Consider the following 72089-nt stretch of genomic DNA (forward strand, 5'->3'; position numbering starts at 1 on the left):
CTAAATGAGCTGATTTCATGGAATATACACTGAGTCTGCTTAAGTTCGCACCATATGGGAAAGATTTTTATTGTCAATTAAAAAAAAAGTTATTCTTTATGAAAAGTTCTTCATGGTCACGAGATTTGTCAGAAAATATTAACTCTGTTCAACATCTTGAGCGATCATCAATATGGTTTTCGGTATCAAACTTCAACAGGCGACCTCTTATCGTATGTCACCCACCCTGTGAAATCGAGAAACATGGAGAGTCAAGAGCTGTTGCACATGATATTTCTAAGGCCTTTGACCGTGTGTGGCATGAATGTTTGCTCTACAAACTTCGATGCTATGGCTTGGCGAATTATTTTTGTGTAATACTCCTGAACTTTTTGAAAGAACGTTCCCTGCAAGTGGCCGTCGATGGATGTATCTCGAATACTTTCTCCATTAACGCTGGTGTTCCCCAGGAATCCATATTGTCTACAACCCTATTTTTGTATATCAACGACTTATTGAAAAAAAAACAAGAATCCAGTATATTGCTCTGCTGACGACAGCACACTTTCTCGTCATTATATTTGTATTCCAGGACATCGGCTGTGGATGCAAATCTCCACTTACAATTCAATACCACAAAAACATAGGCATTGGTTTTCTCCAAAAAAATGAATGTTTCCGAACTCGACATAATAACGACAGGTCAGACAATTCCAATAAGTCAAACACGTCATGGTACAATCATGTCGCTGGAATTGCAAAATCTGCTTCTGAAAAGCTTGAAACACTGTTCCGAATCAGATAACTGTACACACCTCAGCAATTTTTTATGCTTTCTAAAGCTCAGATCAGACCTTCTTCAGAGTATTGTTCTCATGTATGGAGCTCCGCCCCCAAACATATCCTGAAGCTGCTGGATTCCATCCAGAAGAGAGCCATCCGCCTGATTGGAGACGCAAACATCACTTGCAAACTTTGATAGTCTGGATAGTCTGGTTGGAGATTTGTCTCTCTTCTATAGATACTTTCACAGGAAGTGAAAGTGACCTGGCACATTTGATTCCACCAAGAGCGGTACATATCAGAAATACGCGACGGACTGTGGCTGCTTATCGTTTCGAACTTCACTGTTTGAGAATTCTTTCATTTGGAGAACGGAGTTCATATGGAATAAACTTCCTGAGAACGTTTTTTCAAATGGTTTTGATCTCCAGCGATTCAAATCCAAAATGAATAACTACTTTCGAACAGGCACCGCTCTGAAGCAGGACCTTGTTTGACATTGATATTTAAGTATGGAAATTTCGGCACTGGGATGACTGATTTGCAGAAAGTCAATTGTGTTTATAAGTGAAAAGAATACTGCCCTATATTGTGTATCGATAGGTGATCGATAAACGCAGCGTATGAATTCAGTAATCTTCTGTGATGATATTTTGAACCACATAACATCAAACTTTTAGGGTTCCAACATTTCCTCTCGTTGACAGGAGAGATATTCCAAAGTTACGTCTGAATCGGGAGTGGAAGTAATAGCTGGGATATAGAAAATTGACGGGGTTTGTTGCAGCACTGACTTTGGTTTCTGTGAGTAAAAGAATATGAGGAATATTTATTTACAGAAGTTAATATTTGAGTTTATTTCTCTGATGTTGCAGAAATCGATTTTGAAGTTGCTATTGGACCTTTCAGCAACTGCAGGTACCATACACTCATGGTGCAATTGTCTGGTGGCTGAGGGCTTTACAGAAAACGGCTCAAGCGAAGCTCTCTGGCTTACAGAGACAGACTTGTCTGGCTATCAGTGGTGCCATCAGTACCACACCGTCAGCGGCCATGGAGATCCTTCTAGATCTACCTCCTCTCCACATCTTTCTGGATAGAGAGTCTAGATGGATTGCATACAGACTTGAACACATTGCCAATTGCAGAAATCAATTCAATGCAGAGTGCAACAGGCTGTTGGTTGACATTGGAAGTCACAGCATTCTGGAAATGACCTGTGACTTTATGCCTCCAACTGTCAACTACGAACTGTCTCATGAAGTACTATTCCCTAGTAGAGAGGACTGGATCCTCGATATAATAATAAAAGCTGAAAATTAAAAATTATTATTAACAAAAAATGAAAAATAAAAATCAAAAGATTCCAAACCAAGTTATGTCTCGACGTTTCGATTGTTAGTATCCACAATCATCTTCGGGTAATAACTGGACTTATTCCTCCGAGATTCGACTATTTATAGGCCATTCGAGTGCTTTCACCTCTCTCTCTCCGCTTCATTGGTGTTAGCGGGAGATGACGGTTTGGCGGGAGTTGGTCGTTTTTCGATTGATTAGAGGTTTCCATATGTTGAGTATCTCTACGCTAGTTTGACTAAATGCGTTGTTGGACAACATATACGCAGCTTCTTTGAATTTTCTCCTAAACCAGTGTTCCTCTTTCTGGATGATTTCAGCTTGAGCCCACTTGATATTATGTTGATGAGTCCAAACATGCTTTACTATTTCGGATTTGCTGATTTCTCCTCGGTGTGTGTGTTTCTTGTGCTCAGCAATGCGAACTTTCAATGGCCTTTTAGTTTCACCGATGTATGATTCTCCACACTCGCAAATTGCCAAAAACGACTCTCCTCGATAGGAAGAATTAACAGATTGTCTCTGGTCTGAATTCCCGGCTATACTGGCATAGAAGGTAATGAAGCTGCTGACTTCCTGCAAGCAGCTGCATCGGACTAGAACCTGTCATTGGCATCGCTCTAGGCTTTACCAAACAAACCTTGAATACCTGGATGGCAAGAAGATTTATAAACTTCTGGCAGAATCTTCCTGAAATGGCTCACTCCAAGGTGTTTGTTCACCCTTCGAAGCTCGAAACCAAACAGTTGTTTGACTACAGTAGTACTCTTACCATCCAACCTGAAAGACCATTCATCATACAAACTAATCGGCTTCGGTAAGAAGCTGGGTTAATTTGGCCGGATGTGGAGGATGGAATAGACCCACTCACTGAAGACCTAACCTAACCTAACCATACAGTTTTCCTGTGGACTGATGTTAAAAGGGCCCTGTTGACGTCAGAAATAGTGGTTTTCGAATAACTTCTGCAGTATGTTGCTCGTGAATCAGCCCCCAACCGGAGATCCGATTGGGTAGCTATTTTACCTCCGTAATATTTTGACCCTAGGAGCGCCATCTTGCAATTTTCCTTATATTCCCATCCTTGTAACCGGAAACAGCAGCACAGCAACACGAAAGCAACTTCACGCTACCTATGTCGTTGCGATGGTCTCTCACCGGGCGATGCCGGATGGGACCAGCAATGAATTTATTTCATAGTGAAATTAAAGATTTAAAATCCTGTGATCCTTCAAGTCGTGTTAATTTCTGTCAATTCAGGGGTCGCATAGGTGAATATCTAACGTTTCAAATTCATAAGGAAAACAGTTTACACAACCCCTATTGAGTAATGACTGTTATGAAACACAAACAATCAAAACAAATATTGATCGACCGCACAAGGAAATAATCTGCAACTAAGTTCGCATCAAGTAAGTTTTATTGGGATCGATAGCAACAAAATATTTCTGGTTCATTACGTTTCCTTCAAAAAAACACTGAACAGGGTACCCTGTGATATTTCAAAAAACTTCTATGCAAACACTGTATAGTATTATGTATACCTAAGAGAATGTTTTATCTCGTCGAGAGAAACGATGTTCTTGTCAAGACGAAACAAGAGAAGGTATACCTATCCTTGTGTTGTCTCAACAAGAGGCAACACTATTGAAAAATAACCTGTTGCCAAAAATTCTTTTTGAAATAATGAAGTTCATGAAAACCTAATCATTGAATATATTCAATGTAATGTAATGCAGTGATGGGAAGTATTGTGTTTCATTTGTTGGAAATCATTTTTTGAAGCTTCAGAATAAACAAACTCCTCAAATGACATTGTGAGCTTCCAAAGTAGAAATTTCGGTATGTGTGCTGCCATCTAACCTCCAGTAGTGGAATAATTACTTCGCGTGACTTGAACCAGCAAGAATTATACAGTTGATGAAGAAGTCGCATCAAGATCGATTTTATATATGAAATATTATATATCGCTGTGGACTATGGAATAGTGTTTGTGATGAAAAACGTTTCGAAAATATATGAAAATTTCTATAAAGAACTATATTCAGATGTAGAATGTTTCTCAGAGAATGAATAAAACATGTATTTTCGTAAAAAGTTCTTTGAATTCACACAATAACTATCATGGTGAACTAAAAAGTTTGCTCTTTGTAACCCGTTCACAATCATAATTTTAACTCGTTTTTCATATTTTTGAAGGTGAAAAGACCCAAAGAAGGTGATGAAAATTCCGATTTGTTATTTTCGTTTTTCCATTCTGGAGTATTTTCACTGCTCTGTAGTAGTTCGGTTCGATATCAATTTCTCATCATTACAACCATCGAATTGAGTTATGTGAGAGTTATTCAATGAAATTCGTGATACTAATACGTATAAGTGTGAAAGTTTGTGAGGATGGTTCTTTCACGCCTATACGACTGAACGGATTCAGATGAAACTTTCATAAGTACATCTTATACATCATAATAACATATAGGTACGCTACAATTCACAAAAGTTATGTATAACTTTGATCATAATATAACGATAAGTATTAAGTCAGCCGGAATTATTGCTTCCTGAAAGCAATCTTGGCATATGTTGCCTATACTGTTGGATTTACATAAACATAATGTACTGTAAGATTGTTCATCTTAAATAGTTCAAAATGAAAGTCCGCGATAGCGTATATCGACCCCTTATGATGTATCCATTATATGTAAAGAACTGAGCCATAAATAAAATTGGATACTTTTGTTCAATGCACATTTTGGAGTATCTGTCAAATTCTTATAAAAATTGATATAATTGTCGCGGTCTGAGTAATGAAACGCCATCGCTGAGAACGCAATCAAAACACGGGCAGATGCGTGAGGGCAGACGTCGTTGACGGTTGTGTTAGTTCTGCGAATTTCTTTATAGGCAACATAGTTCGATTTTCGAAGCTATACAGTACTTAGTGCAGTTGGCATATTTATTCACGTACTTTATTGTAGAAGTGAATATATAAGTTATTAGCTGTTGCCCGCTTTTATATTAAAGTGCAGCCGAAACTACTTAACCTAGATCCTTGAAATATGCAAGTAGGTTCTTTGTATAGCGTAAATAAGGGAATCAGGAATTTCCACACCCAAGGGGGGAAAATAGGGGTTCAAAGATTGTATTGAATTTCGTCAGTTTTGAAGTTGAATACCTGAAGTTTTGAGTTAATGAAATAATATTGTAACAATTTCTTTGAAATGGTCTGTCACGAAACTCAATGTGACAAACCAAATTCTATGCGGGCGAAGCCGCGGGCAATAACTAGTGCATACATATTTGTAGCAAAAAAGAAATGACATGATTTCAAATACTTTTTTGATGCCATATTTTTATCAGCATCTTCAACTCCTGAGGAATTCGTAGAAAACCTTCTGAAAGAAGGCCCAAAACATTCACATGATGAAAGGGACACGAAAACGACTTGCCTGATTTCTACAACGGAACAATGTCCAAACAGTATTCCCTTCCCAGTATCCCCTATCCCTTCATGCAAGCAAGAATTGATGAGATGTGCGGACGTAAGAATTCCCCTCTTTTACCTCCGTGAGAACGTTACCACATTTTTCAACACATAGAAAGGAGGATCTTGCGGCCCCTTTTTTTCCGGCCTTTCAATTCTCTCTCTTTCTCTCTTCAACGCTGGTTATTTTTGCTAATCGGCTAATTAACAATTTTATATCGTTTTTGAGAGCTTGCAATTAATCAGTAAATATCAAAATTCCAGTTGAAATTATATTCAAAATCCTCTCGAGTTCTTCCCAATCAAAGTTCGATATTTTCAGTATACACTTACAAATGAAATGTCTGATTGATGAGCTATGAAATGTGAACGATAAAAGTAAATGTAAACCATTCGTCAGGAGATTTTCATTTTAATGTCGTTCTCTGGTCATGAATTTTACAAACAACATACAAAATGAACAATAGTATTCAATTTTATATGAAACATTTCACCTCATACTGGATTTATGATAAAAAAAATGTAAATATCTGATAGTGGGACCAAAAACAAAACATTCGTGATCCAACATCTAACTATGTAGGCTTATCTTTCGACACCAGTTGATTCCAACATTGCATTCGTGTTTCTAGCATCACTGATGAGAACTATGATGAGTTAAAATAACGCTGTCTCGTTATAGACAAATCTCCTTTGGCAGTGAATGTCAACGTGTTCATGTATTGAGCCTTATGTCAATTCCATAGGTTGTGTTATCATGAGGAGAAATGTCATTGCCATTCACTACTCGGCCTTCAGCACAATTTTTGATATTTTGTTTAAAAAATTTTTGTATAGTTTTGAGGAAATTAAAAGAAATCAATTCCTTCGACCCGTGACAGTGGCGTTTCCCTTTCACGTCACGAAAAAAATATTTTTATCAACAAATCGATTGAAGATGCCACAGTGTGGGCTAATTACTGAGAAGAGGGTGGCATATATACAGGCCGTTTTTTGTAGCTGATACCACTATTGCTATCTCGGAAACGGTAGGTCGTACAAGGACGGTTAAATGGAACAAAAGTTACCTTTTCAGGAATGCAACACATCCATTAAATCATCAACGATTTCAGAAATATTTGCAAAAAACTGAAAATGACAGATTTTATTTTTTTGCTCTACCGCCTCCATTTTCAATAATATCAAAAAATGACAGAGAAACTTCTTGCTTTATTTCATGTGCTTTATAATCTGGGTCTACTAATTTTTCAATGCAACGTTTCCTTCATTGAATTCCATCATCAATATATGTTTTTTAAATACGGACCTGTATATTGTTGTATATTGTATATTGTTGATATATCACAGCATCTATATTTCCCGACGTTTCTTCTCAAAACCACATCATCATTATCATTTTTTATTAAGAGCTCGAATTTCCGAATGTTACTGAAATTCAGAGTTCTCCTGTCGATAATGTCGCTCATTGAGATTATTAATATTCACCGAAATCCAACTAAATTTCGGTCAGGGTCGTCTTGAAAAAGAGAGACCAATAATCTTTGTATCAATACCAAGATGATTTTCAGGAGAAACATGATAAGCGATAATTTTTTTTTTTTGCAGTGAGCGATCAAATACTTGAATGTGAATGTCAAGTTAATTGTCACACACAAAATAAAAGTTATTCAAATCGTTGAGCGATTTTAAGGGAGAAACATGAATTTTTCCAAACTGTTTCTAGGCTCTACTCATACTGCACTTTGAGTAGAGCCTGGATGTTGACAGCACGACCAGCTGTCGAAAGCGCTCGCGATCGAAAACGATCACCCCCAGCGTTGTTGAGGAGGTGTACCTTTTTTTTACTTGGAAAAGGTGTGGGAATTAGGTTTTTTCATGAAAAGTACCAAAAGTTTACTGCCAAAAAAATTAGGGCAATTTGAAATGAATAATGACAGCGTACGCAGCGCCCTCTAGATGTTACACACAGTAAAAAGTATTTCTTTAAAAGAAGATCATAGGTTGCTTTGAAATTTTTATCTCTATTGGAAAAACTATCACTTCATGCCAACATCGCCATGTTCCACCAGAAAATCACACTTTTTTCAACAAAGAAATCAAATTTCTTGGCCCTTCAACGACATCATTCGTTTGATTATATCATTGCAAAGATGAACTATTTTGAATCAATAAAATATAATATCATCTTAAAATCCACCACATATTAGAAAGGAAAATAAACTGTTTCGAATGGAGAACAAAATCAACTTGATCTGAACACATAGTGTTTGTTTGAATTTAATACTGTACCCCTTTAAAAAATGACTCAATTCGTTTATAACGAGATTTTGTGAATCTACATACAAAACTTCATTATGATTTACTGAAAATAACAGGAATTTTGTATAGAATAAACAGGGTCTCTTTCAAAAAAGTATTGAATTCATTCTGTTTGAAAACACCTGTGATGCTCTGGTTTTTCTATGACCCTCTTTAGTGAGAGGGGAGCGGGGAATTCCGTTGTAAGTATCGCATACGCGCCAATATGTGTTGGAAAGTGATGTTGTTGTATTGCGATTTTGAGGATGAAGTGTGTAATGTACTCCACTATTTTTTAACAATAAGACACGGTTTTCATACATTCCATTCAATTTCCAAAACTCAACTGAAATGCTATCTCCTAAGGTCATGGCCCAGCGCATACAAAAATATACAGTTTTTATCTCAAACAATTCGGATACACTACAAAGTGTTTTATGTGTCTGTAGGCAGTGCAATTTCTTTTCGATTATTTTGTATCTACCATAATGGAACAGATTTTACAAGACAGTGGTCTTGCATAGTTGAAAGATATTTTCATAAGTAAGTATTATAATTGGATAAAACTCTGCTATATCAGTAAGTACTCCATTGTATTCGTAGTACCGAAGAGAAAGTGGTAAACTTTGACGGCAACTCTTAATTTTGCCTTCATTTTGCGAAAATTTCACCAATGCTCCGTAATTTGGTAAATTTTCATTTTGTGGACACCCGGCGATTTTGAAAAAATGTTTGACTGTACTCACGTATTTCGATGCGTAGATTACGAATCCGAAAGAAAAAAGTGGCGCTCTCTCTTATTTAAAAAGTTACGGCCCTTCAAAGTTCAGAAAAGGGTAACTTTTCAGCCTTCTTTTTCACCAAATAAACTATTTTAAAACACAAGCATTTATTCACTAGGTCATCTTTACACCTTATTCCTCCTTCTTTAACACTTTTCACCTCAGTAATCAACATTTTTCTTATACACATCTCTCTCATCAATCGAGAGCTCTCACTTCTGGTTGGGATAGAATTTGGATGTTCAGCAACCAGAATTAGTTTTACGAATAATCTTCTTCAGCTATAAGATACGGGGGTGTTTCCATGAGGAGTGAGACACACTATATATATATATATATATATATATATATATATATATATATATATATATATTTCTATTGTCAAATAGAAATCGAATAAGGTTAATGAAATTGTCTTCTAAGAGAGTACAATGCAATTTAATATTGTTCCATTGCTTGTGGAACAATTGGAACAATTGGAAAGCCAATTTCTTGATAAAAAACTAAGAGAATCAAATCAAATTGATGAAATGATGAGAAGAAAGCTGACTAGCTACAGCGGTATTTCCCCAAAGTTATATGCTCTACCCAAGGTACATAAACCGACACTTTCAGTAAGACCAATTGTAGTCTCGATAGGATCTCCTACCGAAAAAATTGCTGCATTGTTCACTAATATCTTGACGAAGGCATATGACTTTGACAATGAATACTACATAAAAGATTCTTTCGAAGTAACAAATAAATTTAACAACACCACATTACCACCTAATTACATTCTAGCCAGTTTGGACGTGGTATCCCTATTCAGCAATGTATATGAGGATGCGTGCATAAGAGCAATCCACAAGCAATGGAACAATATTAAATTGCATTATACTCTCTCAGAAGACAATTTCATTAACCTTATTTAATTTCTATTTGACAATACTTATTTTTCATTCGATAACAAAATCTATAAACAAACGTTTGGAACACCAATGGGTGCTTCAATTTCACCAATCCTAGCTGCATACGTTATGGATGACCTATTAGACACAGTATCACCTGTCTTACCTTCAAAACCTCACTTTTTAAAAAAATACGTTGATGATATCATCGTTGCATTACCAATGGATTGTACTGAAGAGATTCTCGACACACTTAACAGCTATGATCCTTACATTCAATTTACTATGGAAGCAGAAGACACTGACCACTCCGTGCCATTTCTTGACACAAGGTTCATAAGAACTACCAATAATAATATTGTGATAGATTGGTACAGAAAACCTTGTAGTTCAGGAAGATATATCAACTACTGTTCATATCACAAATACTCGATGAAAGTGAATCTAGTGAAACAAATGAAAAATAGAGTGTTGAAAATCTCTGACATCCAATTTCACAAAAAAAATCTTGATATTTTGCTTGAACTTTTTCTGGATAATTCATATACTTTGAGTATGTAAAGAAATATTTTGTTTAATTCATCATCCATATCAGACATTAATATAACCTTACCATCAAACCCAAATATATATGAAAACAATGGAATTAATATTGCTCCAACCCCAGTGTTTTATAGTACTTCACCCTTCATTAAGGAGATCACCCCGAAACTCTCTAGAATTTTCAATGAATTGCCCAATATGAAAATAACCACCAAAGCAGTTCTCATGATTAGAACTTTACACACCAGAGTTAAAGATAAACCCCTCATTACTTCTCGAATAAATGTATTATTTAGTATTCCATGTCAATCTTGCAACCCTGATGATGAAAACAATTTATTAAATTTCCGAAAGCTTGGACAAACTTTAAAGAGTACTCTTTCATTTGCTGCTTAGCCCCAATATCATATATATTATATATATATATATATATATATATATATATATATATATATATATATATATATATATATATATATATATATATATATATATATTATATATATTATATATTATATATATTATATATATATATATATATATATATATATTTTATATATATATATATATATATATATATATATATATATATATATATATATATATATATATATATATAAATAACATAAGTATATTGAAATAAGGTAAGGTGGTAAGGAAAGAAACTAAATAATACATTACATATTATGATTGGTTTATATGAAGCAATTGCAAATCATAAATACTATCCTGAAATAGCATGTGATAAAAAACAAAACGTAATAGAGAACTGTATTTTCTTTGCTAATCTTTGCTTGAATATTAATAAAAGCTGCATTCAGCTTTTGTTTATCCACAATTGTCGGAGCATCACTTGGATTCTGAAACGAAAGAAGAAATCAGCACATCATCCTTAGTCACAATATATAGAAAGGTAAAAATATGAAAACAGCTGCTACTTAATCAAAAAAAAATATTTTTTTTTTCAATAAAACACTATTTAGCCTCAAGCCTCAAAATTTTAAACTTGTCTGAGGTCTTATTATTTAACATACGATTCCTAGCAAGTTAAAAGGTGCTTGAACATTATTTGATCAGAAATAAATAATCAATTCAAAAGACGTACCTCAAATCCCTTTGAAATGGACAGAAGTCTATACAGAAAACTTGCCTTTCAAAATAATAATTTTGGAACCGTTATAGGAATTCAAAGTGTCGTGTGAGTATTATTAGAAATTATGAAATGTTTCATTAAAAATATGTAACCCATGATCATACAAACATATTTGAAGGAATATGATTCGCTATTTAAATAACAGCATTCACTGATTTCACATTTTTGGAAATTCATATTTCATCTCTAGTAAGTTTGGTAATAGTTCCATCTATTTCTAACATTCCTAAGGGAAATCTATCAAATAATTTCAAGCTGAGTAAAATATATTCAATTTGTTCCCAACGAATGTCATAAAAACATTTCTGAAGTGATTACAGAAAGCAAAGACGTTTCGGATTTCAACAAATATTTACATGTTGAAATCAGAAAATGGCTGTCACATATAGAAGCTTTTTATACCTACTGGTGCCTATTTTGGTATTCTTCGTATTATAATTTATTGTCGAAACTATAAATACCTCTATTTATCAATAAAAAATGAATTGGGTCTAAGAGAAAATCAAATTTCATTTAGAGAAATTGCTCTTATTTGAAACAAGATAAAATGTATGTTCAAAACAAGAGATTGACAAATTTGATTCAATGTGGAGGATTTTTCAGTTCAAATTAATATACACTCGCAGAGCTCGGCAAATGTAATAATGCATGTGTGAAAAATTACGGAGCATTGGTATAATTTTCGCAAAATGATGGCAAAATTAAGAGTTACCGTTAAAGATTACCACTTTCTCTTCGGTACCACGTATACAACGGGGTACTTACTGATATAGCAAAGTTTTATACAATTATGATACTTACCCATGAAAATATCTATCAACTGTGCAAGATCCCAGTCTTGTAAAATCTGTTTCTTTATGGTAGATACAAAATAATCGGAAAGAAATTGCACTGCCTACAGACACATATACTTTGTAGTGTAACCGAATTGTTTGAGATACAAACTGTATATTTTTTGTATGCGCTGGGACGTGACCTTAGGAGATAGCAATTCACTTGAGTTTTGGAAATTAAATGGAATGTATGAAAACCGTGTCTTATTGTTAAAAAAATAGTGAAGTACATTACACACTTCATCCTCAAAATCGCAACACACCAACATCACTTTCCAACACATACTGGCGCGTATGCGATGCTTACAACGGAATTCCCCGCTCCCCTCTCATTAATGAGGGTCATAGAGAGACCAGAGCATCACAGGTGTTTTCAAACAAAATGAATTTAATACTTCTTTGAAAGAAACCCTGTTCATTCTATACAAAATTCCTGTTATTTTCAGTCGATCATGATAAAGTTTTGTATGTAGATTCACAAAACTCTTGTTATAAACGAATTGAGTTATTTGAATGAAATACAGTATTAAATTCAAACAAACACTATGTATTTAGATAAAGTTGATATTGCTCTCCATTTGAAACAGTTTATTTTTCCCTTCAAATATGTGGTGGATTTTAAGATGATATTATATATTCTTGAATCAAAATAGTTCATTTTTGCAATGATATGATCAAACGAATGATGTCGTTGAAAGGCCAAGAAATTTGATTTCTTCGTTGAAAAAATTATGATTTTCTGGTGGAACATGGCGATGTTGGCATGAAGTAATAATTTTTCCAATAGAGATGAATATTTCGAAGCAACCTATAATCTTCTTTTAAAGAAATACTTTTTACTGTGTGTAACATCTAGAGGGCGCTGCGTATGCTGTCATTTATTTCAAATTGCCTTAACTTTTTTGTCAGTAAACTTTTGGTACTTTTCATGAAAAAACCTTATTTTCACACCTTTTCGATCGCGAGCGCTTTCGACAGCTGGTTGTGCTTTCATTATCTAGGCTCTTTTCAAACTGCAGTATGAGTATAGCCTAGAAACAGTTTGGAAAAATTCATGTTTCTCCCTTAAAATCGCTCTCAACGATTTGAATAACTTTTATTTCGTGTGTGACAATTAACTTGACATTCACATTCATGTATTTCATGGCTTACTTCAAAAAAAGAAATTATCGTTTATATTGTTTCTCCAGAAAATCATCTTGGTATTGATACAAAGATTATTGGTCTCTCTTTTTCAAGACGACCCTGAGGGAAATTTAGTTGGATTTCGGTGAATACCAATATTTATAATCTCAATGAGCGATATTATCGACAGGAGAACTCTGGATTTCAATAACATTGATAAATTCGAGCTCTTAATAAAAAATGATAGTGATGATGTGGTTTCGGAAAGAAACGTCGGGAAATATAGATATATCAACGGATTTGTGATTATAATGACTACGAAAATGTATAAAACAATATACAGGTCCGTATTTAAAAAACATATATTGATAATGGAATCTAATGCACGAAAAGTTGCATTGAAAAATTAGTGCACACAGATTATAAAGCAAAGAGTTTTTCTGTGATTTATTGATATTATTGAAAATGGAGGCGGTAGCAGAAAAAAATAAAATCTGTCATTTTCAGTTTTTTGCAAATATTCCTGAAATCGTTGATGATTTAATGTATGTGTTGCATTCCTGAAAAGGTAACTTTTGTTCCATTTAACCGTCCTTGTACGACCTACCGTTTCCGAGATAGCAATAGTGGTATCAGCTACAAAAAACGGCCTGTATATATGTCACCCTCTTTTTAGTGATTAGCCCACACTGTGACAACTTCAATCGATTTGTTGATAAATTTTTTTTTTTTTTATGTCGTGAAAGGGTAACGCCACTGTGACGGGTTGTCGTTTATCTCGCCACTATGCAATTAATGATCTAATCAAAAGGGCTTTAACTTCAGCAAAAATTCCTGCGATTTTAGAACCCATAGGCACAAGTCGAGACGACGGAAAACGGCCGGACGGTATGACACTTGTTCCATGGAAAAATGGTAAATCTATTGTTTGGGACTTCACTTGTGTAGATACATTAGCAACTTGCCATCTTCCTGCTACTTCTGCGAAAGCCGGTGCTGCTGCTTCTTTAGGAGAAAGTTCCAAACTACGGAAATATCAGAATTTGGGAAATAATTATATCTTTCGCCCAATAGCTATTGAAACGTTTGGTGTTTTTGGCCCTGAAGCCTTATCTTTCATCAATGAAATTGGAGAAAAGGTAACCGATAAAACCCACGAATCAAGAGCCACATCTTTTCTCATTCAGAAAATTAGTATTGCCATCCAAAGAGGAAATGCAGCTTCGTTTTTCGGTACTCTCCCTGATTCCAAAAAACTTGATGAAATTTACTTGATTCCTGAAAACCAATTTTATATAGAAAAGAGAGGTAATAAGAAACCACTTAATGAAATTGAAATAAAAGCAAATGAAAAAAATACTTTATCTCAGCAAAATCCTCAAATGGGTTTCAAAGATATTTCGGATTGTTCAGTGATTAATTCTTCAGTCACAACCTTTGGGTTAAATGGTTTAAAAAATATTGGTAACACCTGTTTCATGAACAGCGTAATTCAATATTTATCAAATACGAGATGGTTATTGGAATATTTGAAAAAGGATGAATTCATGAAAGATATCAATACTAGTATTTCTAGTATGAAGGGTGCTTTAATAAAATCGTTTGCAGAAGTCATCAAGGAGTTGTGGTCAGAAGATTCTTTTGATAAAGTAGTAAATACAGCCTCCTTAAAAAATCAGATTCAAAGTTTTGCTCCTCGATTCATGGGTAATTCCCATCAAGACGACCAGGAGTTTCTCCGTTATCTTTTAGAAGGATTACATGAAGAGGTTAATATAATTAATGAGAAACCTAAACCAATCTTAACGGAGATTGACGAAAAATTGAGCGACAGCGGAAATGCACAAGAGTCATGGCTCACATATTTGAGGATGCATAACTCTAAGATTGTAGATAATTTCGTTGGCCAATTGAAATCCACAATGAAATGCACACACTGTGGATACTCTTCAGTAACATTTGATCCTTTCTGGGATTTGTCTCTCTCCATACCACAAAGAACCGACCAATTGAGTTTGTGGCAATGCTTAGATTATTTTACAAGAGAAGAAACTTTGGATGGAATTGAAAAACCGACGTGTTCGAAATGCAAGGAAAGGAGAAAATGCATAAAGTCCCTATCAATCCACAAGTTTTCCTATATTTTAGTAATACATTTAAAAAGATTCTCTACAACTGAAAATAGAGGCAAATTGAATGATGTCATCGAATTTCCTCTAGAAGGATTGGATATGGACAATTTTGCAGGAGAAAATGTGGCTACTTGTTATAATCTATATGCACTTTTAAATCACAGTGGGACTACTAACAGAGGACATTATACAGCATACTGCAGACACCCGTATACTAGCGCGTGGCACAAATACAACGATTCACACGTGTCACCAATTTCACCAAAGTCGCTTGTGAGTGGAGAAGCATACGTCCTCTTTTATGTAAAGGATGGAACAAAATCGCGCCTTCAAGATAACCGAGGGAAAGTGTAACTTTTAGTTTTTTCAATTTTGTAATTTTTTTCAACATCTCATCTTTGTAAATAAAATTAACAGTTAATTTATTGAAAAAAAAAAAAAAACAATTTTGAAATATCTACCAACCGAAAGTTAGACCTGTCAAAGATAAGAACCGAACATATGAACGAAGAAGAAAAATCAAAAATTCTTGAAATTTGTGAAGAGTTTTTTTGATATATTTTATAAAGAAGGAACTCCCTTGAGTTTCACAAGCAAGATCAGATACCACATACGAACAACAGACGAAATACCTATATATTCGGAATCTTATCGATACCCGTTTATTCATAAACAGGAAGTCGAGAATCAAATAAAAAAAATTGCTTGATTCAAAAATCATTAGACCAAGTAATTCTCCATGGTCGTCACCCATATGTGGAGGGTAGTTGTCGATTATCGGAAGCTCAACGAGAAAACGATTGACGATAAATATCCCCTTCCAAACATTCATGATCTCTTGGATAAGCTTGGGAAGTGTCAATATTTCATGACATTAGACCTGGCTAGCGGTTTCCATCAGATCGAGATGGAAGAAAAAGAAATCGAAAAAACGGCATTTAACACGAAAAATGGACATTACGAATTCCTCAGGATGCCATTTGGTTTAAAGAATGCTCCAGCAACTTTCGAGAGGGCAATAGATAATATTTTACGAGGAATCCAAAACGAAAAATGTCTCGCCTACCTAGACGATATAATTGTATTTTCCACCTCTCTTCAAGAACACTTGGAACGACTTAGATGCGTATTCCAAAGGCTCAGATATGCTAATTTCAAGATACAACTTGACAAATCTAAGTTCCTACGAAAGGAAGTTGCCTACTTAGGTCATATAATAACTCCTGATGGTGTTAAACCTAACCCAGACAAAATTAGAGCTATAAAACATTTTCCCCTTCCCAAAACTACCAAACAGATCAGAGGTTTCCTTGGTTTGTTAGGATATTACCGTCGCTTCATTAAAAATTTCGCGAAAATCACGAAAACTTTCACGAGATGCTTAAAAAATGGTTCTAAAATCTAACACAACAATGAATTTATGCAAAAACATGCAAAAACCTCTTGATGAACGAACCCATTTTGCAATACCCTGATTTCACGAAACCCTTTAACTTGACAACCGACGCCTTTAATGTAGCCCTAGGTGCCGTCTTGTCACAAGGAACTATAGGTAGAGATTTACCTGTGGCATACGCCTCAAGAACCTTAAATGATTCCGAGCAGAATTACTCCGCCATTGAAAAAGAGTTATTAGTCATTGTTTGGGCCACAAAATATTTCAGGCCGTACCTATATGGACGTAAATTTAATGTCATAACGGACCACAAACCACTACAATGGTTATTTTCACTAAAGGATCCCAACTCTAAACTACTGAGATGGAGATTCAAACTAGAAGAGTTTAACTTCTCTATAATATATAAAAAAGGCAAACTCAATACCAACGCAGACGCCTTGTCACGTGTTGAAGTACATACCAAAGGAACAAGAACTTTTTGGGAAGAGCTAGATGACATACTCCAAGAGTCAGAGCGTCTAGCAGGCCCATCTGTTTCTTTTAACACTCAAAATTCAATTAATACTAACCTAGACACCCCAGACTACCAACCGTCTTTAGATATCTTAGAAATTGGTCAACCTTTACAAGACAATGACAACATCTCTATGGTAGTAAACGTAGAGGCACCCAACACTGAAAACCAATTCGAAGAACTATCTATTCCCCTATTAAATAATAGCAACGAAATCGAACAAACTCACGAAAACAGTACAAGGATAGACAATGAAACCACCCTAGAAAATACTCAAGAAACCGAACAAACCGATAATCATACTGTTCATTCCAACGCGGACGAAAACCCAATCGTTAATATCCCAATAGTAAATTACGCTGTTAATTATGGTCAAAACCAAATCGCTATCTCATCAGTTTTGCACTCCCCAGCTAAGCCAAAGATCACAATATTATTTGAGAAAAATAAAAGAATTAATGTTCAACTTTCTAAAAATAATTTGGAACAAGAAACTATCAAATTTATTAAAGAATATATTGTACCAGATAATCAATACCACCTATTTTTCCAAGATCCTAATTTATATGAATCTTTCTCATTGATCTTACAAAAATATTTCAGAAGTACTTCACTTAAATTCAAAAAATGTAATAAGTTACTTCTAGATGTCACGAAAAAACGGGATATTGAAAACACAATCAGAAATTATCATGAAGGAAAATCAAACCACAGAGGCATCGATGAAACACTTCAAAGATTAAAAGGAAAATATCACTGGCCATATATGAAAAACTCGATTCAAACATTTATTAACGAATGCGAGTTGTGCCAACGATGTAAATATGATGGAAACCGCGTGAAAACACAGATGAATGTCACACCTACTGCGGTAGGTTCTTTTGAAATTGTTCACATAGATGTTTTCACCTTTGAAAAATCCAAATTTCTTACAATAATTGACAGTTTCTCAAAATATGCACAAGCATACTTTCTCGACGCTGTCGCAGGTACTGAAGTTGCGAATAATTTAATTAACTTATTTTCACACCATGGCATTCCTAAACAAATAATTTTAGATAACGGAACTGAATTCAAAAATGCAGTAGTTACGGAACTACTTGCTTTACATAAGATTAAAGTTCACTTTTGTTCTCCAAATCATCCTCAATCAAATGGAGTCATTGAAAGATTTCATTCCACCATTTCCGAGCATCTTCGCCTTCTCAATACAAAAGGATTTTCAAAAACACCAATAAAAATGAAAATGATTTATGCAATTCTAGCTTACAATCACTCCATTCATTCTGAAACTAAATGAAACCTATTGATGTTATCAATGGTCACACAACCAGTAACGAACCTTTTGACATGAAACTAAACCAAATTAATCAAATTTCAAAAATAGTTCAAAATCATGCTTGCAGAGAAAATTCAAATTTTATCAAAGATATAATGAATCAATTGATCAATATATTCGAAATGATTATATCAATTCTTCAAGACATCGAAAACTCGATATCCTTTGCAAGAATTGGAATCATGCACTCAAGTGTAATGAAAACTAACGAACTAAAAAGAGAACTAGAGTCTCTTGAAATTAAGTTCAAGAAAAATCAATTACCGATAGAAATTAGTTTAGAAAATATACCTTTGATTGAAAAATTTATTAAAATTGATTGTTACATACTCAACAACAAGATAACCTATATTTTCCATGTGCCAATAATCTATTCCTCTGAACTGAACCTTTACCATCTTTATTCAACTCCTATTTATACAGGGGGTCAGTTTAAGGCAATAGTACCGCAAAATAAATATTTACTAAAAAATGAATTGTACTACGCATTCATGAGCGACGCTTGCATGAAAATTCGTCCACAGTTATACATCTGTGAACAAGCTGACCTCTTCGAAGCAAAAAACACCAACCCTTGTGAAATCCAGCTTATAGACATCAAGGATCCATCCAGCTGCCAGCAAATAGATATCCACCTAACCCAATCAATGTTCAAACGTCTCGAAGAATCCAACCAATGGATTGGCCTCCTACCAAATGAAGAAACCATTAAAATGAAATGCTATCAACAAGAAGAAATGACCAAACTGATTGGCTCATTCTTAATCGAGATCCCAAATGGTTGCCAATTGACGACATCCCAAGAAGTCATTTCCAATGAAATTCGTTTAGCCACGCAGAGTAAGCCGATTTCATTTCCTGAAGTAAACATACCCAAGCAAATTTCAGCAACAAAACTGAACCTGAGTCTTCATCTGGACCAAATTAAATTAGACGAGCTACACGACATCAAATCGAGAATAATTGAAAACCGTCTTCTATCAAGAACAGACTTTATCCCATTTACCCCCAGTGCATGGACTGTCATCATATACTGTATTCTGGTAGTCTCCATGGCTTACTTCATCTACCAAAGAGTACAACGAACCAGATCGAAGTCCAAGGAACCTTTGGAAGCGCCAATAGAACTTCGAACCGTTCAACTTCCTCAGTAACCCTCCGAAGCTGAATCTGCGAAGGGAGGAATTATATCATGCCGCCACCAGAGAAGAAGCGAACTCAGCATTATCTCCTGACTCTGCAGAATTTACTTGTTTGCTCATTTGTTTAATTCAAGTCAGTCAGTAACTAGCATTCACACTGTCAACATCGTTCTTTTGAGCTAAAAGTTGTATTCCGTAAATGAATAAATCTTTTTAAAAAGGAATTTCCATCACTCGTTGATGTTTTTTGCATAAAATTTTACAATCATTCAATTACATTCTACGTATATTACACACCCTACATCCATGACATTATAACAATCACATTTCTAATCACATGAACAACTAGGTACTAGACTAAGTTTCAAGGTGAAAGAAATATTTTTTCGAATTTAGAAAAATTACATGTTCAATAGTGTATAGCGGTTATTTTGGACCTTCGGAATGGAATGTTGTTGATTTTCGTACAAAATTAATGAAAAACAATTGTTTGACAAAAATTAGCATGAAGGAAATAATAAAAAAGTAAAAAAAAACATTTATAAAAAAGTAAGGCGGGCCTAAAGACCCACCAGAGAAGTATGATATGCAAATGCCAATTTTTTTTTGTTGAAATACCGATAAATTGAAGAAATTTCAATTTTGTTATATATGGACCCCCTGAAAGCGGCATACTGTAAGAAATTACTCACCAAAATCTTCCACCGTCTCCCGGTCTAAGAAGCCCGAGTAGTGAATGGCAATGACATTTCTCCTCATGAAAACACAATCTACGGAATTGACATAAGGCTCAATACATGAACACGTTGACATTCACTGCCGAAGGAGACTCGTCTATAACGAGACAGCGTTGTTTTGACTCATCATAGTTCTCATCAGTGATGCTAGGTAGAAACACGAATGCAATGTTGGAATCAATTGGTGTCACGAATGTTTTGTTTTTGGCCCCACTATCACAATATTTACATTTTTTTTTAAATCCAGAATGAGGTGAGAATAACTATGAATATTGGGATTTTCACGATACACACATTTTTGGTAATGTTTCATATAAAATTGAAACCTATTGTTCATTTTGCATGTTGTTTGTGAAATTCATGACCAGAGAAAGACAGTAAAATGAAAATCTCCTAACGAATGGTTCACATTTACTTTTATTATTCACATTTCATAGCTCATGTAATTGTATACTGAAAATATCGAACATTGATTATATATATATATATATATATATATATATATATATATATATATATATATATATATATATATATATTATTACATTACATGCCCTTTGGACTTTAACTCAGTATAAATTTTGACCAAAGAGAGGAATGTTTCTAAAAGATTATTCCTTGAAATGACTTACATTTCGCAATCACAAAATTGTCTGAATAAAAAAACAGACTTACAACATTTAAGTGAAATATATTCCTATTTACTTTTTATAGACAAAAATTGGAATTCCTTCAAAGACAACTCATTTGACATTACTTAAATTCATTTATCAACTCATTAACAAAAATTATACCACAAAACTCTTTCTTCTGGAGGCAACTGTAACTCTTTGATTAATTGCACCAGCGGCAAATGCCAAGTCTACTTCTTCTTCAAAATTTAATAAATTGACAAGTGATGTGTTTCTAACCTAAGATCAGCACATTCATTCTCAAATTTAAAAAAACATTTTATGAATATTCCTCATTTAACGTATATATTTTGTAGCTTTCACTTACTTCATATGTCTTGTAATTTTACAGTTGTTATGTGTTTTTATCATGATCACAACGTTCATATTTTAATTTAAACCCAACTCAATTGCGACCAATCTTACTAACATTGTAAGTATCCGTCTGTTAACTTAAGTTCTGTATTTATTCAAAATCTATCATCTTAGCTCCCTGATGATGACAATAACCATTGTCGAAATATTGGAAATATAATGTTATAAGAGTACACTTGCGTTAAGAGTACACTTGCGTTATAAGAGTACACATATATATATATATATATATATATATATATATATATATATATATATATATCATTTTTCAATGGGTATGATGATGTCATAATCTTTGACTCTAAAGGAAGAGTTATTGATTGATACAATTTTCATTATTATTATGTTTTTGATGTAGTTTCAGTAAGTTACTGTATATACTGCTGATATTATCAATGTCAGTTTTCTCATTCATACAAACCGAAGACGTATTAGTTTCAACTATTTCGAGAAAAAGGCGTTTAGAAATGTTTTTCCTGCATGTAAAACTTTGATATTAGAGTATTTTGGTTTATGTCCTTCTTCTATAGAATGTTTTGCTAATGTGCATGATTTCTTATCAAGCTTTATATCACTTTCACGTGAAGTTAATCTATCATTCTATCAAGAGTTCTAGATGTTGTTCCAATATAATCAAAGTTACAATTGTTACAAGGAATGTTATAAATCTTTTTAACTTTTTGGTAGTTTGACAAATGAATTGTTCAAGCGTGTCTTCACTAACTAAATTCTACATAAAACACTTTATTGTAACATTTCAACTGAATAATTTCACTGGAATATTTGGAAAAGGATGAGTACATGAAAGATATCGATACTAATATTTCTAGTACCGAGGATGTTTTGATCAAAGCTTTCGCAGAAGTTATCAAGGAATTGTGCTCAGAAGATTCATCTGATAGAGCAGTGAACACAGTCTCTTTAAAAAATCAGATTGAGAATTTTGTCCCTCGAGTCAAGAGTCATGCGCATCAAGACGCCCAGGAATTCCTTCGTTATCTTTTAGAAGGTTCACATGATGACGTTAATAGAATTATTGAGAAATCTAAACCGACCTCGACGGAGATTAACGAAAACTTGAGCGATAGCGGGAAAGCACAAGAATCATGGCTGATTATATGAAAACATATAACTCTAAGATTGTAGATTATTTCGTTGGTCAATTGAAATCCACGATGAAGTGCACACATTGTGGACACTCATCTGTAACCTTTGATCCTTTCTGGGATTTATCAGTCCCTATACCACAAACTGGCCAATTGAGCCAATTGAGTTTATCACAGTGCTTGGATTCCTTCACAAGAGAAGAAACTTTGTATGGACATGAAAAACCGACATGTTCAAGTAGCAAGGAAAGGGGAAAATGCACAAAGTCTCTATCGATCCATAAGTTTTCCCGTATTTTATAGGCATTCATTTTGAAAGATTTTCTCTAACAGAAATATTCAGAAGCAAGTTGAATGTTGCCATCGAATTTCCTCTAGATGGATTAGATATGAACAATTATGCAGCACTATATGCACTTTCGAATCACGGTGGGTCTACCGACAGCGGACATTATACAGCATTCTGCAGACATCCTCATACTGGTACGTGGCACGAATACAATGATTCACACGTGTCACCAATTCCACCAAAATCGCTTGTGAGTGGAGATGCATACATCGTCTTTTATGAAAAGGAGGAAACGAGTTTTGAAAAGTTATTTTCGAACTGTTGATTTTAATGTCATAATGAATATGTTTTTATAGTTTTTCAATGAAAAAAAAATTAATACTTGTTACTGACTAAATTCTACATATTCAATTATTTATATTTCACAATTTGAAACACCTAATTTTGGAGTAACTGAGTTTTACCTAGCTTATTGATGTTTTATATGTAACTCAGTTTGTAATGAATGAAATGACCTCAGTGTATGTCCCAAATTGTCCCAAAATTTCACCAAATTATATCTATGGTACTTTCTGGAGGGACACGTGCTCCTGTGCCACCTTTCAGATCTGCCACTGGACGATTACAAGTTATATATTCGAAAGTCAAGATTACTCAAACGGGGTAAACGGCATAATAAAATGTCTGATTGCAATTTCTGAAAAGTGTCATTATACTCGACTAGAGCTTTAACTATTTTTGCAGCTTTTCAGCGGAATAAGCCGGTTGGAAACGAATGTATATCAAATAACGGATTGGAAATGAAGAAATTTCGAAATTTTACATCAGTCTGAAAGAATTGTGAATACATAAGCAAATTCCAAATATAAATATGTCAAGTAACGACAACAAAAAATTAAAATGGGATTACTAACTGAAAACACCAGTGATCGCGATAGGAATGATGCAATATCAACACCGTCATATCTCAACAGTATACACTCACCGGACAATCGGTGTCGAAATGCTTCAAATGTATTTCTTCATTTGCGTTCGTTCTATTTGAACTGATTTGAAATTCAAAAAGTGGTAACGTATTAAGGAATTCATGAAAATATGACCAGTTTTCTTTATTTTATTTTTCATTTTCATTTTTCTTTTCGTGTATTTGTCTATTGATGATTTTCACCTAATATGCAAACTTTGTATTCAACGCGAAATTCGGCTGTGTTTCCTATTCTGATTGAATATATGGAGCGCTCCTCGTATATTTGGTCGGTCGCTGAAACAGCAGCAAAACCACAGGGATTCGATATATAGACTCGCTACAGAAAAAATATCAGATGATTCGACAACCTATTGAGAAAGTTGCTGGCCAGCTAGTGTTGTGTGATCCAACGGGTTCTTACTATCATCCTTCTGGAACCAGAAGTCTCTCTACAAGTCGCTACTAGAGCCGGTGAGAACCACAGTCACGTAATCTCTCTCGCTCTTTTTTTGTGTCCTGAACGAAATTCTATTGGGAACTTTCTCAGATCATACAATCCTGTGTTATACTACAGTCCACTCAACTAATGAAGCTGCAACTATCACTACTAATACAGCGAGTGTTACACTTGAGTGAAGAGTTCAAACCTTAACGATTAAAAATAACGTCGTCAAAGCAACTTTCTAGGTTTGTTGGCCGTATTCCGCGGAAGCCATTGTCAAAGGCGATGCGGAAACAGACAAAATAATCTATTCGTTTTTCTGGCTATCTGCACTTAATTGCTCTCAATTGATCCAATGCATATGAATGAAGAAACCGCACATCCGAACTGATGTTGTTGTTCAACAAACGATATCAATGCAAATAACTGAGTGAACGTTGTTAACCTTGTCATATTTTGATGAATTCCTTAATACGTTACCACTTTTTGAAGTTCAAATAGAACGGCCGCAAATGAAGAAATACGTTTGAATCATTTCGACACGGATTGTCCGGTGAGTTTATACTGTTGAGATATGACGGTGTTGAAATTGCATCATACCTATCGTGATCACTGGTGTTTTCAGTGAGTATTCCCATTTCAATTTTTTATAATAATAATAATATGTCTTTATTCACACTTAATTATAATACGATAATACAATACTATATCCCATAATAGTGTGTAAGGGCGGAATTCAGTCGCCCCTATCCAAGGATACTGGTGACTGCTCTTCCATTCAACCCTTAAAACAAAACTAAAGAGAACGAGAAAAGAGAGAAAAAAATAAGAGAAGAGAAAACAAATCTAAATCTAGAGGTTCACAGGCTTTACAAGTGTAACTCGAAGTCACGAAAAAAAATATATTATTTACAAATCAAAAATAATAGTAATATAAATGTTTTCAACTGCGTGAATGAGAATCAGATTAAAGCTAGGGTGCTAACAGTAATTAGATCATGAAGGTTCCAAAGGAATTGATAAAAAAACAAGAAAACAAAGGGAGAGGCTTGAAGGCAGAAAGCACATCAATTATTATTGATCAGACTTTTAACTCTTGCTTTCGTGGCACAACACTTATATTTGAAGTCTATCCTCAAATAACATGTTTCTCAGTGAGTACTTGAAAACAGATTTATTCATGGTTTTTAACGAGTCAGGAATGGCATTATAGATCTTTGTTACATTATAAAGAAACGATCTTTGGTATAGTGAAGTATGGTGTATTGGAGGGGTAAGGCGGTATCGATATCTGGTATGAAATGCGTGAACGTCGTGTCTGAATGAAAGTTTGTTGTATAAGTAAATAGGTACTTTCGTTTGAATTACATTATGTATAAAACAACTTGTCTGTAGTAACCCTCTTTGTTTCATAGTTAACCAATTCGATTCTTTAATTTTATGAGAAATTGAATTACGTTTCCTTATTCCATAAATGAACCGGGCACATGCATTTTGAACAATCTGAATACGATTTTGATCGTGATTGGTCAAACTAGAGTGATACACCATATTTGCAAAGTTAAAGTAGCTCAACACTAAGGTTTCACACAATTTCTTTTTTGTTTTAACATCTTAAATTTTTGAAAAATTTGATACTAGTTTGAGGTTACAATATGCATTTTTGATGCATTTCGTTACATGTGCACTGAACCTCAACTCTGTGTCCAGAACTACACCTAAGTTTCTTGTTGAGCTCACGGCTTCAATGTCTTCTGTACCAATTTTAATGTTAATTTGATCAAGTTTATTCTTGTTGTTCCTGTTACCAAAAATTAATAACTTGGACTTGACAGGATTGATTAGCAGACAGTGATCCTTTGATATGTTATTCAACCTATCAAGGTCTTCATTGAGAATAGAGCATGCCTCATTTACGTTTTCTGGATGAAATGTGTAATAAATTTGCGTGTCATCTGCATAGTAATGAGTTTGACAATGAGATAGACATGCTGACAGATTTGCAGTATACATCATGAATAATAAAGGTCCCAAAATGGAACCTTGAGGGACACCGGTCGAGAGACTTAGAGGTATAGAACATTTATCCCCAGATTTAACTAGCTGAATACGATCTGTTAAGTAACTTCTGATCAACATTGTTGCACTATTGGTGAAGCCATTCAAGTGTAAGATTGCTAATAGTAGTTGATGGTTGATGCGATCAAACGCCTTCGAATAATCCAGTAAGACAAGAGTAGCCGAGTTGTTATTGTCAAGAGCAGTAAATAAGTCATCTGTAACTTTAAGAAGTGCTGAAGTGCAACTGTGATTGGGTCGAAATCCGGATTAATTATCTGGTAGAAGATTATGGTATTCTAGATACTCTCTCATTTGTACGTTTGAACTTTTTTCCAATATTTTTGAAAGTGTAGGCAATATACTGATAGGTCTCAAGTCCTTCAAATGTTTTGGCTTATTCATTTTTGGAAGGGGAAGTACGTGTGCGATTTTCCAACAATCTGGAAATATAGAACTTTCTATACAGTAGTTCACAAGATGGGTGATGTATAAGATTAAGCGGGGACAACAAAGTAGAATCATTTTCAAATTTATATAATCTGCTCCTGTAGCATTAGATTTAATTTCGAAAAGATATTTTTTTACTGTATCAATATCGACTGTGCTGAAATAAAATGTATCGGAAGCTGCCTTGATATTATTGTTGTAAAATTTCAAAGCATCTTCATTTGGTTTATCATTTTAGTGGGCAGATTGTACGAAATGTCTGTTGATAATATCGACATCATTTAATTCTCTGGGCAATTTAAAATAACTTTTTGGGGCCTAATATTTAGATTTTTTAAAGTTTTCCAGACAGATTTGCTACTGTGATCATTCCTAACAATATTAGAAAAAAAATGATTTCTTTTGCTGTTGTACCGATAAATTACAAAAATTTCTCATTTCTTTATAATACTGCCAATCATATTTATATTTTAAATTTGCTTATGTATTCACAATTCCTTTAGACTGACGTAAAATTTCGAAATTTATTCATGAGGAAGCCAAGTGCTGTTCATTTTCAATGAGTTACTTGATATACATTCGTTTCCAGCCGGCTTATTCCGCTATAAAGCTGTGAAAGTAGTTATACCTCTAGTCAAATATAATTATACTTTTCAGAAATTGCAATCAGGCATTTTATTACGCAGTTTACCACGATTGAGTAGCCTTGACTTTCTAATATATAACTTGTAATCGTCCAGTGGCGGATCTGAAAGGGGGCACAGGAGCACGTGCCCCCACAAAAAATACAATAGATATATTTTGGTGACATTTTGGGACAATTTGGAACAGAAACTGAGGTTATTTTATTCATTACGAACTGAGGTATACATAAAAAATCAATTAGCTAGGTAAAATTCAGTTACTTTTAAATTAGGTAATTCAAATTGTGAAATATAAATAATGGAATATGTAGGATTTAGTAAGTAAAAAGTCATTTGTGGAATTATTCAGTTGAAATGTTACAATAAAGTGTTTTTTGAATAAGTGTTTCATCATAGTTGTACCGTTCTTTATTGTGAAAAAGTGAAAAGTGTCTCCAATCAAACCTTCTGGTTTGTGCTGATATGAAATAGGTGGCAGTGAAAGAAGGAAAAGGCGTATAATAATTCTTTTACAAGAAACCAAAGGTAAGCTCAACAATATAATGAACTGACGGCAAGGTTCCCCAATAAGGAGGAAATGTATAGGCAAGCTGCAACACCTGTTAACTCACGATATAAATGATGCCTATATTGGTGACATTCTTCAAGGGGCAATGAAATACAAAAAAGATTTGCCATGCTTTTTGGCCTTGAAAGGTGAATTGCAAATTTCAAAACAAATGTGGAAATCAAATCCCAAAAATAGGACTATTTCCAATACAATGAATGCTGAAGTAGTCTTGAGCATGTATATAAGAAAGCACAAAAGAAAATTACCTCTGAAGGAGCTCTAAAAAATGTAAGTAACAAAAATATTATGTTTATATCATTTTGAAAAGAGAAATGAAAATTTCTATGTTTTTCACCACGTAATAACAACGGCCACATCCATCAATTTATTTATATCATTTATCATGTTCGACCAATGATAAATTTGATTAGCAAAAAGTTCATCATGCTTGTACCTCAACAGCGTTTCACTTAGTGGTAATGATGGTAAGAGTTATTTTTAATATACATATTTTTCCCATTGTTATTTCTTATACAATATTTGAAACTAAGCAATGGTTTTGATTTATTTTTGAATGTTTTCCTGAATGCATACTACTGAACATCAATAGAAAACCTACGAGGACTTGTGACTTGTTAAAAGCATTTGTTTGTGTTAACCACAGAATACTGCTGCGGAAGCTACATCATTATGAAATTGCTGGAAACTGCCCGAAATGGTTTGAATCCTACCTTACAGGACGTAGACAGTTTATTGAAACCAATAGTTGCTCATGTACAGAGAATGTGAAAGCAGGAGTGCCTCAAGGATCGATTTTAGGACCCAAACTGTTTTTACAATATGTAAATGACCTGGCTGCTGTACGTATTTCTGGTAGTTTCACCATTTTTGCAGATGATTCCACACTTTTGTGGCATAATATGAATCAGCAGAAATTATATGAAAGCATCTGTGATGACCTCAGTGAAATTAACAATGGTGCGATGCAAATCTGCTGTCATTCAACGCTAAAAACTAGTTCAATCACCGTTGAGTGCAATCTACTAGAAATACATATGGAAAGTACACTAGTAGCAAATAAGAAATCTACCAAATTTTTGGGAATTGATATAGATGAGTGTCTGAAATTTGAGGAGCATATAGGTATCAAAAACAAGAAACTTTCCTTCGGGTGTTTTGCACTTGGAATATTATTAAAGGAACTAGGATTTCACGCAGCAAAAAATGTTTATTATGCCCTCATAGACTTTCACCTAAGATATGGCATAGCATTTTGGGGTGTATGCAGTGAATATATATATGTATATTTTTTTAAATTTTTTTCTTTCCTTCTCTTTGTAGTGTTTTTTATTTATACATTATATTGACACAAAAATTACTCAAATTACACAAAAAAGCGCTTAAGGACTTTTCCGCAACTGAGCCAGCGTACGGCAGTATGATATGGTAAATCATTTTCCCCAATCTGTTGAATGAACTCGCGGAATTGTCGGTGATTCAGCCCAGTGGATCTGATGAAGTTAACAACTGATATGACTGGTTTTAGAACTTCAGACATATCCAAACATTTTCCACACAAGGACTGTTGATGAATGATACAATGTAAGACTAATGGTTTCGAATCACCATCATTTTCTACAGCCTTTAACACAAGTGCAACCACTCCTTTATATTTACCATACATATTTTTGCCTCCATCAGTTGTTATAGATTTCAAATTTCTCCATCGGAGGTTCCTTTTTTGAATGGCATTTTCAACTACCGTGAAAATATCTGCCCCAGTTGTCGTGCCGTGGATACTATGGATATTAAGAAGTTCTCCATACACTTCATAGCTTTTATCTACTCCGCGAATAAAAATCAACACCTGAGCAGTATCTGACACATTCGTTGACTCATCCAATGCTAGAGAAAACCACTCATGATGTCCATTTTTGTCAGACTCATGATGTCCATTTTTAAAATAAATTTACCTTTTCGGGGCATATTTCTTTGGCTACTGCAATCAAGCATTCTTTTATCATTTCTCCATCGGCTGAATGGTTTGCGACGTTTTCCGATTTCAAGAGGCACACGAGAGCTATCCCGAGTTGCAGACTCTTGTTCAGTATTCGCTTTGGTACACAAAGATTACTGCGATTTGAGACCGCGTTTCAAAGCTTCAAATTTTCATTTCCGCAAACTTCCTGTAAACTTGGAGTAACTCTGAAGATGTTTCGATTCATAGTGTCGTTTAATGTTATAGTCTTTGAGAACAGCTATGATTTCAGCACAAATTAAACATAGCGCCTTATTACTGGACTCCATCACAAAATACTGAAAGTTCCATTTTTCATGGAACGTTCTGCATTCACTATCGATTTTTCGCTTCTTTTCCAAACTAAAAAAACACACATAAAAACAATAAGTCAAATCAAATTACTTTTATTGACGGGTGTTACTTTATTTCACAATAGACACTTTCGCTTCCTACGCAGACTAACTCGCAGTTGCGCCACTAGCCTTTTTATATGTAATTATTACTGCCATCTCGAGGTGATCGGAATACACTAGCTGGAACCAGAACTTTCTCGAACCAATGCGGTAATTCCAAATATTTAATTACGCCTGATGCCACCTAGCGGGTAGCTGAAAAAGATAGTAATTAGTACAACTACTCGCCATTAGATGTCGTTAAGTGTCACAATACAAAATGATAATTGAAATGCAAAAAAAAAGTTTGCTTAGGTCACGCACTTTGCGACTATCCTAGTCTAGAAATATAGTTAAGGGCAGAAATTAGCCCTTGGAACAAACTGAGAAAATCATTAGGGCCCGAAGGCTTCAAAGTTTGGGGAACCCTGATCTAGAGGGAAATTAACTCCTTATTCAGATCATGACTGTCAATAATCGCTTTTGAGATCTCTGCAAAATTTTAAATTATCGAATTTTGGTTGTTCGCTATACCGCCCCCTTTGAAAAGTGGTGTAGAAGAAGCTTCTGTATTATCGTTTGCTTTTTACGATCTGGTATCACCCAACTTTTAATGCGACGTTTCGTTCATTATATTTTATTATCAACTCCTTTTTCAAATACGGAAATCTAAATTTCACATCAATTTCAATCGCCACCATCATAACAAATTCAATTATGTATCACAACATATGTATTTGTCGACGTTACTATTCTAAAAAACAGCATCAAAGTTGGGTCGTAGAGTTCCCGTCAGTGATGTTTCAAAAATGCAGAAAGCAGAGAAAAATTATCTGAATATAGACATACCCACCCTTCAACTTCAATTATATGTCGAAAATTTGAAGGTGGTAATGTTCAAAAACTAATTGTCACCATAAATTTGGCAATGTATTAAAACACTTGTATTTTTTCGAGTTTCAATTTCAAATATTTGATTGCAATTCAATAACTGAAAAATTTATTTCAATAAGAGTCCAAATTTGCATTCAGGTCAATCTTCATCGTCTAATTCAAGTCCTCTTGCCACCATATGAAAGAAAAAGTTACATAGTCATATTTTGAAATACTTTCTATCATGACCAATACCAGTAATATTGTTATCCACTGCAACTTTCACTGACTTCTAATTAATTGTCACAAAATATCCATAAGAATTCATTTTTCCCAAAATTATTGGAGAGCTGTTCGTCCACAGAAGAGACAATTATAATTACCACGAAAGCTCCAGCTCAAGTGTAATCTGTCATCATTTGTGAATTACAAGTTTCTCTCCAGATGGAATTCATTACTTTATTGAAATTATTCTCCAAAAATCCACGACTTAATAAGCAATTTTCTGTGATAATTATTGATTGTTCCATTTATAAATAGAAACTTTTTTCTCATTTGAACTCATTAGTTTGGTGATCGATAAGATGTGAATATATTCACTTTTATATTCAAATATACATTTACGTTCACATAATAATAATATAATGAAGAGGGTTTTTTCACAGTAAACGATGTATAAAGACTAAAAAAATCGTTTAAAAATGCATTAGAATAAACGCGGAAAAAACACAGAAGTAGCTGCAAAAGCTACTTGAATATGCGTATATGAAGGTAGTAACAAAATAAGTACAAAATGAGAGTAAAAGTAGCCAATATAAAGTCGAAATAATAATTACGGTGTAATCTGGAGTTTGACATAATCAATGAAAAATGTAATATCTAACACCTAAGTATCTTTGTATCAAAATAACCACGATACTATTAATCACATTCTAATCAGTTATATTCAGGTCACAAACCGGGTAATTTTACATTTTCGGGGTAACGTCGTTTAATACTGGATAACACGACCTATCGACAGAGCTCTTTGTGAATTTATCCTAATCAACTGTTATAGGTGTTATTCATTTTTTTATTTATTTTTTTCATGGTTTTTGCACTTGATCTATTACTAACAATCGACTTTTTTATTTTATTCATAAATAACTTATAAACAGATATATTCTTTAGCTCATTTGATAAAAAATTATATATTCTTGTAGCAAGGTAATTTGCACTCCCTTGACCTATAAATTTTTCACTTTTAGGAAAGAAAATTGCATCAGCTCTTCTGGTATTATTAGAATGTTTATGATAGGTGAGTTGCATTTCATCAGCTTTAACATAAAGTAAAATTTTATTACCAAATATTTGTCTCACATCTCTACATTGAGATTCATTATGAAGTGCGTCAGAAGAAAGTGTCAGCTTTTTCCATACATAACTTTCATAACTCTGCAAAACCTGTACTTGGTTCGAGAGGCAATCATTGATCCCATTCACATTCTTATTCATATTCCATTTCATACTAACGGACAAATTCATCAATAAATTTCAAACTAATTTTTCAGCTTTATGTTCAGTAAATTCTTGATGAATATTATGTATTATTCTCCAATAAAAATTCGTTAAAATATGTTTTTTTTTCAGATTCTGATGTGTGCTATGAAATATTGCTGATGATTATTGAGAACAACAATTGAGTTAACTTCATCGAAAGCTCAGATATATATATATAGATGGATAGTTTTTTTGGTGAAAACCCATGAGTGACATAATCTCATCGAACATGAATGTTGTGAAAGATGCAGAAGATAACCAAGGTAGGTACCTAATTCTCGGATCATTTTTTCTCTTCACTGCTCACTCTTAGGTACTGTATTCATTTCAAAAGTTTTCATGGACGAGTATTTTAGAAATCAAAAAGATGTAGATTACTGCTGGATACTTGTTGATTTCATTCATATTAATATCCGTTCAACATTGTGTTTTGAGAATATGATGATTTTTTCTCAAGACGTCTCTGATTCTATGTAGGTATTACCTTATTGAATGGAGCACTATTTCTGATAACAATCCTTTCAACAATGGGGTTAGTTGATACTGGTCTAAAATCAAATATATAAACACTCTTACTCAAATTGTGTACAATTTCTGAGGAGAAAATCGCCAACGAACAAAGTGATATATCCCTTATAGTCATTATAGTTTCTATTGAAACTTCTGCAGCCTCCGCATTGTATCAAATACTATTCTCGTCCCTACCTAAACGCCTCTAATCAACAAAAACATTCATTTCGTTTTTTCGGGGAGAAAGGATTTGGCTTTCTACTTCTCCACTTTGATACAAAAAACTAACTGCTTCTAAAAATGTTTCCCTTCCAATTTAAACAAGATACCTTTGGCTGAGTTGTAATCAAATGAGTATTTGTTTCAAAAATATCTTCTTTTCGGGAAGGCTTTTCTTCTTTCCTTCCGTCGGAAGACTCCACATGTTGTTGTATCAAGGTGGAGAAGTAGAAAGCCAAAATTTTTTTTACAATAAAGAAACTTTTAAAAATATGCCTTTTTCAATGTATTTACTTTCTTGTTCCAATTATCCCTTCAATTTGCAGAACTTTTCAATATGGATGAGCTTTGTGTTTGTTGATTGCTCGGATACAATTGGAAATGAGACGCTTTCATGTTGCTCGTTCTCATTATTATGATTATTACTATAATGAAACAAATAACTCATTTGAAATCCATCTGAACTCGTTTTTTACGATTTTTTCAAACTGCCACATGAAATTATGATATATGGTAAACATATTCCGGAGAGATACGAATAATTGCTCAATTTCGGATGGAAACACCTCACCCCTCTCCTTATGTGAACCTACGATTGAGTAGGAGAGATACCCGACGAGAAAACAACAACTAAACCAGGTTCAGCCCGTTTGAAATGATACCCCTGGTACTGACGAGGAGCTATTATTCCGAAACCGGTCTATCGGTGGTCATCCCGATCAAATGAAATTGGATTCACTTGCCACGAATTTCACAAATGAAAGACGTAGCACAGGTGTCTGATAGTTTTATTTCAGCTTTCTGCACAGCATCAGCTGAAATAATTGTTGTTTTTCCGTCGTGTATCTGCCACCTACAAAATCATAGGTTCACAAGAGAGGCAGATATATATAAAAAACTTGAAGTCCGGGTTACGTCTAGAAGTTCTGGAGAAAAAAATATTTCCGATAACTTAGTGAATTGAAAAAAATCACTCAGAAATTATTAACGGATTCAAATGATATGAAATACCATCCTCATAGAGAACTTATATACTATATAATCAAATAAATGGCTTAAGACGGTTTTGACTTGATAACTGAACTCTGCGTGGATGTAATGAACCACAATATTGAAAATAACGATTTTTTTATTGGCGTTTCATTTTTAGACGAAGCACAAATTTATTTGTCCAGATATTTCGATTCATATGTAATAACCATTCAAGGTCAATGGGTAAACTGGTATTTTGAAACTGCCATATCTGGTTTCAATGTCATGGTGTATCGTCGAATTTCGCTGTAACAGTATGTAATATGAGACTGGATATTGAATTATTATGTCAGAGAACAGTGAATCGAAATCAACAATGATTTTATTGTTTGTAACAATTGATTACGAACGCGTTCTCAATAATGTTGTGAATCTGTTGTATATACATCCACATATTCTGGGGTCAAAAAAAATTCAATTGGATGAAACAACACAAATGTTCTCTTTTGGTCGAAAAAAACTACATCAGGCAAACGCTTATATGAGACTGACGGGAGAAACGAATAGTTCAATTAATTCGGAACTTCTCGTTCCCCAAACTGAAGTCTTCAATGTTGTCAAAGAATACCCCATGCATTGGCTCACGCTTGTATTGCTGCAAGAGTGAAGATTTCAAACAGATTTCAAACAGATCTCTCCGGCTTTTATAAGGGCTTTTTGCTGGACGCGTTCCAACTCGGTGACAGGGTTGTTATCACTTTATTGGATGTGGATGTACCTTTATTGTACCTTGGTACTCGCATGATAGCACCAAGGAAAAACAATTACAACTTATGTGTGACGGTAAAATCATTTAATGGAAATCATTATTTTGCAATAACTTTGGAATCTAGGTTACGGAAATATAAAGACTACCGCTTTGTAGTTGACTATGTCCGTAATGAAAAATTGCAAAATCGTTAGTACTACTTTTGAGTACTCTCGACAAATGCAAGAAGTTTCCAATAGTTTGAAAGTGTCATCTGGAAATGATAAAGCAGATGATGAAGAGGTGGAGATTGAGGGTAAGTGTTTCAATAATCGATATACATTACCGTTAAAAATCATTTTGAATTTCTCTACCACGAATTGAAAACAGTGAACTATCTGAGAAAGTTTCAAACTCGCTTGTGAACTATCGATTACATTACAACAATTATAGATCATAAAAACAGAAGTGTGGAAATATTTGAGAAAATTACGACCTCGTATACATTGAGGCAATTGAACATATGTCAAAGGTGGTATGTTCAAAAACTGGTGAATGGATTTTGATGAGATTTGACACATTCAGTATCTTATTCCAGTAATAATGCTGTTCAATGACTGTTGTTGGTTCATGTTCACTCAGAATTGGTTCAAGATTGGGAAGAGAAATGTGTGAGTTAAATCAAATTAAATTGAATTGAAGAGATGAAAATATTCAAGTCTCATATCGCTTGTGCCATAAGAGACAAATAGTGGTAATTTTGTTCATGTGAACATGTATATTATAGAAAGTTTTCACAAAATTCATATTGTTCCATCCCAGTAGCCAAATTGAGTAAAAATAAAAACAACACTCTACAGTGCGATCAGTACAGTCTGCATCATATGGGATGCTTTATATTTATTTGAAATTCGATTTTGGTATCAATTTCCACTCCGATCGCAATGGTAAATGACCGAATTTTTCCATCCTGAATTAGCTGATGTCATGGAATATATATTTTTGGAAAGGTACGTCATGTCTAGAATTATAACAATATAACTGAGGCAAACGAACACACACAGGTCACACAGAAATCTTCATCACAATATTTCTGAAAATTTGTGTACTGTACCTCATGTAGATATTTAACCAAAGTTCGATAGCACTATTGACATTTTATAAATAACCATTCATTTAGTTGAACGCTACTTTCACACCAATAGTCCAAAATATCTTGGGCAGCTGAAATTTGAAATAATCATTTTTTTTTTAATTTAAGTTGTTTATTGACCCTTCAACCATTCAGGTTGAAGAGAATAAATTCTGGGTTAGTGGGTCGCGGTTGAATAGAACCTGGAGTACCAAACTACTACTGCGACAGACACCATCAGTGGAATGTGTGTCGACTGAGAGAACCGAGGTAATAACTAGAATCCTTTCTCTGATCGTGACTCCGGCCGTGAAAGCCCATGTTCCTACATTCGGAGTATCCGAGTCCTTCATAACTTCTTTCAATAATTTGTAATTACTATTTCACAAAACTGCAACACGTATTTCACTGAACAATAGTCTTCTCATATTAAGTATGAAATTTTCAGAAAGAAACTATTATATAGTGAAATACGTATATCGAATATGATGAGTTATTTCCTGGTGATATAAACTTGGAAAGCAGAACGCGTGTCGAGAGACAGCAATTTGGTTCTAGTGAGGATAATATAATATATGAATATTTGTAAAAAAAGTTCTTGAAATATTTGTTCGAATAAATTGATTGATGTAGCCATTATACTACGTGGTAGGAGTTCATCATGAGTTTTCTTGTATTAATTCGAAAATGTCCATAAAGGACGAACCTGCAGTAACGATAGTTACAAATAAAAGTGGTGAAAACATAGAAAGTTCCATTTCTCATTTTTCATTATACTTTTTTAATTTAATATTTTTGTTGACAGTTCCAACTCCTGAGCAATTCTTAAAACACCTTTTGCAAGAAGGTCCAAAATATCCACATGATGAAAGGCCCAAATACAAGGGAGACAAAAACGACTTGCCAGATTTCTACAACGAAATAATGTTCAAAAAGTAAGTAATTAAATTATTTCATGCAAGCAGGAATTGACGAAATGTTTGGACGTAAAGGTATCGAAGACGAAAGAACGCAATCAATTTTTGTAACAAATAGAGAGGAGGGTCTTTTCATACTTTGTATTATAGGCCTGTCAATTCTTTCTCCCTCTCTCTTTCTCTCTCCAATGCTGGTTATTTTTGGAAATCGGAACCGAAGTCTGATTAATTAGCAGTTTTATATTATATTATTATTTTATGGCATATCGCACTCGAAAGTGGAAAATGAACGAAACAGAGTAAGCAAAAATCACAAAGTGAAGTTCAAAAAACCACACGAGGCTAGATGTTCAACAGCCTCAAACTCAGACAGGTTCTCACTGAAGACGACATCTCTGTGTTAGTAACAGCAAACATCTTGAACAAGACACGACCTCCGAAACGCAACATCTCAACTGCGAACTCGAAAAATAGTGACACTGAAAAAATGTTTTCATTCGAGGCCTAGTCAGTTGGTTGTGACTGATGAATAGTTTGTTAATTTTAATTTGCTCAGTTGTTGATTTCAATCCATTGGGAGTCCGAAAAATGAAAAATGTGTCACTAGGAGTAGTGGAAGCAACGCCCTCAAGTTGGTGAAACATCGTCGTTGGAAATAGCTTTCTTGGATGATAGAACTAGATCGTGTTTTGACTACTAGCGTGTAGTCTGTAGTAATCATCTCTTTCACCACGCTCCAGAAAAAGGAATCTTCGGGTTCATGTTTGTTTGTTTAAACGCCAACCCTCAGAAGTCGAAACTTGTGCGAGCTGAGGACTAACGAGGTCTCTCCTATTACCGTGTGATTCCTATCACGAGTTGGACGAGAGCAAGTGAAAATCGAGCGTTCAGCCTGAAGCTTCAACCATCGACTTATACATCGGTCGATTGACTGAGTGAACAAAGCACCCACGTCGAACCGCCCGGCTATATACAATTATGATTGATTCAAATTTTGAAATTTCTTGATATTGTATCAAAACAGAAAAGGTTCGAATTTCTCAATAGTGTAAAAGAATTATCTGATTGGGAGTTCCTTAGGTGTACACACCCCGTGTTCCTACGTTTTTTATTTCATGCGGCAGGCTATTAAAAAAAAGGCAACCTGCCATAATGGAAGATTTGTTTCAATGTGAGGCTTGGGTTTGTTCAGTTTGATATTATTTGTTGTTGAGAATGTATGTCAGAAGTTTCAACAGAAAAATTAATGCTCTCATATCTTTTGACTCAATGCATATGAACGAGAAATCTGAAACAATTGTGTAGAATTTGCTTTGAGGATAACCAGAACACCTCATCTATTGCCTAATCGCGTTTGATAATGTCTGCCGTAGTTGTAGACAAAAACCTGCGCATGAAACCTACACTAACAAACTCGAAATATAGCTTGAGTTCTCTCTTCCGTCTTTACTATTCCAAAACGTGATTATTAACGCAACAAACTTCCACGAATACCTCACTTATGTTCGCTACAAAATCCATGAGCATTATTGACTTCAACACTATCATCATTTTCATTCAGTGGGTTTCTATGAATGAAAATATACGCGAATCATCTAGAAAAATGATAATTCTTGCAAATAATGAATAATTATAAATTCTTATGCTCTTTGGCGTTATGAAGTTTTTATCCTGGAACTCTGGAACTGTTGAAAAATGATATTCAACTGTATTGTATATTGTACTTGCGATGCACTGTTTGGAACCTTTAGTGTAGTAAAGAATATTACTGGAGTTTCATCACACCAAACCGATATCTTTTTTATTTCTTGGTATAGCCAGAGTTTTCAGAAAATTCGAATAAAATCCAACATTTAGATTTTCTTTCGAGACGGATGATCTTATTACATAGTTACTCATGCTTTTCGCTCTATATTCAATTTTGTTGATGGCTGTATATTCAGTTTGATATATCAGTATTTCAATCTCAGATTTACTCATATGATACATTTATCGAAGATACATATAATATGCTGTTCAATAGATACGTTTAAAATATATCAAAATGTTGACGTATTGTTTCTGGTGATCTTCGATAAAATTCGTGATTTTTTTTTATTTTATATAACTTGATTTTATCTCGATGGAAAACTCTCAATTATTTCCTGATTGAAAGATTTTTGACAAAGACTGTATATTTTTCATCAACTTAACACCACCGCCTTGAATGAAGGCAAGGAACCGGCTGCCCCTGCAGAAAAGCTCCCTTACTTGTGCACCTCCACGGAGGGAACCCCAAAAGGTTGAAGAATCCTTGCAACGTTAGTAATATCGCTGCACCTTCCAAAACTTTCGCGAAGGCCTCCGGGAGATATCTCAAGGGTGTGTGTTAGGCGAGTCTTGGCCTACACCTGCCGATATGAAGGAGATGTCTCCCAGTGACCTGTCCAACTTCCTGGAAAAAACAGGATGGACGATGATCTAGGAGTACAACTCCTCGTGAGGATGTGCAATGAGTCACATGTAGCCGAAGTGCTGTGAGTCTACACTCACCCTTCCTACTCTACAGATACCAGAGATACCGCCTGGTCATTTCGGAAACGATAACGAGTTTTCTCGAGATGACTGTGGATACTAACAATCGGAACGTTTTGAAATATCATCATTTCGTCTTATTGTTATTGTTTGTTGGTTATTGACATTCCACTGGTCAACCAATTTTTGACTCATTTCTATTTTTGGTAACAATAATTGCTTCTCTCTATAAATGATATTGCTTATAAAATTCACATTTCATATTCATTGTTTGTTTCTTCATATTTTTTGTTATTTTTTCCAAATAAGTCATTTCAATCCATGTATTTTTACTATTCCATTCCTCCTCAACTTCCTCTTAGATATACATTCTGACAAAATCTTGTAAATGTCTACTATTCAATAACGATGAGATTGGAACCTTTGGTGTGAAAGTTGAATAACCTTTTTCGAGATCAATTGCCCTAACACCAAACTGATATTTTTGCACTCGACGCGCGTTTCGCCAACAAAGTTACCATCCTCAGGAGAAGAAAATTGATACCTAGTCTAGTCTGGTCACAAGATTAAAAAGCGGGCTAAACGGGATGGGTCCCTTATCGCCATTCATGCTGTTCTTACATTTTTCTATTTCTAGACTCTCGAGTAGCATCGAGTAGCCTGGTGTCATGCACATGATTAATCAGTTTCAAATTGTTTTCACCAATTCTGTGGTCCTTTTTTAGAGCATGTTGGGTGACACTGGATTTTTCTATCCTTCCGTATTTCATATGTGCACAATGCTTCTTGAAGCGGGTTTTAATCGCTCGTCGGCTGTATTTGCTGTTGCAATCTTGACAACTGATTCCGTAAATCCCTGACCTTTCCGTGTTTTCTAGTCTATCTTTTGGATTACCAAGAGGATATTGCAATTTATAAGGAGTTTCATATGCAACTTTCATATTTACTTTATCGAATATCTGTTGAAGCCCTCTCGTGTATTGGGGTTCATATGGGATTACTATAAACTTGTTATTACTCTCCTCTTTTTGAAAAGTCGAAGATTCACGAAGTGCTTTCCTAAACTTGGATGATTGAAGGAAATAAGCAGATACATTCATTGAATGATGAATTGAAAAAACTGAGTTCAAAAAAGCATAAGCGTATGGCTTCGAAAATCATCAACATTGTAGAAAACCACTCTTCTCAAACTTTTGATAAAGAGGAATCAGCCTTATTGAATAAAGGTTTGAAATGCGGCATCAGATCTCCCCAAAAGGATTTGTTCACGAAGCATGAGCAAAGAGCCACACATTACATCGAGAAAAGAACAGAAAATTATCAAAAGATTGAAAGAAAAGGACTGTTTTCATTTAAAAGCGGACAAAGGTAACAAAGTGGTGAATTTGGATGAAGAAGATTATTTTGAGAAGGTCGACAGCTTAAATAAAAATTGTCCATATCAGAAATTACGGCGAAATCCATTATCCAAAATGACCGCTAACGTAAAAGCCACATTGAAAAAATGCAAGACACTGATCACACCGATTTTAAACAGGAGGCTACAACTTTCAAATCCCACAGTACCAAAGATATATTGTTTACCAAAAATACACAAAGCTGGAAAATCGATGCGACCAATAGTCTCAGCAATTAATTCGCCTTCGTATAATATCGCTAAATGGTTGACGAATTTGAAAATCTCCCGATCGGCCCAACCGATGCGAGTGTTAAAAACTCACAAGAATTCATCGAGAAAATGAAAGATATTAAATTAGAGGAAGGCGAATTATTGGTATCGTTCGATGTGAGTTCCTTATTTCCAAGCGTCCCAATATCACAAGCTCTAGAGTGTTTGAGGGATCTTCTGAAATCGAACAACTCAGCAAATGAAGCTGTTGGAGAAAATATTCAACTCACCAATATTGCATGGATCAAAATTGTTTTCAATATAATGGCTCATATTATTAACAGCGTGAAGGAACGGCTATGGGTATCCCATTGTCTCCATTTATAGGGAACATATTCATGGGTTGGTTTGAGAAGCTGGAAAAGAAGTCAGTTACTTCCCTACGGTCTGGATCAGGTATGTTGATGACATATTCGCTGTAGTGGATACAAGGATAACCAGAATTGAGAATGTCCTTTCAGCACTGAACAACAGGTGTAAGAGTATAAAATTCACATATGAAGTAGAAAAAGAACGAAAGTTGCCGTTTTTAGATGTTTTGGTCATAAGGAACGAACAGAACGAAATAGAATTTGACATTTACAGGAAAGACACGGGCACTTCCAGATTCATTCCCAATGACTCGAATCATTGTCCACAGCACAAAATGGCGGCACTGCAATTTCTGGTACACAGGTTAATAACTTTTCCTCTGAAACAAGATAAGTCCGACAATAAAAAGAGAGTGATTCGGTATGTAGCTGAAGCAAACGGTTTCAACCCAGATATAGTTGACAAGATAATTAGAAAATGCAAGTTTAGGGAAGCACTTCGTGAATATTCGACTTTTCAAAAAGAGGAGAATAATAACAAGTCTATAGTAATCCAATATGAACCCCAATACACGAGAGGGCTTCAACAACTATTCGATAAAGTGAATATAGAAGTTGCATATAAAACTTCTTATAAATTGCAACAGCTCCTTGGTAATCCAAAAGATAGATTCGGAAACACAGAAAGGTCGGGGATTTACGAAATCAGTTGTCAAGATTGCAACAGCAAATACATCGGCCAGAGCCGACGAGCGATTAAAAACCGCTTCAAGGAGCATTGTGCACACATGAAATACGGAAGGATAGAAAAATCTAGTGTCGCCCAACATGCTCTAGACAAGGACCACAGAATTAGTGAAAACAATCTGAAACTGATTAAGCATGTGCATGACATCAGGCGAATCGATGCAAGTGAGAGTCTAGAAATAGCATGAATGGCGATAATGGACCCATCCCGTTCAGCCCGCTTTTTAATCTCCTGTAAGGAAGATAATAATTACTAAGAATTTGCAGGTAGTTAATGACCGATAAATTCCATATTGGTATACAATAGGTATACAACCTCAGGTGACAAATTTCAGTATATAAGGATTAACCGTACCAGACTAGGTATCAATTTTCTTCTCCTGAGGATGCTAACTTTGTTGGCGAAACGCGCGTCGAGTGCAAGTTTGGTGTTAGGACAAATGATCTCGAAAAAAATTATTCGTCTCAATGGTACTCAAGGGTACTCGTATACATAAGCAATTCACATTGTTTCCTGTTGACTCATTTTATATGTTACCAATTTTCTCAAGAATTAAAAATAAGTTTATTTTCATTTTCAGGGGTCAAGAATTCTTCCACAAAAACATAACTGGAGTTTTTCTAGGATGTTACCTCGCCTTATTCGCTGGATTCTCACAACCTTTTGCAAAAATACTGCTAATGACCAATAAATCAAGTACTCCGATGACCGCATACAAAAGATATTCAGCCACCATTTTGCATATGTGTACTTGGTATGACTCTGATTTCGAACCTGGTTCAAAGTAAGATCATTTCGTTATATTTCATTCTAATTTCGTATTGAGATTGTATCACTTTACCTCTAGAGACCCCAATGCTCAGAATGTTGAAGCATTCCACACATTCATGGACAGTTATTTTCAAAGATCAGTTGAAAGTATGCTTCTGCCATTTTTTATATAGACTCACTTCGAGAGGCCTTTCAGGTGGAAACTTGGTTTTTCAGGCTACTAAACATTTTTGATAAAGTAAATGACTGTGTTTCTATTCGAAGGCCGTAAATTTTTGAAATTTTTCCTGACATTTAACTGGCGCGACTGGCTAGCTTCCTCAGAGGTTTATACATCCTGAGTTAATATCTTCGATCACTAGATATTACGCCTACGTAACACAAATTTATATCGACTTCACAGGTAGTTTGATGAGCTAATACCTGTATCTGGCTAAGGTAAATTACGTATTCAGGTTGATGCAGGTAGTCTGGTGTGATACTACCTTACCTGGATTTGGTAAACTGTCAATAACGTTCGTTGATCCTATTCTACCTGCCGTCATGCTGCTTGCTATTCTTGAACTTCTTAGAATAGGATTTCATATTCTATTGGGATTCACAGCTTCTTCTTTTTGTTCAAATTATCCGTGTGTTTGTGGATTTCTATTGCCTCCCTTATCAGTCGGCTATGGAATCTCTTGTCGGGTGCAATCAGTTTAGTGTTGTCAAACAGATTCCTGTGGTTTCTTCCACTGAATGCGTGTTCCATGGATCTTTTGGTGGTTGCTGTCAACTTGACTAGTTTCGTTTTTTTTTAATCAACAAAATATATTGAGAAATTGTTTCAAACAGCATAAATTCTTTGGGGTTCATTAGTGGTAGATTCGAATACCTTTCGTTGGAATACTTTCTACACAAATTCTTTCTGAATTTGTAATAATATACAATTAAATGATTAGAGATAATATCACATACACGGATCAAATACCCGAAGAAGCAGTTCAGCATATTCCTATCCGTGAAAACTTCAGATTTCATATATATATATATATATATATATATATATATATATATATATATATATATATAAATAGAGATTTTATCGAGTGTGCATGATATAAATCAAAAATGAAAAATTCGTGGATACAGCACTCCAAACAGGGGGGCAAACCGCGGACATACAACTACAAAAATAAGATTATATATCTTGTAAAAAATATATAAATATGAAGAATTCACTAACGTGAGAATAAAATATGAAATGGTTCAAGAACAGATACAAAAAACATGACAGTTGATCAAAATTTGACTGGCAATGTTAAGTGGGAAAGTTCTGAGTACTATTAGAATTACTAGATCTTTTATTTTCTTTGTCATATTTCAGTAGGTATGTATAAATTTTGATAAGATTTTCAAAATCATTTCTTTCATTCATTGAATGTTCTTCGTGATTATTATGTATCATTTACAAAAATATTCTTTTAGTTGTATAGATTTCTTTATCTAAAATATGTGTGTTTTCGAAATTAATTTTATGATCCGCCGAATTAACATGTTCTGTTAATGCACAAGAATTAACATTTTGTCTACAATCGCTCTCATGGGAAGTGATGCGACCACTTAGAGGTCTAGATGTTTGTCCTATATATGTTTTGGAACAATCCATACAGGAAATTTTGTATACTCAATTGGATTTTTGTTTATTTGAAATAAACAAATATTCGGCACACCTATGGGTTCCATCATTTCACCAATTTTATCGATTTTTGTTTTAGATGAGCTCATCAATAAGCTGTATGTATTCAGAAATTATCTTTCCGTATTCCATTCATCAAACGTTTTGTAGATGATTTGATTCTGACCATACCTGCATATGAAATAGAGGAAATTTCAAACATATTCATTTCATATGATCTTAATATCCAGTTTACTATTGAAGAGGAAACAAATAACTCTATTATTTTTCTCGATATGAAGTTATTGATATCAGAACGAAATATTATCATCACTGAATGATACAGAAAACCAACATCAAGTAATAGATTTATTAATCACCATTCCTATCATTCAAATGAAATGAAAAGTAATTTGATGAAATAACTTAAAAACAGAATTATCAAAATTACCCATTCCGATTTACGAAACAAAAGTTTGTCTAATTCAAGTAAAATTCTGTTCCGAAATGCTTATCCTAAATCTTCAGTGAACAGAATTTTATTTTGTGAAAGAACAAACTCTCAAAATAATGAAGACGTTGAACACATCAACGTAATACTTTCATTCTTATATAAATCGCTCCCATATATTCAAGGAATGACACCAAAATTAATTAATGTATTCCGAAATGAAAACACCCAAATATCCAAAACAAATGTCACTAGTATATGTAAATCATACAGCAAACTAAAAGCTCCAATTTCAAATAAACAAAAACCAAATTCAGTATACGAAATTTCTTGTTTAGTTTGTTTTAAAACATATATAGGACAAACATCTAGACCTCTGAGTAGTCGTATCACTTCACATAAGAGCGACTGTAGACGAAATGTTAATTCTTGTGCATTAACAGAATTATGTTAATTCGGAGGATCATAAAATGAATTTTGAAAACCCACATATTTTAGATAGAGAAATCAATACAACTAAAAGAATATTTTTGGAAATGATACATATCAATCACAAAGAACATTCAATGGATAAAATAACTGATAATGAAAGTTTCAGCAAAATTTACACATACCTACTGAAATATGACAAAGAAAATAAAATTTCTGATAACTCTGATATTATTCAGAACTTTTTGATCAATTGTCATTATTTCATGTGTTTTCTATCTGTTTTTGAACCATTTGATATTTTATTTTCATGTTAGTGAGTTCTCCATATTTATATATTTTTCACAAGGTATATAATCTTATTATTGTAGTTGTCCTGATGAAGGTGTGAAATATACCGAAAGCTTGACATATTTATAACAAGAGTTTTCTTTGTAACAGCCCAACTATTGACTGCAACCTCACGAAATGAACCGATTTTTAATCCAGTCACTAATTCCTCATGCAATATATCTTTCAGTAATTCTATTATTTTGTTTGTGTATCGCCCCACATATGTGAAAAATTTCAATACTGAAAATATAGAAATAACATTTTGGATTTCTCTTTCAGATTATGGTCGTCTATTAATAAATGCGTTCATGGGACTTCCAGTAATAAGTAGTGAAATGATTGGAATCCATAATCCAAGTGAACAGGAAATCAATTGTTTTATTCATTTCTGGAGAGTAATAGGTTATCTCTTGGGAATCAAAAACAAGTACGTTTTTGGGAATGGAGGGTTTTAGCCTTATTTCTATTTCTTCAACTTAATACCGAAAAATCTTCTACAGTAAGTTACTTTTTTGCATGGCCTTTCTTGCTTTCTTTTCTTTGGAAACTAATCACATTTTTTATGTGAAGATGGGTGAGTAAAACGCCAAAATCTTTCTTTCCCAAAAATTTTTCTTTCCTAAAAATATACTTTTCTCAATTTGAACAAGAACATTTTCATTGAACCAGTCTTTGCGTATTATTTGTTGGTATGTGTTCAAAGAATTGCACTTTCAATTCCTTGAGGAGGTATTTGGATTCTGTCGCCCGAAACTAATATTATAAACCAATTTTGGAATCCTTACACCTCGTAAAAGCTACAATATCAGCGAGTAACACAGGCTACATATCAGAAATCATTACAAAAATAGACAATTATGTGTTTACTTTTTCAATGTAAGCCTTTTAAAGTCAATATTTGGCATGCAAAACATTGCATTGGTGGTATGAAACAAGGAAAATGGATTTGAGACAAAAGTTTCTCAAGAAATTTGGATATTCACGAGAATAGGTATTCCAACAAATCATAATTTCTAGGGGAAACTAAGGAGGTAACAATAATCTACAAGAGTAATAGGTCAGATATTCGACCATACCAAAGATCCGAAGGTGTATACGAAGAAAAAGGCTGCACTAATGAGTTGCAGTGAGGAATGAAATCGGAAAGAATCATGTGAAGCATCTTGACGTTCAAGAATAATCAAAATATGGTAAAAAATTTATTAGTGACATACATTTGTGAAAATGTTGTTGGTGATATATGGGAGTCAGATATCAGATTGTAATGGAATATTTTATTATTTATGTGATGAAACAGTTAAACTTTGACGGCCAATGTGCAATATGTGACTAAATTAATGTCAGCGTAGCCTCTGATCCTTCAAATATCCCACCTGAGATCACAAAATCAGTTACCGAAAATGATTTAGAATATTTTTACAATGTGCTGGCCAGCACTGATATTTATTTAATACGGTGGAAACTGACAAAGCTGTTCTTATTGAGGAAAGAAGAAAGGCCTATAAAAACAATTTGTATTTAGGAAAGGGGGGCAAACTATTCATGCTATAGAGAAAGAGCTTCAGATTGTGATGAGAACAGACAAGAAATAATTTTGGAGACATCGAAGACTCCTGAACGCGGTCAGTACCTTAACTATCTTCATGAAACGTTTTCTATGATGGAGTTTGAGAATAGGAATGTCAGCAAGAGTAATAGGCTCCACCGTTGACATTGCAATGCTAGTAATAGCTGAATGTAGGGACGGGCTACTGCGAGTGGCCAACTGGTTGAACGACAAGTATTCTACATTTTTGAACAGAAAACATGAATTTGGTCTTGGTTAGGACTAAGAGGAAAACCAATACTATATAGTTTGACATTGAAAAAGTCATGGTGGAAAGTTGTAGATGAACATCTAGGTGTCTAGGTTGACACGAAACCCAATTACAAAGAATATATTGGAAAAAAAAAGCTTTTCGATTTCTTACTCACCCATATTTATATAAGAAATTTGGGGAAACAAGCTCAAAGCCCCAAAAAGGTTTTTTTCCAAGAACTGATCTCTTCAACTTCATTTCGTAGCTGTTATTCCACAAAAATTGTAAAAACGCTTACGACACTATCTGGACAGAAGCTGAATGTCAAAGAACCCATGAGGTCTGAGAGAAGACTTTTTGTGAACGTTGATCAAGTCTATAACCTAAACGCAGCAGTAACGCGTAAATTAGTCTTGAAATTTGCTAGCATTCATCGCAAAACGTGTGAAAGAATTTGCCCTGGGATTACGGCATCCTAAGAAGTAGGGTTGGATTAGATTAGGTGAGGTCTATAATGAGTGAATCTATTCGATCCTCCATCGCAACAAGCAAGCGTTTATTGTGGCTCACATCTATTTACACTGGATCAAATAAACCCAACTTTTCAACGAAGATGATCAGTTTGTAAAGTGAGTGGTCTTTCAGGTCAGATGGTAAGAGTACGGCTCTGCCGAACTCTAAAAACCTGAGTTAGTCCCTAGCGGGACAGGCACAAAGTATATGCTCTGCTGTTTCATCATTTTCCAAACAAAGGCAACACACACTGTCTTCCGACAGTCCGAGTCTCTGCCTATGATGATTCAAATGACAGTGACCTATAAGAAGGCCTATCAGATATAGTAGTTCATCCCTACCTGTAAGAAGGCCTGTTATTCATAGTAGTTTATGCCTACTGTAGTCCAGCAACTGTTCGGTATCAAGCTTCGAAGGGTGAATTTGCTTCGTATCAAGCTTCGAAGGGTGATTCTGCCAGAAGTCTATAAATCTTCTTGCCATCGAGGTGTTCAATGTTTGTTTGGCAAAGCCTAAAGCGATGCCAATGACAGGTTCTGGTCCGATAAAGCTGCTTGCAGCACTTTCCTTTGCGAGGGAGTCAGCAGCTTCATTGCCTTCTAGGCCAGTATGGCCAGGAATCCAGACCAGAGAAAATCTGTTAAATCTTCCTGTCGAGGAATTTGTTTTGAAGTCTTCAATCTGCCGGGCCGTTTAAAGGAAGAACTTGACATTTGTCAGGAAATAGCACTGGAGACGGCTGAGGCAAAAAGTCATGGAACGGTTGGATGTTCTGAAATCATAAAGCACCACAACTCAAGAATCTGGGCCACCAAAGGTGGATGATACATAAAATAAAATCGCCTGTTGATCTCTTTCTCTGAAAATTAAATTGTTCATCGTGTAGGATGTTAGAGCATTATATATTTTCGAAAACATGTTGATCAATAGCTTCGTTTATTATTTTGTTGATCATTGCAAGTAGTGATATTGTCTAGGGATGATATCTATCATGAGTGGATGATCTCAAAAATACCCTAATTATTGGTAATGTCTGAAATGATATATTTGTGTTATGCCACGATACTCCTTCGAAATATATTGTTCTTAAATTCATATTCAATAAAATTAATTTCAAATCAGTTCTGTTTACTGTTCCGATGTCCTCAAGAGCAAACCTATGCAAACATTCAAACAAGTGAAATTGTCCATCATGAATGTTATAATAGTTCAGTCCTGGATCAATCATTCCGTACGTCCAGTTGAAGTACATTTGTTTCTGATTGCTATCATTTTCTTCATCGTAGTTTATCTCATAATTTTCCACTCACGAGCTGATAAAAACATGGGTGTCAGCATATTTTCAGGTTTTTCGAGGGCTTATGTTTGATGTTCTTCATTGGGTCTGCAGCATTGGAGTACTTTGTTTCTGTCTTGCTGATTGAAGTATCAATATTTGTTAGAACCTTCCTCACTTAGTGGGTAATTCCCAAAGCATTTGAAATATTTATGATACATAACATTGATATATTGTGAAATGGCGAAGGTTTCTGAGGTGTTATATGCACATGCTAACGAGGTCAGTTTTATAATTTCGTTGATCCCAATTTCCTGAATAGCTGTCCAAATTCAGGATACATACCTTCAGTATCATTTTATCAGTTCGGACTTCCACTGTCTAACATCAAGTGGGCTCAAGCTGAAATCATCCACAAGGAGGAACACTGGTTTAGGAGAAAATTCAAAGAAGCCGCATATATGTTGTCCAACAACGCATTAATCAAGCTGGCGTAGAGATAGGTAACATATGGAAACCTCTCATCGAAAGGAACACGACAAACTCTCGATAAGCGGTCAGCTCCCGCTAAAAAAACCAATGAAGCGGAGAGACGGAAGAGGGGATAGGTGAAAGCAGTCGAATGATCTATAAATAGTCAGATCTCGAAGAAATAAGTCCAGTCCTCCGTTAACAGATGAATAATATCTTTATCCATCTCACCACAGCCAGGTAGGGGTACACCGCGAAGGGTGGTACTGATGTCTGAGGACATTCATGCCATCATCACTAATCAGCTATGACCCATTTGTCTCTCTGATGAAAACCACTCCAAAGGATAGGGGAGCAAGGCTCCAGCCTAAAAAAAATAAGATGACGAGCAGGAATAAGTCCAGTTATCATCCGAAGACGATTGTGGATACTAACAATAATTGTAAAGTAACTAACGTCGTGAAGTAACTTGGTTTAGATTCTTTTAATTTTATATTTTTAATTTTCAGTTCTTGTTGATAATTTTTTAATTTTTCAGCTCGTGTTGATAGTTCGATTTTTTGGTTTATTTTTTTTTTTTGGTTGTTGCTTGTATGTTATTTCATTGTAATTTCAGTTTTTTGCTCAATAAAATTGTTTTTTCAGCTAATCTTGCTATTTTTTCACTGATTCTTTCAGGGATTTCAAATCATTTTATATCATACTAGCAATCCGCCCCGACTCCACACTGGTGCAATGCTGTGAATAATACAGTGCAACGGTATTACGGTACTAAGAGTTGGAACTTCATTACTGGAATGCTAGATGACATGAAAGTAGCTAGATTTTGAGTTTTTTTTGAAAAACAATTTTTTTATATTACATAAAAAAATAGTAAAAAGTATCCTATGTTACTTCTAATACCTCCAAGAACATGTGTAGAAAATTTTATGATGATCGTTTTGTGTAGTTTTCGCGTAAAACCGTAACAAACTTACATTCGCATTTATAATATTAGTAGGGATAAAATATTAATAGGGATTAGACAATGGAGGTCCGAAATGATGAAATGCACTACGAAACATTTGTCAGCCACCTTCAGCAAATAGTATCATTTACTGGACTACCGATAAAATTTTTCACACATTGTTTATTTACACATTGTGAGTCTGAAAATTGAAGATGTAATCTTCGCAGCACTTTTCTTGATTGAAAGATTACAGGTCAGTTTTTGGTCCAATACTGGGTCTGGATATATATATATATATATATATATATATATATATATATATATATATATAGGCACTCCTCAAAGTGCCTAGAAGATGACAGTACTACCAACTGTCGGTCGTTTAATTTCGATTAAATTGGTACACTCGACCACCCTGTAGATTTCTATGTGTTGAACAAAGCCTGCAAAAACGGTAACTAATCTTTTATCAAGTTTTTTACAAACTGTAGGTTTTCGGCTGAAATGAATAATCTGAAAGTGACGAGTTTGTACATTCTATGCAGTTCTTGCTGCTGAGATGAATAGAGCTGTAGGGCTTCTTTAAGGTGGCATGCGACAAAATGATGTAGCTCTTCGTTTGGGGGTCTCCTAAAGTGTTATCAGTCGATTGTGGCGGCGTTTCCGTGAAACTGGCAGTCCAGCCGAACAACATCCAGGGCGAGGATGCGCTACAACTGCAGTTCAAGACCGATTTTTGGTCTTAACCGCAAGAAGACAACCGGCAATCACAGCACCTGGGTTGGTTAAGTGTTGCAGCAGACGCAGCAGGTACCCATTGGTCGTGATACTGTCAGAAATCGACTGCATGAAGCAGATCTCCATTTCAGAAGGCCACTTAGATGTCCACCTTTGTCGAGAGGCAATCACGGTAGAAGATTAGAGTGGTGTCAAGAATATCAAAACTGGGATGCAAATGATTGGGCCACAGTTTTGTTTACAGATGAATCCAGATTTGGATTTCATCCAGATTCTCGTCGAGTAAGACTGTGGAGACGACCTGGAAATAATGAATGTTTGAGACACGTCCAGAAAGTCCACACATACAGAGGTAGTACAGTAATGCTATGGGGCGAAATCATGATCGGGGGCAGAACCGATCTCGCTTTTCTTAATCGCTCCCTCACGGCTCGACAATACCTCGACACCATTCTTCTACCTATCTTCCGTCCGTTTGCTGGTGCTGTTGGTGAAAACTTCCACCTAATGCACGATAATGTTCGTCCACATGTCGCGCGTCTAGTGACTGACTGGCTCACCAACGAAGGAGTTGATGTATTGCCATGGCCAGCACAATCACCGGACCTGAATCCCATCGAGCATGTGTGGGACATGCTTCAACGGAGAATTACTCCGCATATGGGGAACATTCACACAACGTTTCAATTGAGAGAGCTTTTAATCGCTGAATGGGCAAATGTACCTCAACAAGACATTGACAATCTCATTTTGTCGATGCACGATAGATGTGAGGCCGTAATAAACCAGCGTGAAGGCCATACCTTGTACTGATTCCAATTTTTTTTGTATTATGATTTTTTTTCGGGGTGCCAAAGAAGAGCCATATTTTTTTTTAGTTTTGCTTATATGCGCACTCAGTATTTTTGACCATTTAATAAATTTTGTTGTAAGTTACATTCGTTTAATAATCACCCGTCAACTTTTTTTTCCCTAAAGCGATCTAAAAAAAAAATATTGACATTTTTAAAAATATCCCTAGACTATATCAAGGATATCCCTAATGTCCCTGTGACCTCTTTGAATTCTAAGTTCATTGCATTATATTTTTCACTCACCAGCAGAATGATTTCAGTTTCATCGGGAGTTTGTTGTCCTTCATGTAAAGGCTGATATTTTCCTACTGGCTTCAACCATCAACACCTGGTCGGTGCTTGAGGTCATCAGCAAAAGCTATTGTTCTCAGTGCCGTCTGAAAGCTTAAGACACCTGGTACAAGCAGTTGACTGTCGCGTGAAATGAAAAACAGAATTCTGGATAGTTCCTTTATACTTCGAATAGGCATTCGAGTTTTTGTATTTCCTTTGCATGGCTATTAAAAAAAAAAATGATATCACTGCGACCAGCAAGATCTCTAGTGCCCCACTTTTATAGTTAATTTTTTACTTTTAGTCGATTGATGACCTGTTTGATCTGTAGAAACTCATATTGAATATAGTATAGAAAAGTTAATAAATAGCTGTTTTCAGATGATATTGTAATAAGGAACATAATTGTGTGGTAATCGTTTGTCTTTTATATTCAGTTGTGCAATGCACTCTAAGAAACATACATACATCTTAGAATTATAATTGAGTCCAACCCAGGAATTCTAAATCAGTTGGATGAGTCTTCTTTCTGCTCACCACATATCATGAACTCAATGTGAAAATTGTTCAATAAGATATGATTACACAAGTAGTAGAGTTCATGAAATTATCTGACAGTTTGGGTTCAGTTTGAGTGGGCTATTATATAGCTGCAAAAAGTTTTTCGATTCGAATAAATGTGGAATAAGATCAGAGCCATAGTAAAAAGCTGATTCTTTCATAGTGAGAAAATATTTTCCCATGCTGCAATCTTATTCTCCATGCTGCAATCCATGAGGTCCCCTCATGACCAAAAACTTTTCTAGAGAACAACAGATATTCACTCTTCATGCTATTAGCTGTATGAACTTCACGTTCCTCGAAAAAAAATAGGTTTGTGTACGAAAAAGAAGGAAAAGTCAAGGTTCTACAATAAAATTGAAAAGTGTGAAGGTGATGAGGCCCATGTAGAAGCTCATAATGATTGCTATATTCCAGTTTTAAAAAAAATCTAATTTTAATTAGAGCATACCTGTATAATAAGGATCACTCGGATATCTCATTAATATAATTTCTTTTCAGGTTCAACATATGCAGGAATTCTGTGGAGGAAACATAAAAAATATGTACTCTACTAGTTCAGAGAGACTTAATTCCAAAATTTAGAGCAGGGCGTACTGAAATTGATTTTGAAATTCTATCAAGAGCTTTCGTAGAAGGAGCCAGATGTATTTTGCCAGTGAAATTATCCTGTAGTCATATCATTGACTATCTGAACATGTTGGTATATAGCATTGAGGATGGCGAGACTTTCGAAAAACAAACTTCTACAGAGAAAAGTATTCATGAGTTCAATATTTTGAGTTACTAAGTGTGGGCTTTGAAGTACAGTTTCGGAAGATTCGTATTGAACCAGATATTGAGAATAGCGATATGGTCTTTGAGAATATTTCCCGTTCTTGGATATTTGAAATTCAAAATATAATTCAGGCCACTGACACAATAATAATACTAATCAACCTCTTTAGGATTGTTTAAGTGAAATAATAAAGAGTATTTCAGTATTCTTGTTTTCAATGTTTGAATATATCGTGGACTGTATAATTTGTTTTTGATGAAAATTTTGTCTATAGATGAATAAACGTCTTTATTGAATGGCAATTGTTTGTACACTGGTTTATACATTAATATTCGAATCGACCATCATATCTACTACTACAAAAAATCATTCATTTCACAGCAGGCACCTCGCAGGGTTGCTGGTTGAAACAAAAGTAATGAGAAATGTAATTAACATAAGTTTTAACATAGCCCCCCCTCTGAAGGGCACCTTCAAAATATGACCTTGCATAAATACATTACTGACACTGAAGTGTTCAATGAATTGTTTCTGATTGAAGTGGCAGGATACTCAAATGTCTTGTAGATCGCTTGATAACTCCTGAAGACACCTTGATTGTGGCTATACGTGGTATTCTATCGTTACCGGGTAGCAGTTCAGTGATGCGGCCAAGTATACAGTGGTTTGGAGGTAGCTTGTAATTTTGAACCAGTACCAAAGTACCGTTGGTGAGTGGAGTTGGAAGTCCTCTCCATTTGTATTGCTGGTGTAGTTGAGTTACATATTCCTTATTGAAGCGAATCCAGAATTGCTGTTGCAAATTCTGCACCAATTGAAAATGAGACATCTTTCCTGTTGGTACTTCGGACAAATCATAATCTGAGACTGAAGTGACAACTCGCCCGATTAGGAAATGGGATGGGGTAATAGGCTCAAGGTCATTAGGATCATTTGATAGGGCAAATAGAAGCCTTGAGTTCAACACTGATTCTATTTGAGTTAGTGAGGATTGTATTCTGCATTACTCGTTTTAGATGATGTTTTGTACTTTTCACCGCAGACTCCCAAAGACCGCCAAAACTTGGAGTATATGGAGGAATGAAGTGCAATTTTATATTCAGTAATGATGTTTGATTAATAATTGAATCAAAATGTTGAGATAAATATTGTCCTAGGTCATGTAATTCATTCTTGGCTCCAACAAATGTGGTTCCATTGTCAGAATAAATGTGCGCTGGAATACCTCGTTTGGACGTGAATCGTCTGAGGCATGCTATAAAACATTCTGTGGCCATATCTGTGACCGCCCCTAAATGTATGGCTTCAGTGCTGAATCATATAAATATACATATGTAACATTTAACAAGTTTAAAACCTCTAGGTTTACGATTCTTCAGAGATAATGGACCGGCACAGTCTATTCCAGTGACCTCAAATATGCTATGTGTATGATGCTTATGAACAAATAAAAATCTAGCAAGATTATGTTTGGCTGACAGTAAAATTGGATGTTTAATATTTGTATCAAATGAAGAAAGACGAAGACGTCCTCCTACTCTCAATAACCCAGAATCGTCAATGAAGGGTGAGAGGGATGATAGATGATGTTTATTGTCTAAAAAACCTTTCTTGACTAAAATCATTATGTCATTCTTGAAGCTCTCTTGTTGAGATATTTTAATGAGCGCGTTGAAAGCGGAACTAAGCTCTGATATTGTTAATAGACCCGTTTGTATTTCCAAATTATCTTTTTTAAGTTTCAAATTCTGAAGGAAACGAAAACAAAAAGCAGCGACTCTTTTCGATTTGGTTAGGCTAGAATATAAATTGAAAATATTGAATTCATTATTATGAGAATCAGTCTTTACAGTAGTAAACACTTGTGTTTTGATTTTCAACTCAGGGATCTCTTCCATAGCTAAATTGAATGGTAGCTGCGGCCATTCACCCTATGGGGAATATAAAAATTGAGGACCATCATACCACAGAGTTGAAGAAAGTAGTTTTTCTGGATAGAGACCTCGTGAAGCCAAGTCTGCTGGGTTATCTTTGGTGTTTACATACTTCCAATCGGATACGTTAGTGATTTCTTGTATTTTGGAAACTCGATTTGCTGCAAATACTTGCAATTGACTTGCTTTAACAATTGTGCATCCAGAATGGCAGTTTTGGAATTGACAGTGGTTTTAGTGGTGCCACCTTTGATTTGGAACAGAGCAATTGTACCCTGAATTCACCATTAGAGCCTTGGCTCCTGAGATATGTACATGAGGCATAGGCTTATTGTGATGCGTCACAGAAGCAGTGTATATCAGTAAGAATGTAATCTGTTTTTAAACAGTTTCTGGGAATTTTCAGAGCATTCAATAATTTCAATTGATATCTGAATGTTTTCCATCTCTTGGCGTAAGCTGATGGAATTTCTTCGTCCCATGATAATTTGAGTTCCCAACAACGTTGTAATATAATTTTCGAGATAATTATACAAGGGCTGAGAACTCCGAGGGGGTCATAAATTCGTGCTATATCTGACAGAATGTGACGTTTGGTGGTCATATCAGTAGGATTATACAATGATATTACGAACCCCGAGGTGTCAGATTCACACAACCACTGTACACCTAGAGTTTTGGTGCTTTCATGTTCACCCAAGTCGATAATAGCATTTTCTATATGGCAGTGTTCAATGTTGGATAGTACATTGGCGTTATTTGATATCCATTTTCGAAGTTGAAAACCCCCACTTGATAAGATTGAGTTGAATATTCGACAAGTAGAATTCAACTCTTGAGAATCGTTATTAACAGCAAGTAAATCATCAACATAAAAATACCCATGAATTACTTCACTTGGATTGGGATGCTCATTTTCATATTCACTTCCAAGTTTTCTCAAACAGTTCATCGCCAGATATGGAGCAGATTTCGTTCCATAAGTCACGGTATTCAATTTATATATTGAAATATCATCATTGGGAGAATCTCTCCACATAATTTACTGTAGTTATTGATGCTCGTCATTCATTATGATTTGACGATACATTTCACTCACATCGGCGGACATCACAAAATTGTAAGTCCGAAAACGTAATAGAATAGGAAAAATATCGTTCTGAACTTTTGGTCCAGTATATTGGAGATCGTTCAAAGACCACCCAGAAGTAGTTTTGCATGATCCATTAAAAACCGCACGCAATTCAGTTGTTATGCTACTTTCTTTCAATACCCCGTGTGATGCTAAGTAATAGTGATGATTGTCCTTGTATTTCATATCTGATTCTGATAGTTTGGACATATGACCTAATTCAATATATTCATGTATGAATTCTTTGTACAAATTTTTGAAATGAATGTTTGATTCAAATTTTTTCTCCAAAGAGTAAAATCGCCGTTTTGCAATTTCTAGTGAATCACCTAAAATATTTGAAGAATATTTCAGTGGAAATTTGACAACAAAACGCCCATTATTGTCTCTAACCGTATTTTTCTGAAATGAAGTTTCACATTCAATATCATCGATTGACTGAATAAAGTTGTCATTAGGAACTTCTTCAATTTCCCAAAAATTTTTTAATAGATCATCTTCTCCTGGATGCAATTGAATACAGTTACACACTGTTCTAGAAGATGAAGTCGGAACAGAACCTGGAATTACCCAATCAAACATTGTATTCAGTAAGAAGTCACCCTTTCTTAAATTGATTTTACCGTCAAGTAGTATTTCCCAAAAAAGATTGGCACCTATTAGCATATCAATTTATCCTGGCTGATTGAAACGTGGTTCGGCCAAAACAATGTTTTCTGGAAATTGCCATTTTGAACTATTGATATGTTGAGAGGGTAAATTGTTTGAAATCTGATGTATAATGTAGCATGAGATTTTTGTTTCAAATTCAATGGTATTGGATGAAATGGACAAATTGCATTTTTTGTTCAAATTTGACGTAACTTGGTTAATTCCAGAAATAATTAAATTTGTTTTACTCGAAAGTGAGTTCAATTTGTTAAAAAACGTGTGTGTTATCAAGTTGAATTGAGCTCCACAGTCTAATAAAGCTCTACGATAATGATCATTCTCGTAAACTTCTTTTACTCGTAAAATAACAGTTGATAATAACACCTGTGAAGGATCAACATCAGGATTAACCAACTTTACAGTACTTACTGCTTGTTAATTTTGACTTGAAATATTGTCTTTATTGTCTATATGAAGCAAAGAATTGTGCCTTTGCTTACATTTTGTACAAGGTCCTGAAAAATATTTTTCTTTGGGATGCCCTAACTTTGAGCAAGTCAAACAAAGTTTGAGTTTTTTTGCATTTTCTATTCTTTCTGTAACTGGATGGATTTTTAAACGAATCACATGAATAGATAAGGTGTTTACCTTTGCAATAATTGCATGTAGGATTAGAAATAGAAACGATAACTTGAGATTGCCTTGCATTATTTTTTTGAAGAAAAAGTATATCTTTGCTACCATGAACTTGATTAGTTTGTAATGTTTCCAATACATCGGCTCTAAATTTTAAAAATGAAAAAAGTTCATCCAATGTGGGCAGTTCATTGACAGTTTTATTTTCCTCCCATTAACGTTGCTTATTTTTGTCTAACTTGCTAACTACCACATGAATAACAAGTAAATCCCATGTTTCAACGGGTTGTTTTAACACTTTCAATACTGCCATGTGTTTTGACACAGTATCAAGTAACTGTCTAAATTGTGATGCTGATTCTTTTGTCATCAGATCGATACCAAAAATTGCTTTTATGTGATTCTTCACTAAAATTCTGGTATTATCAAATCTTTTACACAAGAGTTCCCAAGCAGTCTCATAGTTTGAGTGTCAATAACTCGCTTAGCATACCCTTCCAATGATGATCTTAAATACTGGAATTTCTGAATGTTACCTATGTTCATATGCTCATAAAGCAAAAACATCGAGCCAGAAAAGATTGGCAGTGCACAGGAGACCCCCGCAGCAAGGATCAAATGCTGATACTTGCTGCGGAAGTTAATGCGCGAATTTATGAGTTCACCAATATGAAGTGGAAAAACAAACTCGAAAGCCTGAACGTGCACGACCACCCTGTGTGGAGGATGGCCAAAAAACTGAGCAATCGGTATGAGGCTACTCCTACCATAGAAAGCGGGCAAGCGCACGCGGTGACGGACCATCAAAAGACTCAGTTGTTCGGGGAATATTTTTCCAGCGTGCACCGAGTTGAACCGGATGTCTGTGAAGAACACACCAATAAAACCAGACTGGCTAATGGAGTCAGAAATAGGCCGGCTCCAATTATACCGGAGCAAACATTGATAAAGTGGATCACAAACGTAGAAGAAATCATTTTGAACATCAAGCGCCTGGGGAAAAACAAAGCCCCAGGCATTGATGGAATTGATGCAGTTCTGCTCCGCAACCTACCGCGAAAGGGTATCGTACAACTGGTGCATATTGTGAACGCAATAATCAAGCACCAGCATTACCCAGATTGTCTGAAACATGCGGTGGTAGTGACCGTTCCGAAACCAAGAAAAATCAAAACACTTATTGATAGCTACCGTCCGATCTCGCTTCTCAGTTTGGTCGCGAAGGTTATTGATAAAATCATCCTAAGCAGACTTCTCCGCCTGGAAGATAGGATGAAACTCATCCCCGAGGAGCAATTCGGGTTCCGGCGAGGTCGGAATACGACATCGCAACTGGTCCGGGTTGGTCACGTGGTGAGGGAGTCCTTCAACCAGGGAAGAATACAGTTATGGTCCTGTTAGATATCAAGAAAGCATTCGATAAAGTTTGGATAGAAGGGTTTGTCGCCAAAATGTGTTCGGCAGGCATGCCTTTATTCGTGATTAGGATTCTAGAATCCTACTTGAGCAACCGAACTTTTAGTGTAAGAGTGGACCAAACCACATCTGCAAATTATTCAATCAAAGCAGGTGTCCCGCAGGGGTCCTGTTTGTCACCGCACTTATATTCATTATATACGCATGACTTTCCTATGTTCTCGAGGACGCAGGTGGGTATTTTCGCGGATGACACCGCGATTTACGCGCACTCTTTCTCGAACGAGGTGGCGAAGCAGCAGCTTCAGATCCACCTCGATAGGCTAGTCGTGCCGTATTTCGAACAAAATAAAATCGAAATAAATCCCGATAAACTGAACTCGTAAACTTCACGAGGAAATTCACGAATGTGAAGATCTTCAGGAAGTTGCGAGTTAAGGATAAGTGCATTGACGACCAGAAGAGTGCGAGATATCTGGGAGTGATCCTGGACAAGCGCCTGAACTTCCAGGAACACTTGAGTATGGCGATCCAACGAGCGGGTGCGGCGATAAAACGCACGTATCCGTTCATTGCACGGAACTCTAAGCTCAGTGTTGACAACAAGTTGCTTATTTATAAACAAATAATTAGGCCGGCTATGTTGTACGCGAGTCCTGTGTTCTGCAGTCTCAAGAAGTCCCCTTTAATGAGACTCGAGAGAATGCAGAATAAGGTGCTCCGTATTTGCACTAACAGTGACAGATACATTTCATTGAACAATCTGTTAGATCTGGCAGAAGTGGAGTCAGTCACCGACCATATCAGGAGACTGGCTCAGAAATTCTTCAAGTTCTTTCTACCGAAGAGCCCGCTGACGAGGGACGTCACGGCAGTTAGAAGCTATCATGGACAGCGCCGTAAGCACGGGCTAGCCTATGAAGAACTGGAGATATACCGTGAACGGCGCGAATGCGATTGCGCTTAGTTCATGGGAAAATTGGATAAGAGTATTCACGCACACATGATGACGTGATAGCAGAAATACTCTTACCTGGTTTTTAAATGAACTTTTTCCAGGGGGTTATCGACAACTGCTACCAACAAACAGACGATGATTCTCTGAGAAGTACCGAAACGCGACAGAATGACAACTTCCGCGTAAGCCTCGGCAGGAAGCGGAAAACTATAGATGAGGCTGATATAAGGCGTTTTTGAGTGGAGAGCCAACCGCCAACATCAGCGGGGGCGTCTCTCACTGTCCCATAGGGGGACTGTGTGGAGGCGCATCCCAATCCTTCCCACTGTCCCACTCCATTGGGGAAACCCTTGTGTACATTTTGTATATTTGTATATATATTTTTTATTGTATATATTTTATAAACAGCACAAAAAAATACCTTAAAATTGTATGGAGAATAGTCGATAAAGAACATTTTGATTTTGATTTTTTTATGTTCGAATTAGTATAAAATTAGATTTGAATTCAAGCCAATGTTCATAATCTCCTTTATATTGGTAATTCCATAGTTGGCAATTTGACTGACTGCGAATCAAATGAATGAGACGAACTTGTTGGAGCCGACAATGGATTTATTATGTTTTGACCTGAAACCGGTTCAGAAATTTGACCTAAATTTGGGCCTGCATTCTAAGTGAGTTGTGACAAATTAAACATATATTCTTTCAGAAAGGCTAATAATGGATAATATTCATATTCAAACTCTTCAGGGACCTCAATTTGTTTCTCCAATTCTTGTTCATCACATTCAGTTTCTATGAGAGACTGAATTTCTTGAAACTCTCGCAAAAGTGGTTCATAATTTTTTAATCGAAGTTCAGTTTCGATTGAACCTGGCCTATTTTCAGGAGCAGAACCTTCAATACTATTTACAAATTTTTCACAATTTCCTATTTTCTTATTAATAACACTCCTCTTTCTTTTGAGAGCTGACATTTCTTCAATCATTTTCACCTCGCAGGGTTGCCGGTTGAAACAAAAGTAATGAGAAATGTAAGTTTCAACAATTCTATTGTATCACTTCTGCCAGTAACCTTACATATGCGTTCCAAAATGTTCAACTGGGAGAAAAAAATCAATATTATGGATCAGATGTGAGAATTTTGTTCAAAATTAATTCAAAGAAATATTATCTATTCCTGAATGAAACTCAACTCAAAAGTGAAATGTTTCATATAAATACTCGAAATCAACCAACAAACATCAAGTAGGTGCAAAATGAATTAGAGGTCTAGGTATGGGGTCGGTGAAAGTAAAACTGTCGTGGCATTCATATTAATTCATATCTTTTAAACTTCCAAATCAATTTTGATAAAATTTGCACTATTGCATGAGGCAAAATAAATGTAAACAACCGAAAAAAAAAACAACGTGCTGATAATATATGCTCAGAACTGACGATCTCTGATCATCAAAAATGGTTGTATGCCAGTGGCTTTGAATTGAAATCACATTGTGGATGGTCGTGGAGGTAGTCGTCTCTTTATCGACCAATAATAATGTCCAGTAGACGTAATACCCAACAATATACTTGTTGACTTTCTATTGAAAGTAAATTGTGGTTAGTCGAGAGAATACTAATCTATTCATCTTTTCATATTCAGTCTGATAGCTTGACTGCATCAATTTCTCTTCATTCTATGTCTATCCTAAAACTATATGATGAAAAATGGTAAGCAGACTTGGGTGCAATATTACTAGGTGTTCCATTTGAGTATCGCTTGCATTCATGCAGTGATTTTGATGAAGTTTTCGTCCTGACGTTACTTCCGGGTGCTCATTGCATTATTAATGGATATTCTGGAGTCCCTCAGGTATTACCTAGCACCCAGCAAATGAGTTCAGTTCACGAAGTTAGCACCCAAAGAGATGATCAACTCCTTCAGAACTTTTAATTCGAATAATGCTGTCTTAGGATGGTCAGACTCCCGGTGAAAAAAAAAATCCTTCACCATACGTATTCGCTATTGAACGAGCGACAAATCAGAGTCGCCTTCCGCAAAGTACCGGAATAACTGGATACCTTCGATATTCACCAGAGGCTTGAAAGTAGAGGCTTTGACATGTCACTGCCTCTGGTACTTGTCCTCGTCAGCAAAGACCAGAAGCATATCTATGAGGTCAAAAACCCACTGAATGTAAGGGTTCTGGTTAGACCCTCACATCCGTAGATCCGCAACTGTGTTACAGGTGCCTGCAAGAAACCAAAAACTGACCCTGTGAAGTGGAACAATCGCAACCAACCCCCTCACGGATACCTATGAGAACAGGTCGCAAACAGAAAGATGTAAGCTTTGCGCATATTGCGTCCCAGGGCTTGATCAACCCGAACCCTCACCGCAGATACAGAGGATTTCGGACGACTGATCCACGTCCTGGATCAGATGAAGAAGCTATTCTCTGAATTTTCAGTACTCAGCCAAATGTTTACGGCGGATACAAACGTGAAGATTGGTACTTGTTAATGGCTAGACAACCACATTGCCTATTTATATTTATTCATTTCCCAGTTTTTCATAAATAGTCAGTGGGCATACTTGAAGCCCACAGATATACAAATCCCTCTATTAAGAGCATCTTGGTCAGCCCGACAATGCTGCCACATCGAAGGGCTAACCAGGAACGCGATCCATTTCAGTGTATCAGTGGATTTCATCGTGAGGGTATCAAGTGTTTTTAAAATCCTGGCAAATCCTGTTTTTCAGAGGTGAACTATGTGTTAGTTTACCGGAAAAAAATATATTAGGAAAAGAAAACTGTGCCGTTACTATTGACTATTTATGTTTCATATAGTTTCTGTATTATGTATGATTGATTACTTGTTTATTTTGTGGTAATTCATGATCACTTCAATGAAATGAATAAAAACACTTTTGTCTAAGTACTACTAGTTGATTTTATTTATACGACCAGTTTCGGGTTTGACCCCATTATTGAGTATTTTTTCAATACTTGATAATGGGATCAAACCCGAAAACGGTCATATAAATAAAATTAACTATAGGTAATTAGACAAAAGTGTTTTTATTCATTTCATTAAAGTTTCAGTATTCCTACGGATTCTGCAATTGTTTGACACGCGTTAACTATTTTGGTGCGAAACTCTTTGAGAACCGTTACGATTTTTGCAATGGTCCTAATGCTATTTAGTTTATTGGCTTGCCAATATTTTGGTATAATTAGAGAATAATTAGAGAATATATGGGTATATGACGATTACAAATGAATATCAGTGAATCTACTTAGTAGTTGTCTAAGGCCGCTTGAGGACCTCCCCCCACCATTTGACCTTGTCCTTGAATGTCGTCATATGACCTTCAGTTACGTGTCAGATGATATGACCTTGATCATGGGTATCGACCTTGAGATTTGAGTCTGTTCCTCAATATGTGACCTTGAAGTTTGGTCTTGAAAGATACCTCATGATCTTGCATTATGCACGTTCAATATGACCATGCGGTTCGACCTTGAGATTTATCCTTGCTCAATACGTGACCTCGATGTTTGACCTTGTATGATGTCACATCATAGGTCCTCGAGGCATGTCCCTGGACTTGTGCTTTGACCTTGAGATATAACTGTCATCGATGCATAACCTTGAACCCCTCCCTCTTTTCGAGGATGATTTTCTATATAAGCTTAGTGTATCATATATTCTCACTCAGTTCAGACTACCTAACGTAATTGAATAGTTAGTGAGTATTTGTTGAGTTGTGTTGACGACAGCAGCTAGTATTTACCAATCCAAAAAGTGAACATCATCATCACAAAGGTGAACATAGTTTATATTTTTGAACCGTAATCTCACTATATTTATGAATATGGATAATTTGAAATTTGACATTGAAAAAATCAATTTTGCTATAATTCAACAAAGTGAAGCTTTAGAGCAAAAACCTATAACCGCCCTGGTTATTGATAGAGAATATAAAATAGAAAAAATGTCAATGTATTCCACACGATATGGTAAATCCATTCAAGTAGTTCTATTGGATGAGGAAAGTAATACTCCTTTTAAAGCATGGCTTCCAAAACGTGTCACAGAGCAATTCACAGAAGACTTCATTCGTGAAGTGAATTCATCCAAAGCTAAATTCACACTCACTTATATGGGTCAAAGTTCACAGGATTATCCTGGTGCTAAAACCCGATCATTGATGAAATTCAATGTTTTGGATTGAAAGTTTTGAGAGTATCTTTTTTTTTTGTAAATAGTGAAAATATGGTAGAATAATATAAAATATGTATCAACTTGCTCATTTCATAGACATAGTCGAATTTCACGTGAGTATTTTAATTTTTTCACAATATAATTACCAAACTAATGAATGCAATTGGTGTATTTTCAGAGCTCTCCATCCTATAAATATGTGGATGCAATATTCAGCGCAAGAGTGGCCAGAAGCAGTGGATTTGGATTCTGCCATAAGAAAAATGGCTTGGGAATTGGCTGATCTAAGTTTTGACGCTCTACATTCATCAAATTATGATTTGAGTGTATGTTATGATGCTGAGGAGGTGCGAAAACTTCTGGAGCTTAGTGAGAAGTATGAACTCGGTGTGGCATTGTGTCATAAATATTCGTATGGAAGCAGAAATTTGGACGAGTTCTGTGAGCTGTGGCATTGTGTCATAAATATTCGTATGGAAGCAGAAATTTGGACGAGTTCTGTGAGCTGATAATTGAAGCAGACTTAAAACAATTCCTTTACGATATATGCACCTACCTACCGCAGAATATCATAGAGAAATATCAACTGGAACCACGGAGTCCCAACTCACAACTGGAAGAATCCTTACATGATGGTGTTTAGAATATTTTAAATGTGTTGTATATGTGATAATCAAATTATGTTTCAATTCATATCCATCTATATATAATTGTTTGATGAATAAAAGGCAGGAAATAATTATTGAGTGTTTTAATATCGAATATTTCATGGTGAATTACAATACATGTCAATCTTATTACAATCCAGTCTGAACAGAACCATTAAGAGCATTATAAGATAAAACAGCATCGTGGAGGATTAGTGCATATACTTTGGTGTTCGCTGGGAACTTCACCTTGCGTGTTTCGAATTCAATTTTCATGTCGACAGTGGATGACTTCATAGCTTCAGGTTGATGGGAGCAGTCGATGATGAATAGTGGGTTGTTACGAAAGCTGCCAATATCCATCATCGGTTCACTTATAGCTTTATCATAGTAGCTGCGTTGGAAGTTTTCATATGCATAATAGGCTGATGAGTCTAACTTCTTGTCGAAATCCAGATTCCAACGCTCATATGGGTATACTTCAGAGTTCAGAGATAGTCGAATATTATTAATATTCACATGTATGAATTTCGTTACATCTTTTGATATATTTTTGGAATGGTCGGTGTTTTGAAAGCCGATGATGATGTATCGAGGTCTTTCAAGACTGTTGGTCGTCTTCACGGCCCATATATCTGAGGATGTGTCACGAAGTGTGGGTAATTCATAAAGGTCCCACATACGATAAGCCACCTTTACCTTAGCATTATTACCATTTTTATTGATGCGATTCAATAACTTCAGTTTCTGTCGATCTTCCGGCACAATGTGTCTGATTCTCCATTCTATTTTATTGATTTCCAAATCTGCATCGACTTCCCCAATAAATGAATTTTTGAATGATCGTGCTATAATCAAAATGAGCTCCTGTTTTACATTCAGTATCCCCTTATTGTAATCTTCAGCAAAACCCATGAGATACTTCAAGGGTAAGTTACCGCTGAATACATTGCTGACAGAATCCAATATATCTTGTTTATTCACATCAAGACCCCATCCTATCGGTAGTAGCGAATTTGCATGTGTTTGTCCAAATGATATCATCGTTTTCATTGTGGTAGTTATGCCGGGTTTTCGAACAACGGCCACTTGCTCTCCACCCATTTGATAGCGAATTTCGTCGAAGAGGAAGGCGAAGGCGTTATTGGATAGGTAGCACTGCTTCGTGGCATCAGATGGTGTGAACTTCCCCTCGATATATATGTAACTATCTGCAATATCGAGTATAAGATCTTGAAAATTGATTGGAATTCTTATTTCATCTGAATTTTTGTAATATGGTGAACCATACGGCTTATATGTATGCTCATGAAGGCTAATGAGGGAATGGTCGAACAGGGGATCTTCGAACACCTCCAGTTTATCGCTTGTGGTGATTGTCGCCATGTTATTACTATTTTTTATATCGCACCTTCAAGCCAATAGATTTGAGGAAGTTTAAACTACTAGCGCTCAGCCTATATCTTGATCGTTCGGCGGGCATACGTGGAATGAATCGACTTTTAGATTTTTTCTTCTTTAAATGTACATGATTATAGTCTCCACCAAATGCATTACGCTGATTCAACTGCTGCCGCTGCTGCAATCGCTGGATATTGAAGCACAACCCCATTTTTTAGAAACAATTATGGTGAAATCTATAGCTTTATCAATTATTGACATCTGCTCAGCGTTAGGAAATGATAAATAATGAGTTAAAATTTAGTCAACTCCTGCTTTATACTGATTTTTTCACAGATTATCATCGCTCACCATCTTTTTTGCTCAATTGTTTGAATGTTTATCGAGGGTTGTTTTATTATATCAGATTGCATCGATTTGATATCCTTTTCCATATGTTCACATTTTTTTACAATTTCCACTAATTTCAGCCCAAGCGTAATGAGATCTTCCCTGACTGAGGCGGAATATTTTTCTACTCCATCTAATCTCAAATTGATTTCATCAATATCAGAATCTAATTTTCCTCTGATCTTCGAGATGTAAAAACCAACATATTCCCGATTAACACAATCCGTACTCTCTTTAGGCTCGGCTATATTTTTCAATCGTTCATTTTCCATATCAAAGTTTCCATCGGAAGTCAATTTAAAACCAACTCCAGGTTTTCCTCGCAAAACATTATTTGAAACTGCCTTACTTCTGCGACCAAACTTATCGATGCTTGCTCCACTCATTTTTGTGATACACTTATGACGGTCGTCGATGTTGTGAATCAACATATGAGAAATGATGATCGTTATAGCCTAATCAATTCCAATTTAACTATTATTTTTTCACCATTGAAATTGATTAGATTACCATTATCATCCAATATGCGTAAAGTGATATTGTCGAGGTACTTACGACCGCCAGGCTGTATTGGCATATAAATAATATTTTGCGGTTCCTTGGTGAGTTTGTAACCGGGCTCTACATCAATATCAAATTCAAAGATGCTATGGATTTCATCACAATTTGAATATGCTTCAGCTGTGACATTACAATCCACACGAATAATTCTCACCTTATTGATATTTACGGGCAATGTTGATTCATGAGTTTCATCGATGCCAAACACATCGGCTTCGAACCCTAAAAGTTCGGCAATAGTGTTTTCATGTTTGAGATGGATGTAATATTTCGACCTCATTTCACATTTCAGAGTGTTGTTGTTTGCGTGTAGGAGAAATACTCCATCGATATTCTCCTCAGCTCCATTCTCCAATTGCATTTCTTTGGATTTGATGAATTTTTGAATCACCTTATTGATTTCATCAATTTCATATGCTCCAGGTGGAATTTTTATAATGATAGGAGGTGAGTTAGCTTCTTTAGAATAGGCGATAATATTATTTTTCACATCCACATTGAATATGGAGTTGTAGGAATAGAAACCGTGTAAGCCCAGACCATAATTAGCGCCACTATCCAATTCGATGGGTGGGTAGAAGTTGGCGCTCAACTCGCTAGAGTGCCCCGACAATGGAAACGTGCGTGACATGACTGATGAATTTTCATTGACTCATGTCTTTTTATTGCTGACAGCAGAAATTGGGGAGTAATCGTCGTTTTTTAGGTGGTCTGTCCAGATGATCCATCCCATTATGTGTGACTACATTCATATCATTCACTTTACAACAGCAACAGAAAATTTTTCTTGTAGGTGGCCCATCATTCACATCGGAATTATTGCTGCTACCGCTGGAATTATTCTGATGGTCTTCGCAGTACTGATACTTCAAGACATCAATATCATTTTGTAGATTTTGTGGTAACTTATCCCATACAGATGCAATTTCATGCGATTCACACCCAATCAACACCTCTTTCGGCATATCAGCGAGTTGTTCTTTACTCATTTTTCGTAAAGTGCGTACTCTGGAATATGCGATCAATGAATGACTCATCCTCTTGATACTTTCCCTGTCCTGCGCTGGTGTTATCTCCATGTCTTGCTCTGTAGAAATTCCAAACACAAATGACCACACCATACTGTGTTGAATTGTTGTTTACGCTCATAGTTATATGTGATAATATTGATAGGATTTGAACTCCTATAAAAATAGTGAATTAATTCTTTTGGAGGGGGTAAATCACCGAAACTATCAAAAGATTTCACTGAAGTGTCACATTTTCTGTATGCTACCCAATGTGTCCCTTGACCATGTCGACTATCCAAATTTACTATGGCAGATTCATATCGGAGTGATCCCGATTTTGGCAAATCGTCACGCATATATACCCCCCGAAAATATGGAATAATCATTTTCTTAGCATGATAGTTGAGGTCGATGTTGGAGAGAGCTCTTTGAGGTAGCAAATCTATGAGTTTTTTGAGACCCCTAATCCTTTACGGTAAGGCTTCAAGTAGATACCGCTCCCTCGTTTACCTAGAGCGATTGCCTCCATGTTTTTATTATGTCGATTTGCCTCACTCAATTGCTCCCTACTCGCTTTTGCTGCTTGTACTGCTTTTGATATGCCAGCTGTAGCACCGGCTAAACTACCTAGCGCCGATAAACCAGCAAAAATTGGAATGAGTGGTAGTATTCCACCAATTTTAGGAATTGGTATGATTCGCGGTGTGCGAATTTTCTTTTTCCCACCCGCAGCTCTCGTATATTTGCGTGCTGCTTTCAGTGCAATTTCAGCTGCTCTTTTAGAATTTTTGACAACAAAATCACTTCACATCACGCACTTTGTTAACGATTCCAGAACCAAAAGCTATCACCTTAGAGTCTTTCAATAGTTTTTTTGATTTTTTTTTTCTTGGTAGGACCTTTTTTTTTTCTGTATCCGTGACTGCTTGGATGGTGACTCGCAACCCATACCAAATCGCCGTTTCCCCTTCATTATATTCGTAATTAGCCAAGCGGATCCTTTCTCTCCAATAGATGCGTCTTTTGCCTTGAATCGATTCCAAGCACTTTCTGCAAGCTCCTGATCTGCTCTGTGTCTAGCTGAAAGATTGTTAGGATTTTGTGAATATGCAATATCGTGTTTTCGACATTCAGAATCCAGTTGATTGACACCCGGATCACCTCTCGCCAATCTTTTCTGCAATTTGGTGCCAGGGCCGCAATACTGATAGCCAGGTAAGTGTAATTCGAAAGGTAGACTATTGATGAGGGAATTGACCAATCCCCTACCAGCTTTATTTGAATGCCATTCAGGAGATCTACATCGGCTCATAACCCCCATTTAAATAAAGGAATCGATATGGAGACCTGCTTATATAGTCTCCAACTGTCATACAATGCGCATACTGAAGCAGAAGCACCAATTTTCCATCGATAATTTCGATGAAAAAGTGGGTGGCGGATCGGAAAGCGGTGTGAAACAGCGTCATGGATCCTTACTTCCACTATCCATTCGCGGTCTGATTATCGGACCTTCCAATTGCGGCAAGACAAATGTTATGATTTCTCTACTGACTCACCCTCTAGGATTACGATTTGCAAATGTTTATCTTTATTCAAAGTCCCTTTATCAACCCAAATATGAGTATTTACGTGAAGTATTAGCTCCAATTGAAGGGTTGGGATTTTACACTTTCACCAATAATGCAGCTGAAATAGTAGAGCCTTCGGATGCCAGAACCGATTCAATATTCATTTTCGATGATGTGATGTGTGAGAAACAGGATGTTATACGATCATATTCCAGTATGGGTCGTCATAAAAATGTGGATTGCTTCTATCTAGCCCAAACATATTCACGAGTCCCGAAACAATTGATTCGAGATAATGCAAATTTTATTGTGCTGTTCAAACAAGATGATATGAATCTCAATCATATTTTTTCTGACCACGTGTCACCAGATGTGACATACAAGCAATTTAAAGATATGTGTGCGAGATGTTGGGTGGATAAATATGGATTTTTAGTAATTGATAAGGATCGAGAAGTGCAAGATGGACGTTATCGAAAAGGATTTGATGCTTTCATATATCCTTGACATTCTTGAAACAATTGAATCATTCGAGTGCTAGATAGTGTGGACGACGCTTCATTGTACACATTCTTGAAGTGAATACATTATGGAGGGAAAAAATGATGATGAAATGTGTTTGAAAAGAAAGTTAATTGAAGCAACAGATGCCGTTCGGAAGAAATTCAATTATATCAAGAATAGTCGCTTAGGTGATCAATCAGCACTCGAAAGAATCTATGAGCCAATAATAACACCTTTGAAAGCAATATCTGCCAATACTGGAGGAGCATCTCAAATAAATCAGGTGATGCAGACAACAAAGAGTGCTACACCACTCACTGCCAAAAATATAATTAAAAGTGAGCTAAAAACGAAATTTGAAGAGGCTTTCTCGAAGGATCTTCAAGCTTCTTCGTTGACAACTTCAGATTTAGAATCATCTAATGTGCTTGATAATGGTGATGAGGTACAAAAGCACATACAAAAGTTACTATCAGGAAATCCCTCATACGATACCGTCTTTGGAGTACACATGAACACTGAAACGGGAAATTTACAAATGGGTGTAGCTGATGTGGAGTTCATCGATGAGAAAATTGTGTTCAAGAAAAATGGTAAAACTATTGCCACT

At 35.4% G+C, this 72089-nt stretch overlaps 1 protein-coding gene across 4 annotated transcripts; it reads left to right on the forward strand.

Moving 5' to 3' along the window:
* The first annotated feature begins 24748 nt into the window (after positions 1 to 24748).
* LOC111516799 (uncharacterized) lies at positions 24749 to 54751 on the forward strand. Of its 4 annotated transcripts, none has more exons than XR_012467016.1 (6): positions 24749 to 24889; positions 32953 to 33125; positions 37249 to 37378; positions 43183 to 43386; positions 46523 to 46670; positions 54179 to 54751. XR_012467016.1 is itself a non-coding variant. In XM_074181157.1 (4 exons), the coding sequence occupies exons 1-4, from the start codon at positions 35495 to 35497 to the stop codon at positions 54213 to 54215; spliced, it is 504 nt and encodes a 167-aa protein (XP_074037258.1). In that variant the 5' UTR covers positions 35393 to 35494; the 3' UTR covers positions 54216 to 54751. The 4 variants fall into 4 exon arrangements, 1 of the variants encoding a protein (XP_074037258.1); XR_012467015.1 differs by having other exon boundaries at positions 24805 to 24960; XR_012467014.1 differs by lacking the exons at positions 24749 to 24889; positions 32953 to 33125 and adding an exon at positions 35398 to 35627.
* The last annotated feature ends 17338 nt before the right edge of the window (positions 54752 to 72089 follow it).

This window comes from Leptinotarsa decemlineata, unplaced genomic scaffold (assembly GCF_025532065.1).
Source record: "Leptinotarsa decemlineata unplaced genomic scaffold, Ldec_3_MD MMD2_tig00026307_RagTag_RagTag, whole genome shotgun sequence".
Taxonomy (NCBI): Eukaryota; Metazoa; Arthropoda; class Insecta; order Coleoptera; family Chrysomelidae; genus Leptinotarsa; species Leptinotarsa decemlineata.

Excerpts from the sequence above, each read along its gene's own strand:
- LOC111516799 (XM_074181157.1), top strand. The coding sequence starts at position 35,495 with ATGTCCGTAATGAAAAATTGCAAAATCGTTAGTACTACTTTTGAGTAC. Across the intron at positions 35,628-37,248 it reads TGAAGAGGTGGAGATTGAGG|TTCCAACTCCTGAGCAATTC; the intron begins GTAAGTGTTTCA and ends TTTTGTTGACAG. Across the intron at positions 43,387-54,178 it reads GATTTCGAACCTGGTTCAAA|GTTCAACATATGCAGGAATT; the intron begins GTAAGATCATTT and ends ATTTCTTTTCAG.